Genomic DNA, 72,089 nt, shown 5'->3' with positions numbered 1-72,089 from the left:
TGACGGCTTGCCTCTAAGTCTAGCACGTCTGGACTGCCTCTTGAGGTTGAGAGAAGTATTCCGGAAAGCGTAGTCACCCTGTGAGGATTCTGGGTGGGCAGTAGTCTCATTGGGCTGGAGGACTATTGCGCTACCCACACACATTACCCGTCGGGGCTGCTCCGGGATATTGGGAAGTGAAGCTTCAGCAGGGGCTTCAGAGTTAGGGTCCTCGAAGACCATACGAAAGGCCACCAGGAAGGCCTGCAGGTCAAGGATGACAGGATCCCATGCTTCCCATAGGGGGGTGACCCATTTCAAGGCATCACCCGCTAGGTAGTGTAACATACCTGGCGGCGTCCTTGCATGGTGGTCCATCTCCCACTGTGCAAGAGGGCGCACTTGATCTCCTGTCCAGAATGTCTCTCTGGCTTCCCTCCATGCTGTCTGTTTGTGTCTGTCTCTGCTGCTTAAGGGCGGCGCCCGATCACTTCCTGTCTTTTGTACCTGCTGTGGGTCACACCCCTTGTGCGTCCTCAGCCTATTGCTGTCTGACACTTGGTATATAGCTCAGCAGCTCCCTTCTATCCCTGCCTGAGCATATGTGTTTCTTTCAGTGTGTGCTTGCACTCTGAAGTTGCCAGGTCCCGTTCCTGTTTCCCTGTCCGCCTTTCCTGGAGGCTGTATTTCCAGGCCTGTCTGAACTGTGTCCTGTATTTCTCCTTCCTTGCGGTGTCAGCTCCCGTATCTGAACTGTGTCCTGTTTGTCTCCTGCTTTACGGTATTAGTTCCCGTGTCTGAACTAAGTCCTGTATTTCTCCTGCCTTGCGGTGTCAGCTCCCGTGTCTGAACTGTGTCCTGTTTGTCTCCTGCTTTACGGTATTAGTTCCCGTGTCTGAACTGTGTCCTGTATTTCTCCTGCCTTGCGGTGTCAGCTCCCGTGTCTGAACTGTGTCCTGTATGTCTCCTGCTTTGCGGTATTAGTTCCCGAGTCTGAACTGAGTCTTTTCTGTGTTCTCTTGTCTGTCCTGTCTGAACACGCTCCTAGCCTGTTCCTCCCGCCTTCTAGGGGCCGATTACCTAGACCCGCTCCTGTATCTTGTCTGTCCTGTCTGAACACGCTCCTTGCCTGTTCGTTCCGCCTCTCTGGGGGCAGTATTCCCAGACCCGCTCCTGTATCCCGCTGCAGTGTCGGTCTCCTCCGTACACTCAGTTCCAGTCTGAACTCTCTCCTATCCTTTACCTGTTTTGTCTATGTCCATTCCCTTCCTTTTCCTGCAGAGTCTGAACTCGTACCTAACTCCTGCCAGTTGTCTCTGTACTTCCGTTTGTGAGTTTGTGGTCCACTCGCTACTTCACTGCAAGTACCCTGTGGGTGTCTGGCTCTGTCTTTCCCTTCCTGTCTGTTCCGTGTGAACAGAGTCCTGTCCTGCCCTGCTTCTGCCCGCTGCTCCGGCAGTCCTGTCCTGCCCTGCCTGTACCCCTCTGCCTGTAATGTTCCTGAGTCCCAGTGTGTACTGGGCCCTATCCTGCCTGTATTGTTCCTGAGTCCCGGTGTGTACTGGGTTCTTTCCCGCCTGTGTTCCTACCTGCTAGTGCCTCCTGTCTGCACTCTAGCTGTGCTTGCCTTTACCCCCCTGCCTGCATACCCACCTGCCTGCATACCAGTCTGTGTGCCAGCCTACCAGCCTGTTCCTGTATTCCCCTGTGTGGGTCAACAGCCGTGTCCGGGGTCTGTCCTGGAGTAGCACCTGGTCCCTCTGCTCGGTTCCTCCTTGGTGCACTGGCGTCGTATGCCGTCGTGCGACCCTGGTCGGATCGGGTGAATACTTAGTCACGCCCCTCCAGGCATACACTCTCCGGCACGGTCCAGTGGAATCACTACCAATCACCCGCACACGCCGCTTAGCCCGGGCGTGTGCATAACAGCATGCTCAGGCCATGGTTCCCGTTGAGCCCCACGGCCTTCGCTCTTTGAGAAGTTTTTCCAGCGAATATATGCATTAAAATAAATAAATAATTTTTTTTTCCCTTAGCTGAGTTCCAGGCGAATTACGCACCGTCCAGATGGATCTATCAGCTCTCGTTCCTGCGGATCCGCCACGTTACTATGGGGATCCAAGACAGTGTCGTGCATTTGTGGAGCAATGCATGCTACACTTTAAGGCCTACCCTCTTTATTTTCCTTCCGATTGGGCTAAAGTGGCCTTTATGATGTCTTACCTGGCGGGGGATGCCTTGGAATGGATCAACCCCCTATATGAGACACAGGATCCGATCCTCCGGGACCTAATGGCCTTCCTGGTGGCCTTTCTAATGGTCTTCGATGATCCTAACCCGGAGGCTCCTGCTGAAGCTTCACTTCCCAATATCCCGGAGCAGCCCCAATGGGTAATGTGTGTGGGTAGCGTAATAGTTCTCCAGCCCAATGAGACTACTGCCCACCCAGAATCCTCACAGGGTGACTACGCTTTCCGGAATACTTCTCCCAACCTCAAGAGGCAGTCCAGACGTGCTAGACTTAGAGGCAAGCAGTCACGCCTGGGTCTGTCCTCCCTGAGACCTCCTGAACCCTTCGGGGTGCTACCTGGTAACGAAAGGACAGAGACTCTCCTATACTCTGTACCTGATACCTCGCTCGCTTCGTCCAGTGAGTCCAACCTAGTGTACTCCGAAGCAGAGGTTACTCCCGAGTCTCTACACCCCTCCGACCAGGCGGAGGACCTCCAGTTGTGTTCAGAACCCTTCGGGGTGCCACCTGGTGGTGAATGGACAGAGACTTTCCTATACTCGGTACCCGATACCTCGCCTGCTTCCTCCAGTGAGTCCGACCTAGTGTTCTCCGAAGCAGAAGTTACTCCCGAGTCTCTACACCCCTCCGACCAGGCGGAGGACCTCCAGTTGTGTTTAGAACCCTTCGGGGTGCCACCTGGTGGTGAATGGACAGAGACTTTCCTATTTCCTGTACCTGATACCTCGCCTGCTTCCTCCAGTGAGTCCGACCTAGTGTTCTCCGAAGCAGAAGTTACTCCCGAGTCTCTACTCCCCTCCGACCAGGCGGAGGACCTCCAGTTGTGTTTAGAACCCTTCGGGGTGCCACCTGGTGGTGAATGGACAGAGACTTTCCTATTTCCTGTACCTGATACCTCGCCTGCTTCCTCCAGTGAGTCCGACCTAGTGTTCTCCGAAGCAGAAGTTACTCCCGAGTCTCTACACCCCTCCGACCAGGCGGAGGACCTCCAGTTGTGTTTAGAACCCTTCGGGGTGCCACCTGGTGGTGAATGGACAGAGACTTTCCTATTTCCTGTACCTGATACCTCGCCGGCTTCCTCCAGTGAGTCCGACCTAGTGTACTCTGAAGCAGATGTTTTCTCTGAGCCTCTGTACTCTTCTGACCCGGCGGAGGACCTCCAGTTGTTTCCTGAATCCTCCGGGGTACCACCAGATAACAAAGAGACAGTGACTTTTCCTCATTATGTACCTGATAACCCGTCTATTTCTTCCTGTGAGCCTGACAAGATGTACCTCGAAGCAGAGATTACCCTCAAGTCTCTGTTCCCCTCCAACCCAGTGAACGACTGGTCCTCGAATTCCCTGCGGAAGATTCTGGCAGGCCTGAAGAAGAGGGGGCGTAAGGGGGGAGGTACTGTAACATACCTGGCGGCGTCCTTGCATGGTGGTCCATCTCCCACTGTGCAAGAGGGCGCACTTGATCTCCTGTCCAGAATGTCTCTCTGGCTTCCCTCCATGCTGTCTGTTTGTGTCTGTCTCTGCTGCTTAAGGGCGGCGCCCGATCACTTCCTGTCTTTTGTACCTGCTGTGGGTCACACCCCTTGTGCGTCCTCAGCCTATTGCTGTCTGACACTTGGTATATAGCTCAGCAGCTCCCTTCTATCCCTGCCTGAGCATATGTGTTTCTTTCAGTGTGTGCTTGCACTCTGAAGTTGCCAGGTCCCGTTCCTGTTTCCCTGTCCGCCTTTCCTGGAGGCTGTATTTCCAGGCCTGTCTGAACTGTGTCCTGTATTTCTCCTTCCTTGCGGTGTCAGCTCCCGTGTCTGAACTGTGTCCTGTTTGTCTCCTGCTTTACGGTATTAGTTCCCGTGTCTGAACTAAGTCCTGTATTTCTCCTGCCTTGCGGTGTCAGCTCCCGTGTCTGAACTGTGTCCTGTTTGTCTCCTGCTTTACGGTATTAGTTCCCGTGTCTGAACTGTGTCCTGTATTTCTCCTGCCTTGCGGTGTCAGCTCCCGTGTCTGAACTGTGTCCTGTATGTCTCCTGCTTTGCGGTATTAGTTCCCGAGTCTGAACTGAGTCTTTTCTGTGTTCTCTTGTCTGTCCTGTCTGAACACGCTCCTAGCCTGTTCCTCCCGCCTTCTAGGGGCCGATTACCTAGACCCGCTCCTGTATCTTGTCTGTCCTGTCTGAACACGCTCCTTGCCTGTTCGTTCCGCCTCTCTGGGGGCAGTATTCCCAGACCCGCTCCTGTATCCCGCTGCAGTGTCGGTCTCCTCCGTACACTCAGTTCCAGTCTGAACTCTCTCCTATCCTTTACCTGTTTTGTCTATGTCCATTCCCTTCCTTTTCCTGCAGAGTCTGAACTCGTACCTAACTCCTGCCAGTTGTCTCTGTACTTCCGTTTGTGAGTTTGTGGTCCACTCGCTACTTCACTGCAAGTACCCTGTGGGTGTCTGGCTCTGTCTTTCCCTTCCTGTCTGTTCCGTGTGAACAGAGTCCTGTCCTGCCCTGCTTCTGCCCGCTGCTCCGGCAGTCCTGTCCTGCCCTGCCTGTACCCCTCTGCCTGTAATGTTCCTGAGTCCCAGTGTGTACTGGGCCCTATCCTGCCTGTATTGTTCCTGAGTCCCGGTGTGTACTGGGTTCTTTCCCGCCTGTGTTCCTACCTGCTAGTGCCTCCTGTCTGCACTCTAGCTGTGCTTGCCTTTACCCCCCTGCCTGCATACCCACCTGCCTGCATACCAGTCTGTGTGCCAGCCTACCAGCCTGTTCCTGTATTCCCCTGTGTGGGTCAACAGCCGTGTCCGGGGTCTGTCCTGGAGTAGCACCTGGTCCCTCTGCTCGGTTCCTCCTTGGTGCACTGGCGTCGTATGCCGTCGTGCGACCCTGGTCGGATCGGGTGAATACTTAGTCACGCCCCTCCAGGCATACACTCTCCGGCACGGTCCAGTGGAATCACTACCAATCACCCGCACACGCCGCTTAGCCCGGGCGTGTGCATAACAGGTAGTCAATCATAAAGGCCACTTTAGCCCAATCGGAAGGAAAATAGAGAGGGTAGGCCTTAAAGTGTAGCATGCATTGCTCCACAAATGCACGACACTGTCTTGGATCCCCATAGTAACGTGGCGGATCTGCAGGAACGAGAGCTGATAGATCCATCTGGACGGGTGCGTAATTCGCCTGGAACTCAGCTAAAGGGGGAAAAAAATTTATTTATTTATTTTAATGCATGTATTCGCTGGAAAAACTTCTCAAAGAGCGAAGGCCGTGGGGCTCAACGGGAACCATGGCCTGAGCATGCTGTTATGCACACGCCCGGGCTAAGCGGCGTGTGCGTGTGATTGGTAGTGATTCCACTGGACCGTGCCGGAGAGTGAATGCCTGGAGGGGCGTGACTAAGTATTCACCCGATCCGACCAGGGTCGCACGACGGCATACGACGCCAGTGCACCAAGGAGGAACCGAGCAGAGGGACCAGGTGCTACTCCAGGACAGACCCCGGACACGGCTGTTGACCCACACAGGGAAATACAGGAACAGGCTGGTAGGCTGGCACACAGACTGGTGGGTATAGGCAGGCATGACTGGTATGCAGGCAGGCGGGTATGCAGGCAGGGGGGTAAAGGCAAGCACAGCTAGAGTGCAGACAGGGAGGCACTAGCAGGTAGGAACACAGGCGGGATAGGACCCAGTACACACCGGGACTCAGGAACAATACAGGCAGAGGGTTACAGGCAAGCACAGCTAGAGTGCAGACAAGGCTGAGCAGGGAGGACAGGGCTCTGTTCACACGGAACAGACAGGAAGGGAAAGACAGAGCCAGATACTCACACAGTACTTGCAGAGACAACAAGCAGGAGTTAGGTACGAGTTCAGACTCTGCAGAAAAAGGAAGGGAACGGACATAGAGGCAAAACAGGTAAAGGACAGGAGAGAGTTCAGACTGGAACTGAGTGTACGGAGGAGACCGACACTGCAGAGGGATACAGGAGCGGGTCTGGGAATACGGCCCCCAGAGAGGCGGAACGAACAGGCAAGGAGCGTGTTCAGACAGGACAGACCAGACGCAGGAGCGGGTCTAGGAAATCGGCCACTAGAAGGCGGAACGAACAGGCAAGGAGCGTGTTCAGACAGGACAGACCAGAGAACACAAAAAGGACACAGTTCAGACACGGGAGCTGATACCGCAAAGCAGGAGACATACAGGACTCAGTTCAGACACGGGAGCTGAAACCGCAAAGCAGGAGACATACAGGACACAGTTCAGACACGGGAGCTGATACCGCAAAGCAGGAGACATACAGGACTCAGTTCAGACACGGGAACTGATACAAAAAGCAGGAGACAAGAGACGGGACCTGGCACCTTCAGAGTGCAAGCACACACTGAAGGAAACACTATGCTCAGGCAGGGATAGAAGGGAGCTGCTGAGCTATATACCAAGTGACAGACAGCAATAGGCTGAGGACGCACAAGGGGTGTGACCCACAGCAGGTACAAAAGGCAGGAAGTGATCGGGCGCCGCCCTTAAGCAGCAGAAACAGACACAAACAGACAGCATGGAGGGAAGCCAGAGAGACATTCTGGACAGGAGATCAAGTGCGCCCTCTTGCACAGTGGGAGATGGACCACCATGCAAGGACGCCACCAGGTATGTTACACTTGCTATGAGCGCCGATGCTCATAGCATCCCGGCAATGACAACCGCAGGGGTCTCCTGCAGCTGCAGACCCCGGGTTGTCATGCCAACCCATCGGCGACCCGCTGTCATGTGACACGGGCGGGATTTGTGACACGCTTCCGGCACGGCCATGTTAAATGCCGCTGTCGAAGATTGACAGTGGCATCTAGCTGTCACGGAATGACAAGGAGATGTCCAGCGGACGGCACAAACCATGGATGCAAAGGGATGATATAGGGGGAAGGAAGGCCCTAGCGGTAGGGAACGAGGGAAGGGACACCTCCTGACACCAACCTGTGTCTGTCCCTAAGCTCCCCTAACGTCCCTAGACAGGTCCCCCCCCCCCCCTCCCCCCGTGCGCAATCACATGCCTAAACCCTCGCTGGCCCTGGACTTAACCTGACTAGTGCACAGGCCAGAGAGACACTAGTCTCACCACTACAATAGGACAACGCAAGGAAGGTAAGACAAACAAGGGGAAGATAACAACATAAAATACACTTATCTCTTCAACAGAAAACTTCACCTCTGCAACTGCAAAGAACACCACAGCTTTTCCAGAGACTGGCTCCTTCAAAGAGGTCAGCATAGAATGAACTATAACCGGCGTTCAGCTGATGGATCATGTGGCTATTTAAAGAGAGGTAGTGGCACCAACCAACATCAGCTGACTGTCCTCAAAAGGCTGCCAGCAAGAGACTAACATTAACCCTTGCTGGATCAAAAGGAAAAAAACTACATTTAAATTACAGCATAACCAGAGCTGCCACGAATGCCCAAATTATTCGTAACACTAACATTTTAACAGCCGCGGGTGGATCGTGATTCCGCCTGTGGCTGTTAGGGGTACATGACAGTTGATCAGATCAGCTGTCATGTCCCCGGAAAGGTGCGGGCTCATTGCTGGCGCCTGCATCAAAGGGAGAGACACGCCATGCGCCGCACATGTACGGCACATGTCGTGAAAGGAAAACTTCCAATGTAACACCTATGCCTGCGCCCCTGCATGGTTTCCCTTCCCTCTGCATGCAGGGACGCCAGTATACTCACCGCCCCGACGTGCTTCCTGTGTCTGTGTACTGGAGGCACGCTAAGTGTGCACGCTCCCCTGTTCTTAAAGGGGCAGCTGCTAAGATGCCCCCAGCCAATATCTTGGAAGCATCTTGTATAAAAAGCACCCTCCCCAATAAGGAGGCGCCTAAGCAACATTGAGTCATTAGTGAGTGAACTGTGCTACTAGTGAGTTATTAGGTCCCCTGGTCCTTGTGTGGCTAGGTCCTGAACCAGAACCCCTGGTCCATGTGTGGCCATTGTCTGATCTTTGTCCCCTGGTCAGTGTGGCCAGTGTCTAAACTTTGTTCCCTGGTCCATCTGTGGCCAGTGACTGAACCTCATACCCGGGATTGTGTATGGCCAGTTCCTGAACCTCATCCCCTGGTCCGTGTGTGGACAGTGACTGAACCTCATGCCCCGGTCCTTGTGTGGCCAGTGCCTCAACCTTGTTCCATGATCGATGTGTGGCTAGTGCCTGAAACTGCTCCCCTGGTTCTTGTGCTGCCAGTGTCTGAACGTATACTCCATATATCTGGACTGCTAAAACTAGTCACCGAATCCAGTACTGTCTGTAACAGTATCCATACTGCCCAAGGAGTAGTCTGAGCTGAGCCTGAGTCCAGTCCGTGTCTGTGTACCTGACCCATGGGGTCAGGAGCTTCAGTACCAGGGACTGCCTGGGAGTGGTACCTGGCGGCTACCTGCAGCTCAAGCCTGACTCCACCATCAGGAGCTCCAGTGAACACCAGGTAGCCGCTTAGCTACGCCCATGTTAGTTGAGCCCAGCCCCGTGGCACAGTGGGTGCACGAACCACATGCGCCACCAGCATGGGTGACATCCAGATATCATTGTCTATGAACACAGGTCACTGTGCAATCCATAAATGCAAGTTGCAGCTTCATCATACAATGAAGAAGCCGTATATCAACACAATCTAGAATCGCTGCTGTTTTCTCTGGGCCAAAATTCATTTATGATGTACGGAGGCAAAATGGAAAACTGTTCTGTGGTCGGATGAATGGAAATGTAAAATTCTTTATAGAAACCAAAAACGCTATGTCCTGAGGACTCAGGAAGAGAAGGACGATCCATTTTGTTATCGCGGAGAGGGACAATCCATCTTGTTATCGAGGACAGGGACCATCCAGCTTGTTATCGAGGAGAGGGAGCATCCATCTTGTTATCGAGGACAGGGACCATCCAGCTTGTTATCGAGGACAGGAAGCATCCAGCTTGTTATCGAGGAGAGGGAGCATCCAGCTTGTTATTGAGGAGAGGGAGCATCCAGCTTGTTATCAAGGAGAGGGACAATCCAGCTTGTTATTGAGGACATGAAGCATCCAGTTTGTTATCGAGGAGAGGGAGCATCCAGCTTGTTATCGAGGAGAGGGAGCATCCATCTTGTTATCGAGGACAGGGACCATCCAGCTTGTTATCGAGGAGAGGGAGCATCCAGCTTGTTATCGAGGAGAGGGAGCATTGAGCTTGTTATCAAGGAGAGACTGACAATCCATCTTGTTATCGAGGACAGGGACCATCCAGCTTGATATCGAGGACAGGAAGCATCCAGCTTGTTATCGAGGACAGGAAGCATCCAGCTTGTTATCGAGGAGAGGGAGCATCCTGCTTGTTATCGAGGAGATGGAGCATCCACCTTATCGAAGGGAGGGACTATCCAGCTTGATATCGAAGAGAGGGACCATCCAGCTTGTTATCAAGGAGAGGGACCATGCAGCTTGTTATCGAGGAGAGGGACCATCCAGCTTGTTATCGAGAAGTACCATCCAGCTTATTATCGAGGAGAGGGACCATCCAGCTTATTATCGAGGAGAGGGACCATCCAGCTTGTTATCGAGGAGAAGGACTATCCAGCTTGTTATCAAGGAGAGGGACCATTCAGCTTGTTATCGAGGAGGGCCATTCAGCTTGTTATCGATGAAAGGGACTATCCAGCTTGTTATCGAGGAGAGGGAGCATCCAGCTTGTTATCGAGTAAAGGGACCCTACAGCCTGTTATCGAGGAGAGGGAGCATCCAGCTTGTTATCGAGGAGAGGGAGAATCCAGCTTGTTATCGAGAGGGACCATGCAACTTGTTATCGAGAAGAGGTTCCATGCAGCTTGTTATTGAGGAGAGTGACTATGCAGCTTGTTATTTAGATCGAGGAAGGGGACCATCCAGCTTGTTATCGAGGAGGGGCCAACCAGCTTGTTATCAAGGAAATGGACCATGCAGCTTGTTATCGAGGACAGGGAACATGCAGCTTGTTATCGAGGAGAGGGACCATCCAGCTTGTTATCAAGGAGAAGGACCATCCAGCTTGTTATTAGCGCAGTTCACATCTCTGATGGTTGGGGCTACATTAGTGCCTATGGCACAGGCAGTGCACACATGAAAGGCGCTATGAATACTGAGGATTATATAGAGGTGCTAGAATGATATCTGCTCTATCCAGACAACGTTTATTTCAGGGAAGGCCTTGCACATTTCAGGAAGACAATAGTAAACCCCATCCTGCATCCATCGCACAAGCCCGTCTCCACAGAAGAAGAGTTTGAGTGATGAACCGGCCTCCTGCAGTCCAACTTTTCACCAATAGAAAACATTTGGCTCTTTATGAATCTAAAAATCCAGCAAAGACCCCGAACTGTGGAGCAACAAGAACCCAACAGACAAGAAAGGAACAACGATCCAGATTGTTGTAAAAAAAATAGAGGGGCTGCTCCACAATAGTGGACACGGCCTGGGCACAACTTTTTTGAGATGTGTTGCTGCCATAATTTCTAAATGAGTTAATTATTTTTTCAAATGAATTGGGAAAACGTCCAACGTTCAACTTCTGATCTGTTCTGTGTGAAGTGCCCATACAAGTGTGCCAACTACACCCCAGGCTAGAGTGTTTATGCCATCATTATAGTCCTTATAGTCATAGCAATGCCAATGTCCTAATGTTGCCTGTGTAATGACACATCACTGCCCATAAAGTACTGCCAATCCTTTTGGTGCTCATACAAGTGAGCCCCCCACCTATCTGTGTTAGAATTAAAGATTACACATTTCCTTTGTATTTTTGGCAAAATATATATATATATATATATATTTTTTTTTTTTTTTTTTCATCTTTTACATTTTAAAAATTACAAAAAGGAAAATGGACCGATGCAAAATTTTGGGCACCCTTGGAGATTTGTGTGCTGAGATAACTTTGACCAAGGTTTCAGACCTTAATCAGCCTGTTAGGGTTATAGCTTGTTCACTATCATCGTTAGGAAAGGCCTGATGATGCAATTTCCCAGCTTTATAAAAACCTCCTCTAACCTTGTGCCAAAAAACAGCAGCCATGGGTTCTTGTAAGCAGTTGTCTAGCTCTCTGAAAATGAAAATGGTGGAGGCCCACAAAGCAGGAGAAGGCTATAAGAAGATAGCAAAGCATTTTCAAGTTGCCCTTTCCTCAGTTCGAAATGTAATTAAGAAATGGCAGTTACCAGGAACAGTGGAGGTCAAGATAAGTTCTGGAAGACCAAGCAAAATGTCAGTGAGAGCTGCTCGTAGGATTGCTAGAGAGGCAAATCAGAACCCCCGCTTGACTGCAAAAGACCTTCAGAAAGATTTAGCAAACTCCGGAGTTGTGGTACATTGTTCTACTGTTCACAGACACCTGCACAAATATGGCCTCCATGTCATCAGAAGAAAACATCTCCTGCATCCTCACCATAAACTTCAGCATCAGAACTATGCAAAATAACATCTAAACAAGCCTGATGCATTTGCTGTGGATGTTTTGTGGCTAACTGAAGAATCCAGAAAGCTGGATACTTTGGGGCAGCAAAACATTTTACTGTTGCACATAAGGGGGATTTATCACATTTTTCTTTTTTTGGCATAGAAAAGTTTAATCGTCCTATCCGTAGAGGCAATTGGCAAAAACAACTGGCCCTCAGAGAAGCTTTCAGGATTCTTCAATTAGGCACAAAACATCCTAAGCAGTGTATATAATGTGTAGTTAATTTGTGTAACTTTTTTTTGTTTTTTCGATTCTTACGGAATTGTTTTTAGTATTTGAATCAATTTGGAATCACACAGCTTTCGTCTATGCAATGTAATTACCCTTAGTTTGTCAATGATTGTCTCCTGCCATGCATATAATCATGTCTCTTCACTTCTGCAACTTATCCTATGACTAAGGGCGCTCTATGTGCCAGAAACGCGTCAGGTGTTGCTTTTAACTATTTTTAAGGGTTTACTAATAAAATAAGATTTTTTATTACTTGGATGATTGTGCTGGATTGGAATCCCCCCCTTCCTACTGCTTACCAATATCCACAATAGACGACCCCAAAAGGCGCAAGCTAAAGGTTTTACAATGGCCCTCACAGTCCCTTGATCTGAACATCATTGAATATCTGTGGCTAGACCTCAAAATAGCAGCGCATGCAAGACGAGCCTTGAATCTCACAGAACTGGAAGAATTTTCCAAGGAAGAGTGGATGAAAATCCCTCAAACAAGAATTGAAAAACTCTTGTCTGGCTACAAAAAGCGTTTACAAGCTATGATACTTTCAGAAGGGGGCGCTACTAGGTACTAACCACGCAGGGTGACCAAACTTTTGCCTTGGCCCATTTTCCTTTTTGGAATTTTAGAAGATTAAAATATATATATTTTTTTGCCTAAAATACAAAGGAAATGTGACATTTTTAACTTTAGCCCACACAGTCATTTAGATCAGGGGTGCCCAAACTTTTATATGCCACTGTACCAGTGTCTAAACAGTAACACCAGTCCCAATAGTGGCCATAATCAGCCATATATTAGTGTAAAAGTGCAGTACCTGTCCTAGTAGCAGCCATACAGTTACCACATCTCATGCACATATCACAATGAAATCCCTACAAGTTCCCATATAATTAATATCAAAACATCCGAAAAACAATAGTTCCATAAACCAAGTTAAAAGGGGCATTCCAAAATTAGAATGTTATCCCTTATCCATTGAATTGGGGATTTATTACTCATTTCTGGAGGTCCAAATTGTTGGCATGGAGATGCGCCTGCTCGATGTCCGCTCCAGTCATTGTCTATGGGTTTGCAGAAGAGAGGCGAGTACAGCGCTCCGCTATTTCATCAGCGCCATAGACAATGAATGATGCAGAACGTGCTCACCTTTGCTCCCTTCATGGTGGGGCACAGCATCACTGGGGACATGAATAATGGGTAACCTTTAATTTTTGGAATAACCCTGTAAATAAACACAGTCAAGTTCCACAAGGGGGCAGCATATTACTGATAGATAATTCTGTGCTGCGTATGTCCTGTGTTCATTTTCAAATGATAATTTGTATAGAAAACTATCTCCGTCCCCTTTTAGAGCCTTCTAGTCACCTGGCTGTGCAGCGCCGTACCATTCACTTGGGTTCCCAGAGATATGTCCTTTCTTTACAAGATACAAATACCTCTTTAATGTTTTATTCTCAGTATATGAAATGGTTAAAATTGCAAAATGCTGGCAAAAAAAGCAACTTTGCAATTTACCTCTTATTTAAAATCCGCTCCGGAGCGATTTTGCATTCTATAGTTTACAGCTCTTTGCTAAGGTTACCGGCTACCGCTGCAGTCTATTCCTAGACAATAGAGCTTGTAAGCGCTGCTCTGAAACTGAGTACATCGCTAGATCCGGCGAGCTCCTCCGATGCTGCAGAGGCAAAGCTTATAGCATGGGAGAGTGCACAGATGGGGCCGGCACCATGACAATGCTGCTGGTCCAAACTGTCAATCAATCAGGAGTACTTTTTCCCGTGGCAAACAGGAGGCTGAGAGACAGAGGAGAAGAGCGCTTTTGAGGATTGATGATGAGAACAGCCCTTTAAAGAGCAGGGGGCCCATATGCTGACCATGCACGGCGGACCTCTGCTGTCTCTGTCCGCCCCATAGCCCACATGGAAAGTTGGAAGAAGTGAATCCTTGAGGCATGATCCCGATTTCTATCCTCAATGTTTGCAGAATAGAGTTTTTGTCCTGATTCCTCCTTCCAGAGTGTCTGGACACAGTGAATGACTGTCCTGCCGTCCTATCTAGGACAGGGGTGTGCTGAGCTGTCAGTATGGTGATGGACGGCTCAGCCGTCCAATCGAATGCTGGGGCGTGCTGAGCTGTCAGTGTCTGGAATGATAGTTGAGCCATCCAATCAAGACCAGGATGTGCCAGGGCTTCATCCATGTGTCTCCTGTTCGGAGTATTTACCTGGCTATTTAGCCAGCTCTCTGCCTTAGATTGCTGCCAGTTGTAGAGGTGTGTGTGTGCTCTGTGCTCCTAGTCTGGTATTCTGATCTTTGTTGCTGGACCTTGGATTTGCCTTGACCATCCATTTGCCTAGCCCCTTTTGTCGTGATAGGCTACCTTCTTGGAATTTTGACCTCTGACTGTTTCCTGACTACACCTTTGTCTCACCCCCTCTATCTATGACGTACTCTCTTGGCTTTTGACCTCGGACCTCTTGACTACCCAGCCTCACGGCTTTTCTGTGATTAGTGACTAGCATCACAGTTTTAGCCATCTTTACGTCACCTAATCATGCAATTTGACTGGATGTTGAAACATTTTCGATAGTCAGGAAAATCTTCTAATCCGACCTGAGCCATTTATGCACCATGTTATTAGATGATCATCGTAGTAGCAGTGTGACATCCAGCTCTGGGAGAAGCCTCATCGCCTGATAAAAATCTTATAGTTTCTACAGAGAAACCACCTTCATTTTTTTTCCTCCCCGCGAGTCTGGTCACACGCAGCATTTCTGTGGTTTTGTCTCTAATTCCTGGGGAATTGTTCACGGCAGAAAAAAAACACAGAAATGTGAGTCACATGAGATCAAACAAACAGCGAACTATGTGCGCCGAAGAGCAGAGAATACGCAGCCGCGGAGGCAGTGAACAGTTACTTGTTTAAAGGGGTTTTCCAGGATTGGGTTATGTTAGATCTGTGGGGGTCTAACCTTCCATACCCCTCCTGATCAGCTGCTGAAAGCGCCAAAGTCTGCAGGCTGATTAATCACTGCTCGCACAGCTCCTCCAAATAGATGGTCAGCAGGCGTGCCAATCGATCCCATCCCATCGATCCCATCCCATCCGATCCCAACCCCCATCGATCTGATGATGTCAGACCCCCATCGATCTGATGATGTCGGACCCCCATCGATCTGATGGTGACTTATTCTAATGACGATGGGCCATCAATAGTCTGATCCAGGAGGATACAAATCCTTAGATAAATCCACATGTGGCAAAAATGTTCTGCAGCAGAGCTGCGCAGAAAATCTGCTATCCGAGTAAAGTGTCCACTGTGAGGATAAAGACGCCGAGGAACGGCATTTTGTGCTTTTTTTCTTTACAGGCTTTTATAAAGGAAACCTAAAAAAAAAATGTAAAAACGCATGCGTTAAACGCATTAAAAAAGTGTCATCAAATCTGCACCAAAATCGCAGTAATCAGAGCAGAGTATTTTTGTTGCAGACACCTGCAGAGAATACACAGCGTTTTCACACGAGGACCTGGCCTTAAGAGGAATCTGTCGCCAGGTTTTTGCTATGTAATCTAAGAGCAGCATAATATAGGGGCATAGACCCTGATTCCAGCGATGTATTACTTACTGGGCTGCTTGCTGCAGTTTTGATAAAATCCCTGTTTTATCTGTTGCAGATCTAGCAGAGCTCAGAATGCTGAGCCCTGTATAACCCTGCCCACACCACTGATTGATAGAAAGCTGCCAATCAGTGATGGAGAAGGGTTGGACTAGGAGGCAGGAGACAACTAGTCCTGCAGTGATAATCTCCTGCTGATAAAACACTGATTGTTTTAAAACTACAACAGTCAGCCTAATAAGTGATACATCGCTGGAATCTGTGTCTCTGCCCCTACATCATGCTGCTCTTAGATTACACTGCAAAAAGTGGTGAAATCCAATGTGAAAATCTGCACTACTTTCCCAACATGTTGCATGCTTTTTACAATGTATGAAAAAAATAAAATAAAATCTCATCCACTTGCCCTGTGCTGTGATCCGCTGTAAATTTTTCATGCACAGGCAAAATCTGCTGCAAATCCACCAAGTCCAAATTCGCCCTTTCAGTCCTAACACTAAAGGAGTCATCTGGTCCGAACTCCATCTTGGAAACCCATCGTATCCCTTTTAACCCACTCATGAACTATTGGGGCTCCTTCACCCATAGACTTACATTGCCGATTTTGATCCGACCCTTGAATGAAAATCTGATTTATCTACACGATTTTCCGCAGAATGCTGGGTCCATGAAAAATCAAGGACATGTGAATGGCCCCATAGACTATCACAGGTAGGAGTGCTATCCGTGAAAACCATAGATCGCACCCGTATGCGAAAATCTGACGTCTGAATGAGCCCTTTCTCGTATGCAAAAAGAGAAAAACTGCTGAGGGTTTCTCAAGCTTCTCCGATCAAAAACGGACAGTACGTGGATGCAACTGAGATGCCATCAGTGAGCTTTCCACAGATCCATAACATTGAATAGTTGAGCTTGATCAAAAACTAAATCTCTGGGTTTTTTTGGTCCGTAAAAAGACACTGACATGTGAACAGCCCCATATGGATACGTGTGCTAACCGAGAAATGCGCTGATAGGACTTCTCTTATAGATTTCTCAGAGGGTTAATACAGAGCGGAGACTCACGGTCCAGAGGCTGAGCTGTTATGTGAGTCACTGTGACAAGCTGTGAATCTTCTTGGCTTTAATACATTGGACTCAATAAATTCAATGATACAATATGATTTAAAGGCGCAGAACGTTCCGGCCAAATGTCTCTGGGATGTTACTCAGTGTTGCGTTTCAATTCCTTCCCATTTCGAAGATCTCTTGCTGTCAGTGAATGGAAATCTTGTTTACATCCAATGGCTTAAAATCTATATATGCAATAGCTGAGGGTTTGCTACAATTGTATCCAGTGTAGACAATGATTTGTGAGGATAAACAGCTTGGAATCCAAACTGATACATTGTAGCAAGTATTGGGGCAGGAATGGATTGATCCAGACTGAATACAATTGCAGCAAACTTTCAGCTGTAAAGAGAATTAAAGGGAACCGATCAATCTCCGCAGCTGCTTCCATGTCTGTTATTGTCTGCAGCGCCAAGGTCATGTTGACAGCGCTGCAGCCAATCACTGAGCTCAGTTGCTCTAAACAGCTTGAACTGTTGGGGCCCAGCTCCTTAGATCACTGATTGACTGCAGCGTTATTAATGTGTCGTTAGTGCTACAAAAAATAACAGACACCAAAAGCAGCGGAGGGGACTCAGCTCTGGACCTGGGGACGGTGAAAAAGGCCCATTCTTTAAAAAAATATATATTTTTTTTTTCAAAAAACTACAGGGGTTTTCCAAAACTTTTAAGCAGGGGTGGTTTTTAAGCCCCTGGATGTATAATATATAGAATGTTCTCAGTCACTGACAGCAGAGGTTTACACAACAGTGAGGAATTGACATCCAAGACCCGGATCTCATAGATGGTAGAATTAGAAGTGTCTGTTTTGGCTGGAGCCAGCTGAGCCAGACCCCTCTATATGTCTCAGAGCCCCCACAGCCTCAGCTCAAACATTTAGGAATAAGCTCAATAGCTCCAGCGCTGTCTGATCCCAGTCCCTGGTTTCACATTACACAGCTTGTGTCCTGGTGGGAAGAGATGGGGTTATGGTGAGGTTAGGCTGAGACCATGCTGTAATGTGTGCTCTTCGGCTACATTCCCTATTTATACAGTTTCAGGGGCCCAAAGAGGGGAACATCGAGGGTGGGGAAGTGGTCTCCTCTGTTGTTTACACAGACTATTGGGTTTTACACACCCTACAAATGTGTCTGTGTATCCAACCCAAGGAGAAGACAAACAACTCCAGTATGTCCTCCATAAAAATCTGTGTACATATATTACTGATCCTGAGTTACATCCTGTATTATACTCCAGAGCTGCACTCACTATTCTGCTGGTGCAGTCACTGTGTACATACATTACATTACTGATCCTGAGTTACATCCTGTATTATACTCCAGAGCTGCACTCACTATTCTGCTGGTGCAGTCACTGTGTACATACATTACATTACTGATCCTGAGTTACATCCTGTATTATACTCCAGAGCTGCACTCACTATTCTGCTGGTGCAGTCACTGTGTACATACATTACATTACTGATCCTGTACTGATCCTGAGTTACATCCTGTATTATACTCCAGAGCTGCACTCACTATTCTGCTGGTGCAGTCACTGTGTACATACATTACATAACTGATCCTGAGTTACATGCTGTATTATACTCCAGAGCTGCACTCACTATTCTGCTGGTACAGTCGCTGTGTACATACATTACATAACTGATCCTGAGTTACATCCTGTATTATACTCCAGAGCTGCACTCACTATTCTGCTGGTACAGTCGCTGTGTACATACATTACATAACTGATCCTGAGTTACATCCTGTATTATACTCGAGCTGCACTCACTATTCTGCTGGTGCAGTCACTGTGTAAATACATTACATTACTGATCCTGAGTTACATCCTGTATTATACTCCAGAGCTGCACTCACTATTCTGCTGATGAAGTCACTGTGTACATACATTACATTACTGATCCTGTACTGATCCTGAGTTACATCCTGTATTATACTCCAGAGCCGCACTCACTATTCTGCTGGTGCAGTCACTGTGTACATACATTACATTACTGATCCTGTACTGATCCTGAGTCACATCCTGTATTATACCCCAGAGCTGCGCTCACTATTCTGCTGGTGCAGTCACTGTGTACATACATTACATTACTGATCCTGTACTGATCCTGAGTCACATCCTGTATTATACTCCAGAGCTGCACTCACTATTCTGCTGGTGCAGTCACTGTGTACATACATTACATTACTGACCCTGTACTGATCCTGGGTTACATCCTGTATTATACTCCAGAGCTGCACTCACTATTCTGCTGGTGCAGTCACTGTGTACATACATTACATTACTGATCCTGAGTTACATCCTGTATTATACCCCAGAGCTGCACTCACTATTCTGCTGGTGTACTCACTGTGTACATACATTACATTACTGATCCTGAGTTACATCCTGTATTATACCCCAGAGCTGCACTCACTATTCTGCTGGTGCAGTCACTGTGTACATACATTACATACTGATCCTGAGTCACATCCTGTATTATATCCCAGAGCTGCACTCACTATTCTGCTGGTGCAGTCACTGTGTACATACATTACATTACTGATCCTGAGTTACATCCTGTATTATACTCCAGAGCTGCACTCACTATTCTGCTGGTGCAGTCACTGTGTACATACATTACATTACTGATCCTGAGTTACATCCTGTATTATACCCCAGAGCTGCACTCACTATTCTGCTGGTGCAGTCACTGTGTACATACATTACATTACTGATCCTGAGTTACATCCTGTATTATACTCCAGAGCTGCACTCACTATTCTGCTGGTGCCGTCACTGTGTACATACATTACATTACTGATCCTGAGTTACCTCCTGTATTATACTCCAGAGCTGCACTCTCTATTCTGCTGGTGCAGTCACTGTGTACATACATTACATTACTGATCCTGAGTTACATCCTGTATTATACCCCAGAGCTGCACTCACTATTCTGCTGGTGCAGTCACTGTGTACATACATTACATACTGATCCTGAGTCACATCCTGTATTATACCCCAGAGCTGCATTCACTATTCTGCTGGTGCAGTCACTGTGTACATACATTCCATTACTGATCCTGAGTTACATCCTGTATTATACTTCAGAGCTGCACTCACTATTCTGCTGGTGCAGTCACTGTGTACATACACTACATTACTGATCCTGAGTTAGATCCTGTATTATACTCCAGAGCTGCACTCTCTATTCTGCTGGTGCAGTCACTGTGTACATACATTACATTACTGATCCTGAGTTACATCCTGTATTATACTCCAGAGCTGCACTCTCTATTCTGCTGGTGCAGTCACTGTGTACATACATTACATGTCAATCCCTTCACTGGCTCCCTATTGCCCAGAGAATTCAGTTCAAAACTCTAACCATGGCATACAAAGCCATCCACAACCTGTCTCCCCCATACATCTGTGACCTAGTCTCCCGGTACTTACCTGCACGCAACCTCCGATCCTCACAAGATCTCCTGCTCTACTCCCCTCTTATCTCCTCCTCCCACACTCGTATACAAGATTTCTCCCGTGCTTCCCCCCTACTCTGGAACTCTCTACCCCAACATATCAGACTCTCGCCGACCGTGGAAACCTTCAAAAGGAACCTGAAGACCCACCTCTTCCGACAAGCCTACAACCTGCAGTAAACACCACTGCACGACCAGCTCTACCCTCACCTACTGTATCCTCACCCATCCCTCGTAGACTGTGAGCCCTCGCGGGCAGGGTCCTCGCTCCTCCTGTACCAGTCGCTGACTCGTTTTGTTAAGATTATGTAAATGCTTTTGTCATGTATATCCCTATCACATGTAAAGCGCCATGGAATAAATGGCGCTATAATAATAAATAATAATAATAATAATAATTACATTACTGATCCTGAGTTACATCCTGTGTTATACTCCAGAACTGCACTCACTATTCTGCTGGTGCAGTCACTGTGTACATACATTACATTGCTGATCCTGAGTTACATCCTGTATTACACTCCAGAGCTGCACTCACTATTCTGCTGGTGCAGTCACTGTGTACATACATTACATTACTGATCCTGAGTTACATCCTGTATTATACTCCAGAGCTGCACTCTCTATTCTGCTGGTGCCGTCACTGTGTACATACATTACATTACTGATCCTGAGTTACCTCCTGTATTATACTCCAGAGCTGCACTCTCTATTCTGCTGGTGCAGTCACTGTGTACATACATTACATTACTGATCCTGAGTTACCTCCTGTATTATACTCCAGAGCTGCACTCACTATTCTGCTGGTGCAGTCACTGTGTACATACATTACATTACTGATCCTGAGTTACCTCCTGTATTATACTCCAGAGCTGCACTCACTATTCTGCTGGTGCAGTCACTGTGTACATACATTACATTACTGATCCTGAGTTACATCCTGTATTATACTCCAGAGCTGCACTCACTATTCTGCTGGTGCAGTCACTGTGTACATACATTACATTACTGATCCTGAGTTACATCCTGTATTATACTCCAGAGCTGCACTCACTATTCTGCTGGTGTAGTCACTGTGTACATACATTACTTATTTACAAGGTTGCTATGGGCAACTCCATTTTGATAACGGAAGTAGTTGCTCATAGAAGCCAATCAGGTTGGGGCTTTCGTTTTCTTTAGACACCCTGCAAAATGAGAGCTCGACTCTGATTCGCTGCCATAGATATCCGCTTGTCCAGTAGCATTTAGCGCTGATTAGAAGGATGCGCATGCGCTGCACATATAGTTAATTGCGGTGGCGCGCACGTTTCTCTTTCTGGCGCTGTGGTCGCGCACGCCGAAGACGAGCTTCATGAAACACTGGGGCTGTCCCTGCGAATCAGGCTCCGGAGGAAACTATGAGATTTACCCCGCTCTGTGTAGCGAACGGAGGGGAACATTCCGTGAGGGGAGAAGAGCCGTGACGTCACTTCCGGCGGGCGGGGTGTCAGGGACTAGATGGTGAGAGCGGCCCCGGTGACTGAAGCACGGTGAGTTCGGGGCCGTGTCCCCCCCTCTCCTCCCTCCCTTATGAGCTGTCCGTGTTACACAGTGGGAGAGGCCCCGGCGGCTGCAGGGAAGCACGGGGGGAGAGGAAGATTTGTCCGTGCTGGGGGGCGCCGGAGACCGGGGGTGTCAGGATGACGGGGGGCTGTAGGATCGGGGGTGTCAGGATGACGGGGGGGCTGTAGGATCGGGGGTGTCAGGATGACGGGGGGGCTGTAGGATCGGGGGGTGTCAGGATGACGGGGGGGCTGTAGGATCGGGGGTGTCAGGATGACGGGGGGCTGTAGGATCGGGGGGTGTCAGGATGACGGGGGGCTGTAGGATCGGGGGTGTCAGGATGACGGGGGGCTGTAGGATCGGGGGTGTCAGGATGACGGGGGGCTGTAGGATCGGGGGTGTCAGGATGACGGGGGGGCTGTAGGATCGGGGGTGTCAGGATGACGGGGGGGCTGTAGGATCGGGGGTGTCAGGATGACGGGGGGGCTGTAGGATCGGGGGGTGTCAGGATGACGGGGGGCTGTAGGATCGGGGGTGTCAGGATGACGGGGGGCTGTAGGATCGGGGGTGTCAGGATGACGGGGGGCTGTAGGATCGGGGGTGTCAGGATGACGGGGGGCTGTAGGATCGGGGGTGTCAGGATGACGGGGGGCTGTAGGATCGGGGGTGTCAGGATGACGGGGGGGCTGTAGGATCGGGGGTGTCAGGATGACGGGGGGCTGTAGGATCGGGGGTGTCAGGATGACGGGGGGGCTGTAGGATCGGGGGTGTCAGGATGACGGGGGGGCTGTAGGATCGGGGGTGTCAGGATGATGGGGGGGCTGTAGGATCGGGGGTGTCAGAATGATGGGGGGGGCTGTAGGATCGGGGGTGTCAGAATGATGGGGGGGGCTGTAGGATCGGGGGTGTCAGGATGATGGGGGGGGCTGTAGGATCGGGGGTGTCAGGATGATGGGGGGGGCTGTAGGATCGGGGGTGTCAGGATGATGGGGGGGGCTGTAGGATCGGGGGTGTCAGGATGATGGGGGGGGCTGTAGGATCGGGGGTGTCAGGATGACGGGGGGCTGTAGGATTGGGGGTGTCAGGATGACGGGGGGCTGTAGGATCGGGGGTGTCAGGATGATGGTGGGGGTGTCAGGATGACGGGGGGCTGTAGGATCGGGGGTGTCAGGATGATGGTGGGGCTGTAGGACCGGGGGTGTCGGGATGATGGGGGGCTGTAGGACCGGGGGTGTCGGGATGACGGGGGGCTGTAGGACCGGGGGTGTCGGGATGACGGGGGGCTGTAGGACCGGGGGTGTCGGGATGACGGGGGGCTGTAGGACCGGGGGTGTCGGGATGACGGGGGGCTGTAGGACCGGGGGTGTCGGGATGACGGGGGGCTGTAGGATCGGGGGAGTCGGGATGATGGGGGGGGGGGGGGGGGCTGTAGGACCGGTGGTGTCGGGATGACGGGGGGGCGGGGCTGTAGGACCGGGGGTGTCGGGATGACGGGGGGCTGTAGGATCGGGGGAGTCGGGATGATGGGGGGGGGGGGGCTGTAGGACCGGTGGTGTCGGGATGACGGGGGGCGGGGCTGTAGGATCGGTGGTGTCGGGATGACGGGGGGGGGGGGGGCGGGGCTGTAGGATCGGTGGTGTCGGGATGACGGGGGGGGGGGGGGGGCTGTAGGACCGGGGGTGTCGGGATGACGGGGGGGGGGGTCAGGATGATGGGGGGGCTGTAGGGCCGAGGGTGTCGGGATGACGGGGGAGGGTGGTCTAGGACTGGTGATGTCAGGATGATGGGGGTGGGGGGCGCTAGGACTGGTGGTGTCAGGATGGTGAGGGGGCTCTAGGACTGTGGATGTCTGGGGGGCTGTAAGACTGGGTGTCGGGTTTACGGGCGACTAGGACTGTGGATGTCGGGGGGCTGTAAGACTGGGTGTCGGGTTGACGGGCGGCTATAGGACTGTGGGTGTCGGGGTGGGGGGTGCTCTGGGGGGCGGGGGGCTGTAGGACTGTGGGGGTGTAAACATTAGGATCGAGCTCTTCAGCCTCTACGTCCGTGTTTCCCAAACTCCAGTCCTCATGGCCCCCACAGGTCATGTTTTCAGGATTTCCTTAGTATTACACAGGTGATGTAAGTATCATCAAGGCATCAGGAATTCTCTCATCTGGGCAACATTATGGAGATCCTGAAAATGTGACCTGTGAGGACTGGAGTTTGGGAAACACTGCGCTATGTGGTGGAAATCTACTCCCAGCATTGAGGTGACTGCTAAAACAAATGCTGGGAGTTGTAGTGTTGAAGCGACTGGAGAGTGGGATATTAAAGGTCACTGGCTCAGACTTTTCGATGGTGATCTAAGCTCGGACCACCATAACTGTGAACGCCTAGAATAGCCCCGTACTGCGGTTGTGTAATAGTCTCCGCCCTGCGTTGTGTACTGGAGCCACGTACATATATCAGTAGGGTGTAATCCTGCCCGGGACATATAATGGGGTTTTCCAGAATGGGGCTCAAAATGCAGAACAATTTAATATAAAACTTCAGCATACTTCTCCTATTTTTTTTTTGCACCCTTTCCTCACTGCCGATTTCTGACCTAGCGATGGGGTCACGTCATGTATTGATTGTTAACCACGACCAAACTGGTGACAGACCACATAACCCACGATATTTGCAGAGTAATTTCGCTGGGGCTTTTCTGCTGTTGGAGGTTCACAGTTACACGTTACGTATTTGGTGCCATCTTTTTTTCTGCACCAAAATCTGCACTTGATCGGGCTTGTTCATACTTGGCGTCCTTTGACGCAGGTTTTTTTTTTCTTTACGTTCTCTTCTACACTTTTTACAGGAAAAGCAAAATGAATGAGTTTTCTGAAATCTGATGGTGCGTGCTTTCTTTTTTTTTATTTTATGTCAATTCTCTCAACGATTTTGCCCATTAAGATCGAATTAGTGCAGCAGATGCAGATTTTTCTTTGCTGAGTTTTCAGAGTGGAAACTTAAAATTTTTGAGGAGTTTTGAGATTTGGAGAATTTCCGCTCCAAAAACTCCTCGAAAAACCCTGTGCTTGTAGCTCTAGCTTTCATGCAGAAAGAAAGGTATTAAATGCAATTTTTTTTTTGTTTGCTGCAGATTTGTCCCTGATTTCACCCCTTTTCCGCTGTTTCATTGTAATCTAATTTAGCTGATTTTCTGCACTGAATATGCCAAGTGTAAACTGGCCCCTACAATCTGCACTGCAGGTCAATTTCTACTGTGCATTTTTTTTTGTGCTCTCTGGCGACTGTGCAGAGGTTTCCAGGAGGGGGCTGTAGTTATTTAGGTGGTCTGCTCGCTCGGTAGGAATATTTAGGAAGAGCAGGGTGGGGGCTCCTCTGCTTATGTAGGAAGTGGCAGGTTATTTAAGGAATGGGTGGCATTTAAGAATGACATCGCCTCTTGCATTTTTGAGGGGGAGGGGTAATTAAAGGGTCTTTGTTCACATTGTGAATGGAGCTGTTTTCAGTGATTTACTGGATGCCCTTAAACATGTTAGACCCTCATCTGTGGGACAGCATAGGTTGTCACACAGGCAATTACGTAGGTGACAGCATTCCCGTTCAGTCATATGCACTTAGGTGACCAGCATTGGCTCCTTCAGGACCTGGCACTGGGCTTTGTTGGTCAGACACTAGTCGGATAGGCTTGTGCCATCAGGACGGGGTAGAAGTCTCGTGAGCTCTAGAGAATTTTCCCAATGACTGATATTTCCGAGCGCTCAGACCTCTGCCCCTTCACCTTGCTATTGCGATCCCTGCAGTCAGATGATCTGTGCAATTACCGGGTCTGCAGTTTGCTGCGTTGTGTGACCGCCATTATACTGTAGACCAGGAGGGAAAGGCTTTTTACATCGGGAGATGAACTGCTCCGCCGCTTTTCTGCAACAGTTTGGCTCACGGCGATTTGTCCATCACATGCTCGGTGCTGCAGGGATTGCTGTACGGGCAGGATCCACATCTCCACTTCCTGTCTGCTGCTCCGTAGGGAGTACTGTAGTGATAATTGCAATATAATGTAGCGTGGCGGGTGACTGGGAGCCTTGCCATATAGCGTGGCGGGTGACTGGGAGCCTTGCCATATAGCGTGGCGGGTGACTGGGAGCCTTGCCATATAGCGTGGCGGGTGACGGGGAGCCTTGCCCTATAGCGTGGCGGGTGACGGGGAGCCTTGCCCTATAGCGTGGCGGGTGACGGGGAGCCTTGCCCTATAGCGTGGCGGGTGGCGGGGAGCCTTGCCCTATAGCGTGGCGGGGAGCCTTGCCCTATAGCGTGGCGGGTGACGGGGAGCCTTGCCATATAGCGGAGGTGGGCTCTATATACTGCTCCGTACAGGACTAGAGGATATACTGGAGGCTGATGACACATTGCAGCTCTGCCCGGCTGGATGCTTGTGGTCGGTCACATCTGTAAAGCACATGATATATTTACAGATCTGTCTTCTGTGGGACGGCCGGCGTGGGAACGTGCTGACAACATAGAACTATACTGCCATCTGGTTTTATTATATTAGTATTTTTTTTCTTGGCAGACAGGGCCTCGGTAACTCATCGGATCCCCTTTTCTCTGACCCCGTAGATGACACAATTTCCATTGACTCCATTCCTGGCCATTACATAGGAATCCGCTCTCTAAGGAGACTGGATGGGCAGCTATCTTTTTGACCCTGTGATTGGTCATAGTGGTAGTAAATACCAGTATGAGCCATCACCTTTCACCAGTACAGTGGGGGTCTGTACAGGAACGTGGTGTAAGGGGCTGCCTTCTGCATCTTCCTTTGCTGACCTGTAGCCGTAATCACTACAGATTAGTATTTTGTCACCCAGCAGTCGTCCCCACCTTTTAACCTTTTTCTTTTTTTTTTTTCCTATTAAATTTGGTTATCTAAAGTTTTAACATAAGTGGATGGACTTATAGGTGCAGCATGACGTAGAGGAAGAGACCCTGATTCCAGCCATGTATCACTTACTAGGCTGCTTGCTGTAGTTTTGATAAAATCCAAGTTTTATCTGCTGCAGTTCTCTGACTACTGAGCCCTGTATAACCCCGACCACATCACTGATTGGCAGCTTTCTATATACACTGTGCATAGGCAGAAAGTTGTCAGCCAATGGTGGGGGTGTGGTTGCACTACCTGGATGCAGGTTTATTAGTGAACTCCTGCTTATCAAAACTACAGCAAGCAGCCCAGTAAGTGATACATCACTGGAATCAGGGTTGTCTCTACATCACACTGGTGACAGGTAGAGATGGGCGAACTGGAGAGAGAGATTACTTATTTTCTTACCGAGTGGTTCGGGTTCTGGTAACCAAACTTTCTCAAAAGTTGGGCGTCAGGTACCAGAACCCGAACTTCAACCGGTGCGTCCATCCATAGTGACAGATTTAACAAGACTTGCAACAAGACCAGAGATCAAGTGCAAAGCCAGAAACTCCTCTACAGCAGTACTAGAAGAACGATAGACTAATTTGCATATTTTCTCCCATGGAGCATTGCCTGGAAGACTCATACTCGGATGGGCTTCTCCACATTAACAAGAAATAATGCATGTTAAGGAAAAAAAATGCCACTAAGCTAAGGGCAGGAGCCGGTCCATTACTATGCCTATAAGGGCTGTAGTCACAGACAACCCCCATACGGCCTGTACCAGCATAAAGCAACGTTTCCTCCTAGAGCAAGATAAACTACAAAGACCTATTGTGGGCTTTATTTATTCCTGTACACTTAGAAGAGAAGCCCCCATGTCCCTAGGAAGGAATGCAGACAAATACTACCATAAACGCCGAGACCAGCGCTTGGTCAAACCTGTTTGTTCCTTTACTATGACTTGTCAGGTGGTAGGTTTCACCCTGATCATAAGAAATGTGAATGGTATGTGATGACCTCACGATGGAGAATTTCCCATGGCAAAGAGCAGCAATGCTGCCTCCTTACTGTAGCCGTGAGCGGGCATCGCCATATGCCCTGGCGTCGAGTTCTGTCGCGGCGGCCCTGGCGTCGAGTTCTGTCGCGGCGGCCCTGGCGTCGAGTTCTGTCGCGGCGGCCCTGGCGTCGAGTTCTGTCGCGGCGGCCCTGGCGTCGAGTTCTGTCGCGGCGGCCCTGGCGTCGAGTTCTGTCGCGGCGGCCCTGGCGTCGAGTTCTGTCGCGGCGGCCCTGGCGTCTTTTTTTTTTTTTGTATGTGTACCCTTACAGCAAAGTCCCTCAAGCCTCCATCTATGAGAGCTGCAGATTTCACCCATTTATAAGCAAAAGACAACATTTGCAAGGAATGTAAAAAGTTTTTGAGTTTTTTTAATTAAGTCTCCAATCTCATCCGATATTACGACTTAACCCCACCGAACTAAAATTAGTAAATATGGTGGATTATCATTTTTCACACGTCCACAATGAAATGGAAGCGTTTGTTTTTATTATCGATTACGTTGGGATTTTTTTTTCTCCTATTTTATGGCGTTTCCATCCCCCCCGCGTATTCACTTGGTGTCAATGAGCGGTTCTGAATAGCTGCGGCGAATAATGGCCGTTTATCCCAGACTTGTGAATGAGAGACTGGCTGCCGGTTTCCGCCCTGCAGATCCGTACAAGCCACTAATGAGGACGCTGTTTTGTGTTTTCTTTCGGGTTATTGTACATTCTTGTGGGAACCAGTTTGGATGGAGGAATGGTAAACATCTGCGGAGGCTTTCGGGTAATCCTCTGACTGTTCGGAGGAAATATGCGGTAATTTCTTCATTCTGTGGTCGTCATCCATCAGCTTTACTGGTCTGACCCCCCCCCCCCCCCCAACCATCAGATGAGAGCGGGCCACGAGTGATAGGAAAGGGCCGCAATTTTAGGTAATTACTATGAAAATACGTGTACTTGCTACCATCAGGTTGTTTGCGAAGATGGTAGAAAGTGGGGTCTTCAAGTTATGACAGCTGAGAAAATTGCTTAGATGTATACAAGTCACAGTGAAATATCACTTCGATTACTTGATTTCATGGGGGAGGAGAAAAAAAAAATATATATTTGTATGTGTATATATATATTTGTTTTATATATAACAAATATAATAAAAATGTGAATATAATATATTAAAAATAAACTATAAATGAAAAAATATATACATATATTTTATATCTCATATATATATACACTGCTCAAAAAAATAAAGGGAACACTCAAATACCACATCCTAGATCTGAATGAATGAAATATTCTCATTGAATACTTTGTTCTGTACAAAGTTGAATGTGCTGACAACAAAATCACACAAAAATCATCAATGGAAATCACATTTATTAACCAATGGAGGCCTGGATTTGGAGTCACCCCCAAAATTAAAGTGGAAAAACACACTACAGGCTGATCCAACTTTGATGTAATGTCCTTAAAACAAGTCAAAATGAGGCTCAGTATTGTGTGTGGCCTCCACGTGCCTGTATGACCTCCCTACAACGCCTGGGCATGCTCCTGATGAGGCTGAGTATTGTGTGTGGCCTCCACGTGCCTGTATGACCTCCCTACAACGCCTGGGCATGCTCCTGATGAGGTTGCGGATGGTCTCCTGTGGGATCTCCTCCCAGACCTGGACTAAAGCATCCGCCAACTCCTGGACAGTCTGTGGTGGATGGAGCGAGACATGATGTCCCAGATGTGCTCAATCGGATTCAGGTCTGGGGAACGGGCGGGCCAGTCCATAGCTTCAATGCCTTCATCTTGCAGGAACTGCTGACACACTCCAGCCACATGAGGTCTGGCATTCTCCTGCATTAGGAGGAACCCAGGGCCAACCGCACCAGCATATGGTCTCACAAGGGGTCTGAGGGTCTCATCTCGGTACCTAATGGCAGTCAGGCTACCTCTGGCGAGCACATGGAGGGCTGTGCGGCCCTCCAAAGAAATGCCACCCCACACCATTACTGACCCACTGCCAAACCAGTCAAGCTGAAGGATGTTGCAGGCAGCAGATCGCTCTCCACGGCGTCTCCAGGCTCTGTCACGTCTGTCACATGTGCTCAGTGTGAACCTGCTTTCATCTGTGAAGAGCACAGGGCACCAGTGGCGACTTTGCCAATCCTGGTGTAATGTGGCAAATGCCAAGCATCCTGCACGGTGTTGGGCTGTGAGCACAACCCCCATCTGTGGACGTCGGGCCCTCATACCACCCTCATGGAGTCAGTTTCTAACCGTTTGTGCAGAGGTCATTTTGCAGGGCTCTGGCAGTGCTCCTCCTGTTTCTCCTTGCACAAAGGCGGAGGTAGCGGTCCTGCTGCTGGGTTGTTGTCCTCCTATGGCCCCCTCCATGTCTCCTGGTGTACTGGCCTGTCTCCTAGTAGCGCCTCCAGCCTCTGGACACTACGCTGACAGACACAGCAAACCTTCTTGCCACAGCTCGCATTAATGTGCCATCCTGGATGAGCTGCACTACCTGAGCAACTTCTGTGGGTTGTAGAGTCCGTCTCATGCTACCACGAGTATGAAAGCACAACCAACATTCAAAAGTGACCAAAACATCAGCCAGAAAGCATTGGTGCTGAGATGTGGTCTGTGGTCCCGACCTGCAGAACCACTCCTTTATTGAGGGTGTCTATTGTCCATTCCATTTGCACAGCAGCATGTGAACGTGATTGTCAATCAGTGTTGCTTCCTAGGTGGACAGTTTGATGAACTTTGAGTTATATTCTGTTGTTTAAGTGTTCCCTTTATTCTTCTTTTGAGGGGTGTATATATATATATATATATATATATATATATTTTAAATGATTTTTATCTTATTTTTTTTGTACACCTTTTCAGTTTGTATAACATTTTTAGTATTGTTATTTGTTATGCTTGTGTGAAACTTCTAATTTTATTTTTGCATTTAATTGACATTTCTACTTTTTATAAATTTTTTTTGTATGATTATGCTTTTAGATTGTTTTTTTTTTTTGTAGTATTTCTGTATGATATACATAATTTCACTTTTTCTTGATATACTTTTGTGCAGCAATGCTATTGGCTGAGCCAGTGACGTTACACGCTCAGAGGCGACTTTCTCTCGTGGCGGATACCTGCACGTTGTCCGTATTCTCAGCAGGTTACAATGGCTACAAAGTGCATCCTGAGATTTTAACAAATTGTAACCAGCGGAGTGAATTTTAAATCTACTTCCTATAAATTTACTCTGCAGGTTTTCATTGTGGATTTTACCCTTTTGCAATGGCACAAGTCTGCATTGAGCACATGGGACTCGGCAAAATCCACAAAGGGAAATTTTATGGATGATGAGAAGTCTCAACACTCATTTTTAGCCACTTGGATGAAATGTGGCCATTAACTGGAATTTTTTTCTTAAAGATGGGGATGAACATGGTGGTTATGCAATAATCCTGAAATGCTGATTATCATCTCCGAAGGATGACGTGGGTTTTTTTTGCAGGATTTCTTGGTATTGTAAAGCTTAGTCTAGTATAGTAGAGAGGTATACAAAGGCCACCTGGTTTCCTTCCAGATGCCAAAAGGACAAGTCCCATTTTCGGGATCAGCGGGAGTCTCCACGTGATTGATCTCTCGGACCCCAACGATCTAGCTGTGCAGGGAGCTGCAGTGCGGCCCCTCTGGAGTGAGCTAGTTTCCTATGTGACCAGAGATATCCCAGTAATTCACCAACTTTTTACCCGATTTGATTGACGTGAACCAGTTCCCATTTCGATGCTTAGAACAAAGGCCTCGTAACACGAACATTCCCAGAAAATATCTGTCCAAACTGCAACTTCTCCCTCCGTATCAGGATCAAAGCAGCGGCCCTGCCCAGTATACTCCATTGTGTACATTTCCCAGAGCTCTGTCCTTATCTATCGTAGATAACCCCCCCCCATCTCTGGACCGGCACCATGCCAGAAGCCACGGGCAGGTCTGGTGTGGATCCCACTTGTGGCTCCTGGAGGTGACGCCTGCTGCTTCATGTCACAAGCACCTAGGATGTTGGGAGCGCCGCTCCTCAGTGTCCTATATGATTTTTTTTGACTTGCTCTATTTTGTTTCATGGCTCTTCTGCCCTTTCATGTTCCTTACACTTTTGGAAAGGTCACGTAAGTGCTTTGACCTTCCTTCTTTCCACATGCTGCGATCTGAGACCCACAATTATGTCTCGTTAATACTCTGGAGCCCGCCGTCAGTAGCTACATTACACTTTCCTATGTCTGCCCCGGAGTAACTTTACTACAGGCTTGGAAAAATCTCACCCAGGACTAAAGTTTGGAATCGGCGACAACACATTGTGTCTACACTTTACCTTCCCGTACGGCACTTTTTGCTGCAAATGTAATGGTGCAACTGTCTGCTGCAGCACCGTTTCCTAAAAATATTCACCCCGTGTTAGAAAGCGATAGTATTACTTGCAGATTGAGGCTTGCACTTGGATCTGCATGAGGATTAGCACCATTTAATGGAACTAATCCGCCAACTTTTCCATGCTCCGATCCAAGCGGCACGCTACATATTGTGGCTGCGTTTCACAAAAACACCATTGATAGACGACGGGTCGTCTTAGATTTTGTTTTGAAATGCGGATCTGTTGGCTCAATGTGGAGGCGGACTATTACAGGGACCGGTCCCCGTACTTCTTTTTGGCCAAAACGACACAAAAATAGTGTCCCCTTAGGAAACGGCAGACTCAGTATGAACCGGGCGTGTACATGTTGGGAGACCCCCTCGCTCATGGCTGTAGGGGCAAAATTACTGCCCCCTCAAAAAGTTATACTTTGCTTCATATACCTCCTCCCCCCTAAGAAAAAAATGCCACTTCTCTTTTCCCTTGAGCCAGTTATGATTCCCCCCCCCCCCCCAGTGTGTCCTCGGCCTGCGATGATGGCGATCCGATGAATCCAGCGGTCTCTGCACCCTGGGGGAATCGGCTCCATGTTTTCTCATTGTTCCCGGGCCTGGCCGCGGCTCAGGTCTGTGAAGTATGCAGACATTTCCTGTTGGCTTTAATATGTCAGAAAGCGATGAAACTTATCTGACGGGCGCCAAACAAACCTCTTCCCAAATCTCTTCTCTTAACCTTCTGTTGCTAAATTCCAAGTGGTGGTGGGGGGGGGGATAAAAGCCCCTCTGTCCCGTCTCTTCTATAGTCTGAGCGCAGCTGCTTGTTCACAGATGTCACGTTATCTGACCAATGGCCGACTTCTAAAAATAATGATCCAAATATGTGACCCCCGACATACTACCTTCACCGGCCCCGGGACAGTTGTGAAATGTAGGCACAGGACGGCCCTTGTGTTTTCTTAGGAGGCTTTCCAAAAACTTTCAGCTTTGTTTTTTGCACATGTATGGAGTTGATCCCGGTATTGCTGGTGGGACTGCCTGTGATTAGCTTGATTAGTTGACAAATCTGCCTATAGCACCACCACAGGGGAGATGAAGCATTACACAGTTTTTATTGTAAAACGTCATACGAGTTCAGTCCCAAGAAAGAAACCCCCTTTATATAATCGTACTGCCCAAATCAAACACTTGATAACAGATTGGTCCTTCACGATCTAGGAGTCGTCGGCAGAATACCCCTTTAATGAAGCCTATTTAACCCAATGGTTGCCAGTGTCTTTCTCACCTTTCATCCACCATAAACTTATTTTGCATTGATTGTGGCCTGGTTTGGGTCAGATGTGTCATCGGGCCGGTTGTTGTAGTCTATGGCTTTAACAGATGGTGCACCGTCCGGGCCCAGTTGTCGCCGTGTCGTCACCTGTTCAGTACAGCTGAATTCTTCCTGTCTTGTTTCTTCAGTTGTCTCGATGTCACACTCGCTGACATGTTCGGTGCACTCACGTCTGCCGCTGCTTTAGCTGTGTATGGAGGATTCTTTGGATGCTTGTGCTCAGGAGGGTAATTTTAAGGGTTTTCCAGCCAGTTAAGACGTTGCATAACTTTGAGAGGTGAGAAATCAAAACTATTTTTATTATAAAGTGTCTGCTTGCTGCCGGTGAATACAAACCAAAGGATCTGACCCGGGATAGAAAGCCGAAACGGCACCGTCCATGGCTGGTACCTGGTATTGCATTTAAAGTAAACAGGCCTGAGCTACAATACCACACACAACCTGTAGGCAGAGGGGGCGCTGTTAAAGAAAGATTGTTCTAATCCTTCTGTGCAGCTTGAATTGTTTCCAAAAATCTATCTCCTAGGATTGTCATAGTCTGGATAAGCATCGTGCTGATACATTGTAGCGGAGTGACTTCACACCCCTGATCTCAAGAAGTCATAGGATTGCACTGGTTGCGTGCAGCCTGTTGAGTGTTGACCGTCAACCTACCGCCATCTGTCCGGACACTATATACGTACTCTGTCGACCATGGTGCATCTGATGTCAGTAAGGAAAGTGGAGTAAGCGGCTGCCACACATTTCTGCCAGTGGCCTATCTCCCCTAAAGAAAAACAGGTGCAGAGGTGGAAATTCAACATGTCTGATTCTTCTTTACTCCTACAATATGGATATGGGCATCCCTGCCCCGCTCACCTCTGGCGGTGCTGCCCACGGCACCCTGCTCCCCTCTGGCGCCGCCCTGCTCACCTATGGTGCCAACCCCTGCCCTGCTTCCCTCTGGCGCCACCCCCTGCCCATGCCCTGCTCACTTCTGGCGCTGCTCCACTCACCTCCTGGCGGCACCGCCCACGGCCCCCTGCCCACCACTGGCTCCGCCCCCTCCCCATCTGCCCCCGCTCACCTCTGGCGCCACGGCCCCCTGCCCCGCTCACCTCTGGCGCCGCCCCTCACCCTGCATTTCTTAGGTTTTTCTCATCTTACTGCTATGGAATATTCTCCCGTATAAAGGTTATTATAAGCAAAGACTTCAGGCAAGAAGGGATCTAATTTTAATTTTCAGGAGCTATATATAACTGAGCCGGCTGTAACAAAGGAAATGCCAGCGAGATTGTGCGACTGCTGTTTATTCTGCCGGTCATAAATCTGATCGGACTCTTACACAATGCCAAGTTTGCCTTCTGGTGTTTACAGAGAAACTAAACCGGACCTGTCCGAGAGGAGACGTCTGATCCCCCAGGAGTCCGGGCCGCCTGTCTTCTCTACATCAACTTGTATTTACTTATTGGTGTCCTGCAAAGACCCCAGAGTGACCACCAGCAGACCCTCCCCCATAGTAACTGTTAGAAGGTATTATTCCTCCTGGTGGTGATCCAGTGGGTGTAGGGAGTCATACATGCAGTGCACCCTGGGAAAAAAATAAGCAAATTAGCTCTCTAGCGCCACCTAAGGGTAGTTTGGCCTTTAACCCTCCGTCACATACAATATCGGTTCTAACGAGTTCACATACAATGTGACTGTCAGGCGCAGGCTAGAAAAATACCTATAATATCTAATGTTTGCAATTTCAGTGCTCTAAAAGTGATCAGTGACCTTCATAGGGATGTAATAAAAGAGACTACACATAATCAGGTGCAAAAAAAAAAACCATTTACTTAACATAAAACTAACTCTGAAATACAAACATTTCAAAACTAAATGAAAGTAAGAGAGATGTGCCTGTCAGGCCTATTGTATGTGACGGAGGGTTAAGTTATTATCCAGCCTGTTATAGAGCTCTTGGACTTTGCCTTACGGGGTATCTGCCCATAGAGAGACCACCAGGAGAGCTACCGGAGAAGTTGTTGGTGTTGCCCTACGCAGTAACCCAGGCACAGGGAGCTGCAGCACAGTCCCATTCACCAAAAATTGGGCTGTAATGCAAAAAGAAAAGTAAGCCCCTCCATTGAATAGATGGGGGTCCCGAGGCCTGACTCCATTTATTAGGATGTTGAGGCATAGTGAGTGAGACGTTGGTCTGGGCCGCAGTATAAATTGACCACCGATCTTCTCTTGTAACACGTTGCAGCAGAATATTTCGCTGCCTGTTTTCCAATAAATGACATCCATGTGGTGCACACGGCCATCTCCGGGGCTCAGTGCCGCTCGCTGTCTTATCACGTCTCCTTATATAACTCGTCTGGGTGTAATCCGCCAGTTGTACGAGTGAAGCTACTACTAATCCATCCGCATAAGCCGTAATCTTAATCCACTGACTAGCCTCATTTATCCGTCACGGTGTTAAAGGGACGTCCTGCCTATCTCAGAAACGCCACTTTTGCCACTTCTTCGAACAATGTAATATTATTACGAGCCGTGATGTAATTTTGGAGCCTCCACGATTCTACTTTGTGGGGTATGTTTTTTTTGTTTTGGAGTTAGTATATGTATTCAAAAGAAGGAAAAAATCCCTTCCTTTATGTCTCGTTGGTATAGTTTTGCTTTTTGGTCCAGATTTTTTTGGATGAATCCACTTTGCGCTTTAGGGTAATTGCCTTTTAAAGGCAATTGTGCAAGAAAATGTGCTGTGCGGCCTCGCTGATACTGTGACTACCTCGAATGTTTGTTCACGGTGTCATTCCCAAACTATGCGTGATCCGTGCCAGGAATGTCTTTTAATACGATTAGCCCTCAGTCCTTTTTTACATTGTTCCAGGCTTTAATGCGCTGCGGTAAGAGAAACCATCATCATAATGGCGCCAATTATATAACTCCATCTATCCGTGGAAACCATACTGTTCAGAGGCGCAAAAGTCCGCTTCCGTAAAGTGATGATCGTCTCTTTCCTGTGATGACTTCCTGCGCTGTGTAGTCATATAACTAAGTGACAAATAGGCGGTTGTGAATATGGCTTAATTGGTGTTTGGCTTAATTGGTGTTTTACCACCAGGAATGGCGCCCCACCAGTCTAGGACTTAAGGTCAGCTCCATAGAGGTGAATGGTTAAAACACACAACCAATGTTTTTTTTTTTATAACCTCATAGGGCTGAGACTTGCTGACCTTCCAGAAGTTTTATTAAACGTTGCCTGTCAGCACATTTTTACACTTGGCAGTAGTGGTTCAGCTGTGTAGGTGCTGTTGTCCCAATAAAAACGATACTTTTCTTGTAAAGATCCGATGTGCCAGTCATGAGATATCGAGTGTAGAAGAATCAGTCTGGAAGTGCACTGGGGGCGTGTCAGTGCACTAGGACTGCTTCTAGGACACACCCCCAGTGCACTTCCAGACTGATTCTTCTACACTCGATATCTCATGACTGGCACATTGGATCTGTACAAGAAAGGTATCATTTTTATTGGGGTCCAATCTCCTACACAGCTGTACCACTACTTAAATATATAACAATGTACTGATTTTTAAAGGACTATAGTTTGCATTTACTGGAGGCCTGGACCACATAGTAGAAATACAAAAACCTCTCCTAAACATTCAGCTGTAAACATTGCCAGTAACACCCCCTTATATTAAACCAGCATGCACCATGACATTGGCCAAGGGGAAACATGGTAACTTATTATTGCTACAAGGAATAATAGTCTGGATTCTTAAAGGGATGGTCAGAGGGAAACCTATCCCTTTAATAACGCTGTCCCCCAAAATTGGTAAAACTCTGCTGCTACACCTGTGCACGGAATAGGCCTCGGGGACTTGTTCCAGAAATGTAATGGTAGTGATACTTTTCTAGGGATTTTTATTTCACTTAGATTAAGTTGTAAATCAGGTGAGGCTTCAGGGTCCGACTGCTTTTTTAATAACCGGACCACCCCCTTATGAACGGGGTGATTAAATAGTGCATGTGGCCCCTCCATTCTCAGTGCAGCATCAACATAGGAATAATTCCCTAATCATTGCATGCCGAAAAAGTTTTGCATCTTCTTAAAACTTTGTTTTAAGTTGAGATTTTGTTAAATTGTATCACTTTTGGTTGCGATCATGGAAGTTTCTGATGAAAGTGAAAATGTTCCCGTTCCCCGGTAGACGGACGGGACAATGTCCACTTTCGCTTTGTTCTCCACCGCGCTCCTCCTAGCGAGGCTTCAAGGAATATTCTTGAAATAACAAAAAAATTTAAAACCCTCTTATTTTTGTTTTTTTTCCTCTCTTGCCAGGAAATGACCTAGAGGCCTTACAAATACATGGTGTGCATTCCTTCTCCAGAGCGAGCGGCAATCTGGGAGCTGCACTTGTTTCCTATGTAACTAAACTACCTCAACAAACCCAGAGAGGAAGACGAGGGGAGGAGGGGCGACGTCATCCAGCAGCAAATCCCGTCAAAGACTCCCACAGTATTCCAGGCGTTTCGGTGCAGACTGGATCTGCCGGACTGTAGCACCTACAACAAATCCTATATAACAAGACCCCTCCCCACCTACGGATTGCTTCATACCCACCAACTGTTGATCAGTGTGTTGGTTATTATTTATTTTTTTTTTTTTGCATTTTTTTTTTTTCCTGGTTTGGAATAAGCAAAAAATTATTATTTTTTTTTTGGCTGCAGTGGAAACTTTTGGGTTAACAGGAGCCGGGAGCACCTATATCAGCTTGCTTCCACAAGTTGTGAACTGCAGCTGGGCTGCACTGAATGCTAAAGAAAAACAAATCCCTAAGTCAGCGGATCTGCCGCCCGTACACATTAACACAGCCTGCCTTTTTGGAAATGCCTTGTACGAAACCTATGATTGCCACCCTGCTCTACTATCTGACATAGCCAAGCGTCCGGAGAGGTGGATTTTGTAGGCACGGCTCTTTTAGGTTAGTGGGGGGCTACCTGTTGCTAGTGGGTCACCTATGTATTGCTGCAGCGCACAGGAAAGTAAAATGGACTACAAGAGGCGGTTTTTGCTTGGCGGGTCCAAGCAGAAGGTGCAGCAACACCAGCAGTACCAGATGCCTGAGCTCAGCCGGACTCTGAGCGCACCTTTGGCCTCCACCACCCCCTTGGTATCTTCGGCTAACGCCGGCGGCAGCGGCGGCTGCCCTAACCCCACCGCTCTCACTACGCCCGTAGCGGATATCCAGCAGGGCATCTCCAAGTATTTAGATGCTCTGAACGTGTTCTGCCGCGCCAGCACTTTCCTCACCGACCTTTTCAGCAACGTTTTCCGTCACTCGCACTACTCGAAGGCAGCTATGCAACTCAAAGACGTGCAGGAACATGTCATGGAGGCTGCCAGTCGGCTCACCGCAGCAATAAAACCCGAGATAGCAAGAATGCTGATGGAGCTGAGCGCGGGGGCGGCCAACTTTAAAGACCAGAACGAGTTCGGCCTGCAGGATATAGAGGTGAGCGGCTTTTTATTATGGGAATTTGCATGTTTGTTTTTTTTTTTCTTCCCCTTTAAGGGAAACCTGTAAATGATCACTTAAGTTTTCAACCATTGATGCAGACTATGCGTCTCCACGGTAACAGACAACAAGCAGACTAGATGTAGTCTGATCTTGCAGTCACACACGTTTTTTTCTTTCTCCTTTCTGTTATGCTAATGTACATTTAGACAGTTAAGTAAATGTAGCAGAAAGTAATAAGGAAGTATGACTGCAGGATCCGACCACAGAGTTTGTTGTCTGTTACCATGGAGATGCATAGTCTGCAGAGGAGCTGTGGAAACCAAACTGTGGGACATTTTTAATGAAGTCTCCTACATTTTTAATGAAGTTGTTGTTTCTCCCGCCCCCCGCTATTTTGTATGCAGTGAGTGAATAAGTTGTAGGAGGTTATTAGTTATTCAGTTGAAATCAGGGCTGTTTACGTGGCACCTGCGATCTGTTATCCTGTGTTTTTTTTTTTTGTGTTTTTTTTTTTTTTTTTTATGTAGCTCCTGTCGTCTGTTATCCATTGTGGCTCTTGCAGTCTGTAATCTGGGGAGTCTCTTTATGTTGCTCCTGCCGTCTGTGATCCGGGTCATCTCCTTACGTGGCTTGTGCGGTCTGTCGTCCGGGGTGTCTCCTTACGTGGCTCTTGCGGTCTGTCGTCCGGGGTGGCTCTTGCGGTCTGTCGTCCGGGGTGGCTCTTGCGGTCTGTCGTCCGGGGTGGCTCTTGCGGTCTGTCGTCCGGGGTGGCTCTTGCGGCCTGTCGTCCGGGGTGGCTCTTGCGGCCTGTCGTCCGGGGTGGCTCTTGCGGCCTGTCGTCCGGGGTGGCTCTTGCGGCCTGTCGTCCGGGGTGGCTCTTGCGGCCTGTCGTCCGGGGTGGCTCTTGCGGCCTGTCGTCCGGGGTGGCTCTTGCGGCCTGTCGTCCGGGGTGGCTCTTGCGGCCTGTCGTCCGGGGTGGCTCTTGCGGCCTGTCGTCCGGGGTGGCTCTTGCGGCCTGTCGTCCGGGGTTATTTTTACTCGTGGCTATTGATGGCGCGTGAGAGTAATAATAAAGCCTCTTACTGGGGATTATTTCCGTTTTCGCCCGGTGATGGATGTAAGGTTAGAGGCGACTCGTGCGAGGATTTATTTTGGTTCCTGCAGGCGGCTCCATCGCTGAGGTCTGGACGCCTTGTGGTGTCGTTTTGCCCCTAAAGTTTTTATTTGAAGACCTGCCCGGTGCCCGGAGCTGCAGGAAACATCCCTTCCTGTCTCCATGGAAGATCGTGAATGCAAAATAATCCTGTCCTGCCAAGAAACCGAGTTTGGGAAAATTCTTACAGGCACCTCTGTCAGAAAAAGCAAAAAAACAAACAAAACACTGTGGCCTCGTTGCCCTTTTTTTGCACGTCAACGTCTCCCTTTTCCCGGTGCCGGACTGGCTGCTGTGTGGTCCAATCTCATCCACTTTTTCGTCACTTTAATACTCTTTGGGTTCTCTGCACGCAAGACTGCAGACCACAGCGTATAGTAGGAAAAGTGCCGGAAACCAACTATTTCCTTTCACAGACAGAAAGCAGAGATCTTGACAGTGTATGTTAGAATCTGCTCTGTCCCATGCAATTCAGTGGAGCTGAGGTGCAGTACCAGGCACGACCCACAAGGCAGCTGTGGCGCTGTTTTGGGATGGAAGTTGCTGTGTTTTCAAATCCTGTACAGTCTCTAATTACCTCCCCAACGCGTGACGTACAGGCATGGAGGGGGCAAGAGTATGGAGCGGGCGCAGAAGCCCACCGCTGCCGGTGATGCATTAGGCAGTGATAATGATAGGAGTATCTAGCAGTGATGTCTCTGTAGATGACGTGTGGATGATGGGAGTATCTAGCAGTGATGTCTCTGTAGATGACGTGTGGATGATGGGAGTATCTAGCAGTGATGTCTATAGATGACGTGTGGATGATGGGAGTATCTAGCAGTGATGTCTCTGTAGATGACGTGTGGATGATGGGAGTATCTAGCAGTGATGTCTATAGATGACGTGTGGATAATGGGAGTATGTAGTAGTGATGTCTCTGTATATGACATGTGGATGATGGGAGTATCTAGCAGTGATGTCTCTGTAGATGACGTGTGGATGATGGGAGTATCTAGCAGTGATGTCTATATATGACGTGTGGATGATGGGAGTATCTAGCAGTGATGTCTATATATGACGTGTGGATGATGGGAGTATCTAGCAGTGATGTCTATATATGACGTGTGGATGATGGGAGTATCTAGCAGTGATGTCTATATATGACGTGTGGATGATGGGAGTATCTAGCAGTGATGTCTATATATGACGTGTGGATGATGGGAGTATCTAGCAGTGATGTCTCTGTAGATGACGTGTGGATGATGGGAGTATCTAGCAGTGATGTCTCTGTGGATGATGGGAGTATCTAGCAGTGATGTCTCTGTAGATGACGTGTGGATGATGGGAGTATCTAGCAGTGATGTCTCTGTAGATGACGTGTGGATGATGGGAGTATCTAGCAGTGATGTCTCTGTAGATGACGTGTGGATGATGGGAGTATCTAGCAGTGATGTCTATAGATGACGTGTGGATAATGGGAGTATGTAGTAGTGATGTCTCTGTATATGACGTGTGGATGATGGGAGTATCTAGCAGTGATGTCTCTGTAGATGACGTGTGGATGATGGGAGTATGTAGCAGTGATGTCTCTGTAGATGACGTGTGGATGATGGGAGTATGTAGCAGTGATGTCTCTGTAGATGACGTGTGGATGATGGGAGTATGTAGCAGTGATGTCTCTGTAGATGACGTGTGGATGATGGGAGTATCTAGCAGTGATGTCTATAGATGACGTGTGGATAATGGGAGTATGTAGTAGTGATGTCTCTGTATATGACATGTGGATGATGGGAGTATCTAGCAGTGATGTCTCTGTAGATGACTTGTGGATGATGGGAGTATCTAGCAGTGATGTCTCTGTAGATGACGTGTGGATGATGGGAGTATCTAGCAGTGATGTCTCTGTAGATGATGTGTGGATGATGGGAGTATCTAGCAGTGATGTCTCTGTAGATGACGTGTGGATGATGGGAGTATCTAGCAGTGATGTCTCTGTAGATGACGTGTGGATGATGGGAGTATCTAGCAGTGATGTCTCTGTAGATGACGTGTGGATGATGGGAGTATCTAGCAGTGATGTCTCTGTAGATGACGTGTGGATGATGGGAGTATCTAGCAGTGATGTCTCTGTAGATGACGTGTGGATGATGGGAGTATCTAGCAGTGATGTCTCTGTAGATGATGTGTGGATGATGGGAGTATCTAGCAGTGATGTCTCTGTAGATGATGTGTGGATGATGGGAGTATCTAGCAGTGATGTCTCTGTAGATGACGTGTGGATGATGGGAGTATCTAGCAGTGATGTCTGTAGATGACGTGTGGATGATGGGAGTATCTAGCAGTGATGTCTCTGTAGATGACGTGTGGATGATGGGAGTATCTAGCAGTGATGTCTATATGACGTGTAGATAATGGGAGTATGTAGCAGTGATGTCTCTGTAGATGACGTGTGGATAATGGGAGTATGTAGTAGTGATGTCTCTGTATATGACGTGTGGATGATGGGAGTATCTAGCAGTGATGTCTGTAGATGACGTGTGGATGATGGGAGTATCTAGCAGTGATGTCTATATATGACGTGTGGATAATGGGAGTATGTAGCAGTGATGTCTCTTTATATGACGTGTGGATGATGGGAGTATCTAGCAGTGATGTCTCTGTAGATGACGTGTGGATGATGGGAGTATCTAGCAGTGATGTCTCTGTAGATGACGTGTGGATGATGGGAGTATGTAGCAGTGATTTCTCTGTAGATGACGTGTGGATGATGGGAGTATGTAGCAGTGATGTCTCTGTAGATGACGTGTGGATGATGGGAGTATCTAGCAGTGATGTCTCTGTAGATGACGTGTGGATGATGGGAGTATCTAGCAGTGATGTCTCTGTAGATGACGTGTGGATGATGGGAGTATGTAGCAGTGATGTCTCCGTAGATGACGTGTGGATGATGGGAGTATGTAGCAGTGATGTCTCTGTAGATGACGTGTGGATGATGGGAGTATGTAGCAGTGATGTCTCTGTAGATGACGTGTGGATGATGGGAGTATCTAGCAGTGATGTCTCTGTAGATGACGTGTGGATGATGGGAGTATCTAGCAGTGATGTCTCTGTAGATGACGTGTGGATGATGGGAGTATCTAGCAGTGATGTCTCTGTAGATGACGTGTGGATGATGGGAGTATGTAGCAGTGATGTCTCTGTAGATGACGTGTGGATGATGGGAGTATCTAGCAGTGATGTCTCTGTAGATGACGTGTGGATGATGGGAGTATGTAGCAGTGATGTCTCTGTAGATGACGTGTGGATGATGGGAGTATGTAGCAGTGATGTCTCTGTAGATGACGTGTGGATAATGGGAGTATGTAGTAGTGATGCCTGTGTAGCGCTGTGGAACAAGTCGCAGGATTTCCTTGTGCCGCCCTTTCTGTCCCAGCACCACTCACGCTTCCATACTCTTCTCCGTCAGCACCATTTCCTCTTGGCTTTATCTCGACTGATCCAGGCTTGCATTGTTCCTTCCCTACGGACAGAGGCAACGACCCAAAGCTTCCAAAAAAAAATAATGCATCCTCTGCTCCGCTGACATTACGGTGACACTTGCCTGAATGTGTCTCCATGGAGTGTGCAGACAGGGGGCAGAGCTGCTTTATGGCCATTTTTGCCTGCGGACTGCTGTGGCTCTGCCCATCCTGACCTTCCTGGTTCTGGAATATAATACTGGCACTACAGTAAAGACTGACACTTAAACCTTACTGTAGGAGAGGTGAAGGGTGGGCTGTCCATATTTAACCAAATTTGCAGAAATGTTCATCGGCGCACCAGAGTTTTTAAAAAAACAAAAATGGTCCGGCATTGATTTTTCAGAATGATACAAGGCTTTACTAATCCATAGACTCCCATTCACCCCGACAGAGGCCAAAAAGCATTGAGAACAAATGCACGCTCGGCCGAACTGAGCGTACGTGTGCAGAGTGTCGTCAGAACTAAACAATCGTTATCAGAGGAGTTGAGCAGCCGTAGTGCATAGTCCTATACGAGGACTGTGTACGGGGTGGAAAACTACTTATTACTGTGGTCACACACATCAGGGGTCACCACTCGTATGTTTCCCCTTTTGATCACTTCAGCTCCGACATGATCACAGGGAAAACACAAGCGAGCGTCCGCCTCTGATTCACTCGTGTGATTCCCCTGTGATCATGTTGGAGGTAGTCACTCGCTGATATCTTCGCCCTATGATTACATCTGAGGCGGTCGCTCGCTCATACAGTACAGACCAAAAGTTTGGACACACCTTCTCATTTAAAGATTTTTCTGTATTTTCATGACTATGAAAATTGTACATTCACACTGAAGGCATCAAAACTATGAATTACCACATGTGGAATTATATACTTAACAAAAAAGTGTGAAACAACTGAAAATATGTCTTATATTCTAGGTTCTTCAAAGTAGCCACCTTTTGCTTTGATGACTGCTTTGCACACTCTTGGCATTCTCTTGATGAGCTTCAAGAGGTAGTCTGTACTGTATTTCCCCAGTGATCACGTCTGAGGTGGCCGCTCGCTCATGCATTTCCCCTGTGATCAGGTTGGAGGCGGGCGCTCGCTCATGTGTTTCCCCTGCGATCACGTCTGAGGCGGTCGCTCGCTCATGTATTTCCCCAGTGATCAGGTCGGAGGCGGTCGCTCGCTCATGTACTTCCCCAGTGATCAGGTCGGAGGCGGCCGCTCGCTCATGTACTTCCCCAGTGATCAGGTCGGAGACGGCCGCTCGCTCATGTACTTCCCCAGTGATCAGGTCGGAGACGGCCGCTCGCTCATGTATTTCCCCAGTGATCAGGTTGGAGGCGGCCGCTCGCTCATGTACTTCCCCTGTGATCAGGTTGGAGGCGGCCGCTCACTCGTGTGTTTCCCCAGTGATCAGGTCGGAGGCGGTCGCTCGCTCATGTACTTCCCCAGTGATCAGGTCGGAGACGGCCGCTCGCTCATGTACTTCCCCAGTGATCAAGTCGGAGACGGCCGCTCGCTCATGTATTTCCCCAGTGATCAGGTCGGAGGCGGCCGCTCGCTCATGTATTTCCCCAGTGATCAGGTCGGAGGCGGTCCCTCGCTGGTGTGTTTCCCCAGTGATCAGGACGGAGGCGGTCGCTCGCTGGTGTGTTTCCCCTGTGATCAGGTCGGAGGCGGTCCCTCGCTGGTGTGTTTACCCTGTGATCAGGTCGGAGGCGGCTGCTCGCTCATGTGTTTCCCCAGTGATGTGGTCGGAGGCGGTCACTCGCTGGTGTTTCCCCTGTGATCAGGTCGGAGGCGGCTGCTCGCTCATGTGTTTCCCCAGTGATGTGGTCGGAGGCGGCTGCACGCTCATGTGTTTCCCCAGTGATGTGGTCGGAGGCGGTCGCTCGCTGGTGTGTTTCCCCTGTGATCAGGTCAGAGGCGGTCGCTCGCTGGTGTTTCCCCTGTGATCAGGTGGGAGGCGGTCGCTCGCTGGTGTGTTTCCCCTGTGATCAGGTGGGAGGCGGTCGCTCGCTCGCTGGTGTGTTTCCCCTGTGATCAGGTCGGAGGCGGTCGCTCGCTCGCTGGTGTGTTTCTCCTGTGATCAGGTCGGAGGCGGTCGCTCGCTCGCTGGTGTGTTTCTCCTGTGATCAGGTCGGAGGCGGTCGCTCGCTGGTGTTTCCCCTGTGATCAGGTCGGAGGCGGTCGCTCGCTGGTGTTTCCCCTGTGATCAGGTTGGAGGCGGTCGCTCGCTGGTGTGTTTCCCCTGTGATCAGGTTGGAGGCGGTCGCTCGCTGGTGTGTTTCCCCTGTGATCAGGTGGGAGGCGGTCGCTCGCTCGCTGGTGTGTTTCCCCTGTGATCAGGTCGGAGGCGGTCGCTCGCTGGTGTGTTTCCCCTGTGATCAGGTCGGAGGCGGTCGCTCGCTCGCTGGTGTGTTTCTCCTGTGATCAGGTCGGAGGCGGTCGCTCGCTGGTGTTTCCCCTGTGATCAGGTCGGAGGCGGTCGCTCGCTGGTGTTTCCCCTGTGATCAGGTTGGAGGCGGTCGCTCGCTGGTGTGTTTCCCCTGTGATCAGGTTGGAGGCGGTCGCTCGCTGGTGTGTTTCCCCTGTGATCAGGTGGGAGGCGGTCGCTCGCTCGCTGGTGTGTTTCCCCTGTGATCAGGTGGGAGGCGGTCGCTCGCTCGCTCGCTGGTGTGTTTCCCCTGTGATCAGGTCGGAGGCGGTCGCTCGCTGGTGTGTTTCCCCTGTGATCAGGTCGGAGGCGGTCGCTCGCTCGCTGGTGTGTTTCTCCTGTGATCAGGTCGGAGGCGGTCGCTCGCTGGTGTTTCCCCTGTGATCAGGTCGGAGGCGCTCGCTCTCTGGTGTGTTTCCCTTGTGATCAGGTGGGAGGCGGTCGCTCGCTGGTGTGTTTCCCCTGTGATCACGCGGATCCTTCATTCATGTGTTTTTCTTGCTTGCACAAGACGTGACGTCTGCTTGTTTGACAAGCCGTGCGCTGCCAGACGTCAGGGGACCAAAATAGACATTTTATTTCCTCCCCATGTGAAGCAGCTGTGGACGGGACGCCGGCGCTCTGATCGCTCCTTGTCTGCACATGTCAGGAGGAAAACAGTCAGAACTTTCCTGATTAAATACTTCGGTCTTCCTTTCTTGTTTTCTTCTTTCTGGATGTGCAGATACTTGTTACTGCGGCGTCTTTCTGCATTTCTTAAGTGATTTTCCACTGAAAGAAGAACTAACTTTAGATTTCTTAGAATTAGAAATGAATAATTTTGTCTTTACAAAGACGGCAGCGCTGTGTATGTGAAGGGGCTGACTGTCTCATTTTAATTGCTAAGCCAGCCCCCTTGCCTGTCATGATTGATGCATAGACGTAACAGGGGCTGTCTTGGCTATTGTGTAATGATTTTAATTGTTAAGCCAACCCCCTTATCTGTCATGGCGGAAAGGGGGCTGTCTTGGCTATTTTGCGATGAGTTGTGGATAATTCATTTTAGTTGCTAAGCCAGCCCCCTTGTCTGTCATGGCTGATGTATAGACGGAAAGGGGGCTGTCTTGGCTATTGTGGGATGGGGGCTTTTCCGTAGCTAAGCCAGCTGCCATCATAGACGGAAAAAGAGACTGGCTTAGCTGCTGTGTGAGAAGGGGGCTGGCCGACGGCTCATTATAATAGCTTAGCCAGCTCCCTTTCTCTACCTATGGCAGTGATCGGTTTAGTTTAATTAGTAGACCCTTTTCTTGTCAGCCTGCCCCCTTCGCATCAGCACCGATCATGTGCCCAATTATGAAGTGATCTCTCCACAAATCTGGTAGTTGTCATGGGAAAGAAGGATTGGGCATGCTGAATCCTAGCATGCCCGATCCATTGTCTTTCTCACGATACTGATTCTGGGAAAGCTGGGTGCCTACCAGTCACTTGCCTGCAGGACTAGTTGCTGTGCCGTTCAGGCCCCTAGGAAAGCCGGTGACAATCCCATCGTGGTGATGCCACCATTGATCGATGATGAGAGGACAAAGTGAAGTTATGTCTTGGACAATGTGAGCAGGATCCTTGCGGGGTCACGCTTATACTTCCCTCTGTCTTCCGTCAGGTCGCAGATTACAGATCAGTCAGGAATTCTGCCACCGGCGTGAAAGCTTCATTGTTTTATCTAGAAGTGATCTCATGTTCTGCCGAGTCTAGATCTGGCTTCACATGGAAGATGGAGGCGTTCTGCTTTTCCTTGTTTGTTGCGCTGCTCTTGCTGGCCCTGCAGTGATGCTGTCCCGTCCATCAGTCACCTAACCGCTGCAACCAATCACAGGACTCGGCAGTCACCTGCCGTACACTCATACATGATCACTGAGATTGATAACCAGCCTAAGGACGGCACATCGTAGCTGCTGGAACTACTGGGGTTATCAGCATTGGGGTATTTAAAGGGTATTACTTTATTCCATAACATTCCCTACTGCAGGGCTGAAATTTTGTAAAATTCCTGATGACCCCTTTAAATACATCCTTTTTAAAGAGCTTGTCCAGACGTTTAGGAACTAAATGTAGCGTGCAGAAAATGCAATAAAATGGCAAAAACAAATATTACTAATCTGCTATATCACTCATAAGTCTTTCCATCTATGATTTTTTGGGGGCTGAAAACTCCCTTTTTAAATGATTACTTAAATGTAGTAGTAACGCACGCTTTCCTCCTCTCCACAGGTGCTCGGTCGCTGTTTCTTGACTGTGATGCAGGTTCATTTTCAGTTCTTGTCTCAGGCGTTGCAGAAAGTGCAGCCCTTCGCTGAAGCGATAGCACAAGAGCGCAAGAACGCTCCCGGACCCGGCGAGCTAAGCCCCACAAGAGAGCTGGACGACGCTGTGCGGACCTGGCGAGGAGCTACCGAGGTGAGGAGCCACTCAGCTGTTGTCTCCTAGCCGCATGTGTCTCAATAGTCTTCTGACCTGTGAGGATGGAGGCCGTCGTCCTGCCGCACAGTCATACGGGACTCATGATGTCTGAAGATGTACGGTGCAGAAATCCTTTCATCAGCCACATGGCCTGGACCGTCACCAAATGATTCAAAGGGCAGGAGCTGCGTATGAGGGAGCGTAGGAGATATGGCGCAACGATGAGGCAGCTGAAAGTGTGACGGGCAGGGGCAGGCCGACATAAAGCCAAGTGGATGCTTCCGCCTCCTGCATTATCTCAGGACCTTTTGTAATTTGTCTACAGTCCTTTAAAGATAAATGGGACAGATGCAGCAGAAGGCCCCTCTCACAACCCCCACCCTGGGCCTGTCTTCTCCCCCTCACTGCGCCCCGGGCTCGTGGTCCCCTCCCCCCCCCCCCCCCCCCCTCCCTCACTGCGCCCCGGGCTCTTGACCCCCCACCCTCACTGCGCCCCGGGCTCTTGACCCCCCACCCTCACTGCGCCCTGGGCTCTTGACCCCCCACGCTCACTGCTCCCCGGGCTCTTGACCCCACACCCCTCCTACCACCTCACTGTGCCCCGGGCCGGGCCCGTCTTCTTCCCCTCACTGCTCCCCGGGCTTATGTGCTCCCCGGGCCCGTCTCACCATCTCCCTCCTGCGCCCCGGGCCTGTCTCTGAGCACTGATGTCTCTCTCCACCCAATGTCACATCAGGGGGCAGTCTCTGCCCGGACAACTTTTTTTTTTATATATTTTAAATTAAGTGTTGGTCTATGAACCATCACTGCTACCAAAAACTTAATGTCGGACTCCTTGCCATGGAGAACTTATTTAAAACTGTTATCAGACAACCTGTTTAATCCTGCTCTGCCCATACTGACTGCTCTGCCTGAATAATCAGTGAACGGCGCTGTTAGTGGTGCATGGCGGCCCGGTGACCCCTGCCGGCGGCGCTGTTAGTGGTGCACGGCGGCCCGGTGACCCCTGCCGGCGGCGCTGTTAGTGGTGCACGGCAGCCCAGTGACCCCTGCCGGCGGCGCTGTTAGTGGTGCACGGCAGCCCGGTGACCCCTGCCGGCGGCGCTGTTAGTGGTGCACGGCAGCCCGGTGACCCCTGCCGGCGGCGCTGTTAGTGGTGCACGGCAGCCCGGTGACCCCTGCCGGCGGCGCTGTTAGTGGTGCACGGCAGCCCGGTGACCCCTGCCGGCGGTGCTGTTAGTGGTGCACGGCAGCCCGGTGACCCCTGCCGGCGGTGCTGTTAGTGGTGCACGGCAGCCCGGTGACCCCTGCCGGCGGTGCTGTTAGTGGTGCACGGCAGCCCGGTGACCCCTGCCGGCGGCGCTGTTAGTGGTGCACGGCAGCCCGGTGACCCCTGCCGGCGGCGCTGTTAGTGGTGCACGGCAGCCCGGTGACCCCTGCCGGCGGCGCTGTTAGTGGTGCACGGCAGCCCGGTGACCCCTGCCGGCGGCGCTGTTAGTGGTGCACGGCAGCCCGGTGACCCCTGCCGGCGGCGCTGTTAGTGGTGCACGGCAGCCCGGTGACCCCTGCCGGCGGCGCTGTTAGTGGTGCACGGCAGCCCGGTGACCCCTGCCGGCGGCGCTGTTAGTGGTGCACGGCAGCCCGGTGACCCCTGCCGGCGGCGCTGTTAGTGGTGCACGGCAGCCCGGTGACCCCTGCCGGCGGCGCTGTTAGTGGTGCACGGCGGCCCGGTGACCCCTGCCGGCGGCGCTGTTAGTGGTGCACGGCGGCCCGGTGACCCCTGCCGGCGGCGCTGTTAGTGGTGCACGGCGGCCCGGTGACCCCTGCCGGCGGCGCTGTTAGTGGTGCACGGCGGCCCGGTGACCCCTGCCGGCGGCGCTGTTAGTGGTGCACGGCGGCCCGGTGACCCCTGCCGGCGGCGCTGTTAGTGGTGCACGGCGGCCCGGTGACCCCTGCCGGCGGCGCTGTTAGTGGTGCACGGCGGCCCGGTGACCCCTGCCGGCGACGCTGTTAGTGGTGCACGGCGGCCCGGTGACCCCTGCCGGGAATACTTTGGTAGTGGTGCAGCACGTTCCCAGGCTGCCATACTGTCTGGCAAATACACCAGTACGGAGCGTCAGTCCAAGGCACTGATCGCGCTCTGCTGTACGTCCAGTACCGGGCAGAAGCCATCAGTGTCCGGGGCGGCCGCTCCACGTCTCGGCTCTGTGGGGGCCTTTGTGCATTGTCTGCAGGGAGGACGTCTCCGTCCGCACACTGACCTTTTCTCTAATTGGAGGGCTCGCGCTGTGTGGGAGAGCGCGGCGGTGCCAGCGCGGGTGACGGCGGCCGCCTGTATAATACGGCTCTTGTCTCCTCACACCGGGTTATTTATAGACAACGTATGGACAGGGAACTCCGAGCGAGGAATGTGCGGATGGAAACTCTGCAAATGGGGATTTTTTTATTTTTTTTTTTAACTGAAAGTCGCCATTTAATCCCCAGTTCCCGTAATGTAAACAGTTGCCAAGTCCGCTAAATATCGCCTGCAGGAACGTGGCGGGCTCATCTGCCCCGGCTACAACTGTGCTTTAGTTAAGGTCTCCTCTGTCCAGGATTTTCCCTAGTTCTAGCATTAGCCTTTTCTCTTGCTGTTGTGGGACTATAACTCCCAGCATGCCCTGGAGAGTCTCAAGTTGCAGCTCATTACACTTGCCTGTATATAGAGGTGTTATCAGTCATTGTACAGGAGGAGGAGGAGGTGAGCTGTGACATCACCTATTGTGAATGGTGGATCCTGTGTTATCTACTGTATATAGAGGTATTATCAGTCATTGTACAGGAGGAGGAGGTGGTGAGCTGTGACATCACCTATTGTGAATGGTGGATCCTGTGTTATCTACTGTATATAGAGGTGTTATCAGTCATTGTACAGGAGGAGGAGGTGGTGAGCTGTGACATCACCTATTGTGAATGGTGGATCCTGTGTTATCTACTGTATATAGAGGTGTTATCAGTCATTGTACAGGAGGAGGAGGAGGTGAGCTGTGACATCACCTATTGTGAATGGTGGATCCTGTGTTATCTACTGTATATGGAGGTATTATCAGTCATTGTACAGGAGGAGGAGGAGGTGAGCTGTGACATCCTATATTGTCAGGTGTTGAGGCTGTTGAATGTGTTGGACATTGACTCTGTACCGTCCGCTGCGTTCCTCCCCAAGCCGTGGGATAATGTGTACATGCCCTTTTAGTATGGGGGGGGGGGATGGGACATACAGGAATGTAGTTGAGTCTGTGGTTTGGATAAGTGATTCCATATGAGCCTGAAGTCGGCTGAATTTCTCCTCCGATGTCCGGCTATGTGACTGGATTCGCTCCTATTTGCAGAAGGCGTGAGTGTGTCCTCGCTGGAGTGCAGCTTATTGCTTATACCTTGCGTGTTCAGATCATTACAATCGCAGTTTTGTTTTTTTTTCTTTTCCTACCAAATATTTTAGCTTTTGGGTTTCATTAAAAATTTGCTTTGTTTTTGCTCCTTGTTTCCCCGGCACGTTCAACTTTGATGTGGTCATAAATCAGCGGAGAGGAGCTCAGAAAAAGGCAGAAACTCTCCCAGTAGATTTGTCTTTTAATGAGCTCACTGATGGTTTTTCAGTTAACTCATTCAATAAGCCAGTGCAACACTGAGACTATAGAAGGCAAACGGTGCAAAATTTTTATTAAATTAATTTTAGCCCCAAATAAATGCATTTAAGAAAAAAAAAATGTCCACATCCTTTTACCTATCCTTCCACACGTGAGCCGCACGTTGCGCTTGCTGCCAGTGACACCGGAGAGGAGCCGCTGCGCTGTCCCGGGGAGGGTCCGCAGTCGCTCGTTGCCCTCGTCCTCCTTCAGCGACGTCCTCTGTTTACTCCTTGGTGATGTGAATGGGCCGCAGGTTTCAGGGTTGTGTTGCCAGAGCCATTTCTCATGCCCAGGGCTGCCGTCCTCCTCCTCCTCCAGCTATTAACCTGCAGTAACACTTGTCAGCACAAGGACTCTGGACCCGGAGACCGGTAATCTGCAAAACTAGGTCAGATCAAGGCGAGGTAGAGCGGCCGTCTACTACAAGTCCCAGCATGCTGCAGGTTGCAGACATCTGTGCTTGGAAATGGCCTGACGTGGAGCAATTCCTTCGTCCATGTCCCTTTAAATATTTACTGCAGCGCCAAATAAACATTGAAAATGCAAATCGCAATCCCACAGGAGACTTTCCACCCCCAGCGATCATCTGTGATCTGTCCCTGCAGCGCCACCACAGGACAAATTAAGCATTGCACTAGGATGAGAGGTGCCCACGTCCTGCACTTTTTACAGGGTCTCACGTGTTGGTTCTGCACTTGAGGAATGGCCGAGCACCAGCGCCAATTCTCCCCGCGGCACAGAACGGGCTCCTGCCGGGACGCTCAGCGAGATCCATCGTGTTTTCTGAGTTCAGAATTTGCTGATCGAGCGCCGCTGCATTATTCTAACATGTCGTTTCTGCTGACAGGCCACAAGCCGCCTGCGAGAGAGAGGATGCGACGGCTCCCTGGCCGGGTTAGAAGTCCAGCAGCTTTTCTGCTCGCAGAGCTTGGCCATCCCGGAGCATCACCTGAAGGAGCTGAACCTGAAGATCGACAGCACCTTACAGGTGAGACCTTGCACCGCTGCCGCGTCTTTGTGGTCACTTCCAGATCTCCGTTAAATGTTTCATGTTAAATGTGTCCGCCGCTGGTGTTGTTGCAGGCATATCGGATGGCGCTGGAAAGTTTAGGTCACTGTGAATATGCCATGAAGGCCGGCTTCCACCTCAATCCCAAGGCTATCGAAGAATGTCTGAAGGTAACGGAAAAGGGACGGGAAAGCAAGTGTTGGATCGGTGGGCTGTCCCCCGGCTGCAAGACAATGGGCGATATGCAGACCCGTTCTAAGGCTATGTTTACACGTTGAATTTTTGCTTCTTTTTTTTTTTTTTTTTTTAATCTCCAGGCAAAACCTGCTCTCTTGGCAGTAAAGAAGCTGCTTACAAAAAGCAGGTTTTGCTGCGTCTTTCAGGATCCCAAAGTTTTTAGCTTTGCTTCCAGTACAGAAGCATGAACAATGCAAGGTGTTAGGTCACCAATGTAAGACATATGTGAAACCATAAAACCATTTTGGGAAAAAGGGGCAATTTGATGAAATTATTTAGTGGAAAAAGATTTTTATGTCTGCAAAAAAAGTTATTATTCTGCACAAAAAATAATATATACAATTACAAATGTAACTGCGGGGGAGGTGAATTGGTCAGGAATAGTTTACCTAAGCTTGTAGGACACCGTTTACTCTCACACTTTGAATTGATCAGGTATTGTTCAATTTCGCACCTTAGTTGGCCAATGTTTAATCCTGGCTGCCATTCTCAGGTGAGGAGACCAAGACCTTAAGGCTTAAACTTGGGAAAATCACAAAAACAAATGGGTTTCACATCCTGTTGCACCTGCTTTTTTCCCTAAAAACGCAGCAAAACCTGATACCTGAGTTTTTTATTTTTTTTTTTCTGCTGCGTTTTTGCATTTACTCATTGCTTTCTATGGGTGAAAAACACTGAAAGAAGTGACATGCTGCAGTTTTCCAATTCAGTCAGGAAAATAAAACCAATGTGTGTGCATGAGATTTGTGAAATCTCATAGGTTTTGCTGGTGCTGCTTAAAATTTGCATAACAAAACGCAACGTGTGAACATAGCCTTAGTCTGCTGCACCGAAGATGTGAGTTTGGGTTTTTATTCATGAGAAAGTGACTTTTCCGTCCCCACAGGGCTGCTGCAGCGACGCAGAGGCACAACAGGCGGGAAGGAGGCAGACGCCACCGCAGCCGATCCAGTGCGAGCTGCCGACCATACCGGTGCAGATCGGCTCCCACTTCCTGAAAGGGACGTCCTTCAACGAGTCCTCAACCGATAACCTGAAGCTAAAAACTGTAAGCTTTGTGCCTGCAATTAAACGTTTCATTCTGCCGAGTTCTCGGTTAATGCCCAATCTCCGCTGTGTCCTTCCAGCACGCCATGCTGCAGCTGATCAGAGAGGCCGACGCTCACAACGGCATGACCGACCGGGACGAAACCGCCGTGACGGAAATTCTCAATCAAGTGTGTCCTTCCACTTGGCGGGGGGCATGTAAAACTGCAGTGCAGTTGCTTTTTGGCCAGGCTGGTCTGGTAAGTGTAATCTGTGGTGGGCTTTAGCTATCTAATGTTAATGGGGGGCTTCTGCAAGGAGGGATGAGTTCACTTGCACATGCAGAAGGCCCTGGGATCACTTGCATGCTCCGCGAGTCTCCGGATGGGCCTGTGTCACTCCCGGCACACCCTGCACGACAAGTTGTCACTTGCAGGCTTGATAATAGGAGACTCGTCTGCAGCCCACACATCTAGTCCCATCTGGACCTTCTTTACCCCTGAAGTAGGGGATGATCCGGTAGTGTTATTTTCTCCAGGTATAGAGCGACAGGCGGCAGCAGGGGGGTTTTTAGCAGTGCTGGGGTTATGATCTCATAGGAAGGGAGGAAGCACCTGTCGGGCAGGAAGCCTCCTGCGTCCTCCACCAGGCTGGGTGTGAGAAACCAGCTTTTGGCTGCGATCGTGCAATCGTCACCGAGAGTCTCGGAGCTTAGAGCAACTTTTAACCCTCCAGCCCAGATTCCCAGCGAGCCGTCCACCCCCGCCTGATTCATGGCCGGTGTCCAGCATTTCCCGTAATTAATGGGAAAAGTGCAAAACTCCCTGTTTACAGACGAGCCGGGAGGTCCAAAGATCGGATATTCAGGAAACGGAACGTTTCGCACAGCTGAAGTTTTGCTACAGTTGTATTTACTCTAGGAAATCCTCTGTGAGCTAAATAGGCCGGACTCCACATTATCTGCCCTGACACATTGTAACAAATGGAGATTTATGCTGCTGATGGGTTTTTAAAGGGACCAGGGGTCTGACCAATCCCGAGACCAGGGGTCTCCATGGAACGGGGGTGGTCGAGCATCTCCACTCAATTCATTGTCTAGGGGACTGTCCGATGTGGCAGACAAAGTTACAGAAATGCGGATTATACAATGGTCAGGGCTTTGCATGGTGCATGGGATTGCAGGAGAGGTGTGTACATAAACCTACATTGTCCATTATAGTAGAGCTGAGGGTGATCGGTGATCACTTCCGTCTGTGATGATTTGCCCGACCTGTCTAAGCTCTTTCTGATCTATGCTATTAATGTGGTTTTTTTTTTTTTTTTTTTTTTTTTTTTTTTGATTGTTTTTTGTTCCCCTCCCCAAAAACTAGGTGGTCGTTGATACAGCACAGATAGAGAATAAGGAAGCGTATGCTCCGCAGATCAGTCTGGAGGGCTCCCGGCTCATCGTGCAAGTTCCATCCACTTGGTAATTTGTGTTTTTTCTTTTTTTGCTGAGACTGGGGGGACTAGAGAGGCATTGACTACATACACGTTGATCGCACTGATGCAAACTGCAGGTGACAGAACAGCCATAACTGCGGCGATAGATCTGCCCCCGTACAGAATGCATAATGTCGGCAGCACTTCCACTATATACACAGGAGTATATATACAGTAAGTCGTAGCTTTGGGGAAGATCAGAAATGCAAAGGGTTCGATCCCTGCATCTCCTCCAAAACGGAGTGCGCTCTGACGACCTCCCGACGTATATGGCTGCAGATTGAAGGTGTGGGGTCCACAGGTCTGACACCTCCAATCCATTCTTTGCCACTTCTATAGATTGGTAGTAGTCTTTCCAGCTGTCATATATTCCTTCCTTGTGTGATCCTCAGGTGTTTAAAGGAAGACCCGGCGACGATGTCTCTGCTGCAGAGGAGCCTGGACCCGGAGAAGACCCTGGGGCTGGTGGATGTCCTGTACACAGCCGTGTTTGATGTCGCCCGCTGGAAGGAGGGCCGGTACGTGTCCCAATATATTGGCGAAACCCGCAAATACCATTGCCATGTGTTGGACCTCCCCCCAATCTGATATGTATCGCACACCTTTAAGGTTTTCTGACCTTTTCCTTTGCTTGCAGGGAACAAGTATTGCCAATCATCCAGATTCAGCTGCAGAGAGAAACCTCCGAGTTCGGGAACCAGATCGATCTTCCGCACGGGAACGGCAGCAAGTCGGCGGGTGGACTGCAAAAAACTTTCTCCAAACTGACATCGCGGTTCACCAAGAAAGTGTCTTGTAGCGTCTCGGGTCACAGCGGGAGTTACTCCGTCCCTCAGACCCCCTCCAAACATGTCTTAACCACTAACCACTCAGATGAAAAGGGGAAACACCCCAACCACACGGACTCCAAGCTGCAGAGCATGCTGACCCTGGGGAGCTTCTCCAGGTCCATGGACGGCTCCGGCCACAGCACCAACAGCCACATAGTCAATGGCTTTCTGGTCGACCGCAGAGAGGACTTGTTTAAAGGAGACGATTTAAAGGACGAGAAGGGGATGAACCTGCCGTCTGACCAGGAAATGCAGGATGTCATCGATTTCCTATCCGGCTTTAACATGGGCAAATCTCAGCAGACCTCTCCTGTGGTCAAGAGGAGAAATTCTGCTACGTCCTCTGTAGCCCCGGAGCAGAAACAAGGGACTGTAAAGCAACCGTCGCAGCCAGTAATGCACCCCCCTCCGATGCATCCTCCAACGCAACCGCCGCAGCAACAACAGGGACTGTTACAGCAGCCGCCGCTGCCTATCTCCCAGAAGCCGCAGCTGCAGTATTATCAGCACTTGTTTCAGCCCATCGGCCCCCAGCAGCAGCAGCAGTCGCCGCACCCGTCTGGGAAATGGTTAAACAGCTCCTCCCAGCAGTCGTCACAAGCCGTCGGCAGCGGCCTGTCTCCCCTCGGTCAGCTTAGCCAGTGGAGCGGTCAGGGGGTCTCCGATCTCAGCTCCGACCTGTATAGCATGGGGCTGGTCAGCAGTTTTATGGATAACATGATGTCCGAGATGCTGGGGCAGAAATCTCAAGGTCCTCGAAATAACACTTGGCCAAACCGTGACCAAAGTGAAGGCGTGTTCGGGATGCTCGGAGACATTCTGCCTTTTGATCCTGCAGGTGACGACTCTGGTTTTTAGATACTTGTATACACAATACATTTCCTTTTATATATGATTCCACTAGTCGGGTGCCAGCTCCTCGGCAAAGCTCAGCTCTCTCCCTCTGTCGGCGGGGGCGCGCCGGGGCCCGGCTTGCTCTCTCCCTCTGTCGGCGGGGGCGCTTCGGGGCCCGGCTTGCGCTCCTGCGTGCGTGCTACATGACTATCAGCAGCAGGAGCTATCCTGATTCTTAGCAGAGAGTTACAAGGCCTGATACAGGGATGTAATGAACATGAGAGGATCTGTCCCACTCTTACCCCTCGGACTTCGCACTCGGCAGCAGAATTTCTATAAAGCGATATTGCACGAATGTCTAAATTGGAAATATCCATAGGATGCACCACGATCGGGGCCTAGAACAGTGGCCCCCTGATGCTAAGCTGCATCCAGACAGAGAATGAATGGAGACATGCTTTATTATTGCCGCTGCCACTTTAGCTTTTAATAATAGAAGATAACAGAGAGCACTAGCTTTGGTCTTATCACCCTATATTATGAAGTAACCCCGCCGTCAGTGCAGATCGCGGCCTCGTCTGCCAGCCTGCTATTATTTCTAACTAATGGGTGGGATTTTCTGCCTGTAAGCAGGAGCTTTAGCAGCTGCTGACTGGCATTGAGTCGCCCATTGTGCTGTATTCAGAGGTAGAAGACAGGGAGGCTTAAAGGCTTAGTCCTGGGGGATGACACAGAGCAAACAGCTGAGTCTGGCAACCACTGACTGTCGTGTGTGCTTTTTCCCATCTCTCCCCGCAGTTGGCTCGGACCCGGAGTTTGCCCGCTATGTGGCCGGGGTCAACCAAGCTATGCAACAAAAACGGCAAGCACAGCATGTCCGCCGGCCGAGCACCACACGGAGCAACTGGCCCCATCCTGACGAGTCGCACAGAACCTGGCCATTCCCAGAATATTTCTCAGAGGGGTAAGAACAAGGCAGCTTATGGCTCAGCTCCTGCACAACTGCCCGGTAGGGTGGTCCTGCACTGACCACCCCCCTTTTTTTTTTTTTAATGGATTCTCGGCTGATGGGAGGCAAAACCAAGCTCCGATCGCTGCTGTTTAACAGCATAAATGCCTCTGTTAAACTCTTAACATTACCTGTGGGGTGTCCGTTCCATCGCCCATTGCTCCCCTCCATGATCGTGGGAGGCTATGACTGCTGGGGATTTACTGAAGACCCCCCCTCCCCTTCCCCAGGGAAATCGCCGCGACCATGGTGCCCCTGTCACCGCACAGACTTGGGCGTCTGTATACTGCAATACATTATTATTGCACTATATAGAAAGAGCAATCAGACGATCACAGGTTCAACTCCCCCATGGGGACTAAAAAAGTTCAAAGCAAAAAAAAAGTTTTTAATATTTAAAAGCGAAAAAAATAAAATAAATTATATTGCACAGGTTTCCCCATCCGAAAATAAAAAAAAAAAAGCATATTGGTTATCGCTGCATCTGCAAATCCTTTATAACCCATACGTTAAACTGCGAAAAGGAATAAAAAAAAAGTTAAATTACTGTTTTCTGTCCTCACACCTTCCCCAATAAATGGCAATCAAAAAGTGACCCGTACGACCAAAATCATAGTAGTAAAAGCTACAGTTCAGCGCTCAACAAACGAGACCTCACTCGGCTCCTGCGGCAGAAAAATAAGTTACAGGTCTCGGATGAAACGACGACACAAAATAACTTCTTTTTTATTTTTTATTTTAACAAAGTTCATAATTTTTTTAAGCCTCTAAAAAAATAATGTAAGGTTTTTATAAGTTTGGTATCTCTATAATTGCACTCATTGTGCGCAGTCTGTTTCCGGGTCGCACGCGCAGTCTGTTTCCGGGTCGCGCGCGCAGTCTGTTTCCGGGTCGCGCGCGCAGTCTGTTTCCGGGGCCTCGGGCAGTGTGGACGTATTGCACAGTACCGTACCCTTGTCTTCCAGAGACGTGATGAACAGCAGCTGGACGGGCGCTCAGGGAGACTCCGCCAGCTCCAGCGACGAGACCTCATCTGCAAACGGAGACAGTCTATTCTCCATGTTCTCAGGGCCGGACCTTGTCGCTGCCGTCAAGCAGAGGAGGTAAGTGACATCCGAAAACCAGAAATGAGATGTTTGTACCCCACTGTCCTACATGAACACGGGACCTTGTACTATGCGGTGGGGGTGGGGGCAGGACTATTATTCCTAATTATTATTACTTGTTAACCCCTTCTGTTCTGCTTTCTTTAGGAAACACAGCAGTGGTGAGCAGGAGGCAAACACACTACCGTCACCACCTCTCCTCTCCACGGTGGATGACCTCAACCAGGTGAGATGCCGACCGGGAAATCGCCATTTATTGGGGTCGATTCGAGGCCGAGGGTCCGCGAAATACGCCAGTCTCAACCCTGCCTTGCAATGGGACCGAGCATCTGATTAAATGTTTTTTTTTTTTACCCCTCTATTTTTAGGAGAACAAAACCAAAACTTGGCCGCCCAAGGCCCCCTGGCAGCACTCCTCCCCCCTTACCAATACACTGCCCAATCAGAGTTCTTCTTTATACCACATGACGAATCCGGTGAGCCAATGGAACGACACAATGCAAATGCTGCAATCACCGGTCTGGTCCACGGCCAACGACTGTGCTCCACCGACCGGGATCTCCTCTACGTTCGCTTACGCGCAGCAGCCGCCGCCATCCCAGCAGGCAAACAAGGGCTTTAAATCTTTCCAGATGAAGCACGAGCGCCGGCCTTCCTACCTGCACCAGTTCTGAACAAGCTGCTTGGCGTCCGTGTCAGCTGCGTTCCTTTGTTTTTTTTTCGGGTGGGGGGTGTGTATCCAAGGGGGTGGGATGGGTTTTGCAGTCTCATAACTTGTCGTGGAAAGTTTGGGTTGTCTGGTTCTGATCCTGTGTTTTTGTGGTTTCCATCGAAATACGTGAGACGAGCAGTGTAGTTTTTTAGAAATTCAGAAGAGTTCCCCCTTTTTTATTTTTTTATGGGAAACATACTAACCCCCTACCCACCCTGTACCCCCATAAGAGAGAAAATCCATATTAGTAACACTGAGTGCAGATTGTATAGTGGCGAGCCGGGCCAAGCATGCCCAAGAGGGGACAGAAGTGCGGCCCCCCGACCCTGTACGACTCTAGGCCCTGGTGGGCTGGAGGTGTCCATTTCTCCTTAACAATTGCTGTATTTATATGGCGTCCCCATAGAATGGCATCAGATTTGGGGATGAGGGTCCGTTCAACTGATTACTGTCCTGGGTTGAGGGGCACCTTCCCTATACAACAAGGTTGCCATCCCCCACCCCGTGCCCCTATGAAAGCCCAAGGATCCTGGGAGGCCAAGGTTGGCGTATAACCCCCTCCATCTCATCCCAGAAAGAACCTGGTTGTGTCATAAAACAACCTCTCTTTCTGGCAATTTTTTATTTTTAATTATTTTTCTACTGTTTATTCGTCTTGGCCAAAGGCATTATGCACATAACACTCCTGCCGAGAGAGAAGGCGCTGATTCTGGGATAGTAAAAAAAAAAAAAAAAAAAAAAAAACACAAAAAACTTTCAATTATTCTTTAAAAGTAAAAAATAATAATATAGAAATGAAAAAATAATATCTATGTGAGCTGGCTCCGACAAATATCTAACGAAATAGCAGGTAGATGACGTCAAAGTCTATTTTTTACAAATGTCACTTCTCAGTGCCATGAAATCCCCCCTCCCTCATTTATTCCCCTCAAGACCCCCTCAACGGGTGCGGAGATTCTTCCAACCAAAGTGGCTGCAGAGATGCTTATATACATGGTGCTTACCACAGAATCCTGACCCCCCTTTTTCTTTACAGGTCCCCCCCCCCCCCCCCCCAAACCCTCCATCATCCCGATCAATGTTACAAGAAATATTCTTTATATATAAATATTATTATATATATAGTTTATATGTATTTAAATCGTCATTTCATTCTTTTTGCAGAAGCCCCTTATTGTTAAATTTACCCCCCCACCCCCTTGTATTTTCTAGAATGGAAAGATATATAGATAGAGATATATATATATATATATATATATATATATATATATATATATATATATATATATATATATATATATATATATATATATATATATATATATATATATATATATATATATATACCAAAAAAATTCCAAAACTTACTGACAGTATTAATCTTATTTTTGTATATATATATTTTTTTTATCACTAACTCGCGAGGGCGATAGAGAGCGACCACTATGGCGGCGCGTTCCTCGAAGCACATTCTGAGCGTTTTTTGTTTCTTTTTTTTTTCACTTTTACAAAGTTTATCAAAACTATACCAAAAATATGTATAAAACACTAAACTATATATACAAAAAAAAGAAAAAAAAACTGGGTGAAGAACGCTCCTCCACCCTACTCCTACCTTCCCTGTCATAGCGGACCCCTAATGTTTGTCGCCCGTATTTATATTTTTTTTGCTTTCTAATCCAAGTCTTCATCCTGTCTATGTTTACAGAGACTTGTGTGCTGTCTATAACCCCTTTCGACCCACGCGTTCGGTACCGTCCGTCAACGCGTTTCTTTTTTTTTTCTTTTTAATATTTTGTACCACTCGTTTGCAAGACTGGCTCTAAACATTCAGTTGTATGAGAGAATTCATTTTGGGTCCCCCCTCCCCATTCCTATGGCGAGCGTGCCCATCCCCCCCGAACCCTACACCCTTTTCGGTCCTTTGCACTCGACCCCTTCCCGTATTTTATCAGAATAATTATGGTCTTATTAACGGATAGTAGACGTATATATTTGTACTGAACAGACGTCTCAAAAAAACCAAAAAAAAAGTGCCAACAATTGTTCCACAGGCGACATAATAATAATAATAAATATATATATTTTTTACGTGTATTTTGAAGTCTTCTAAATTAAACGGGGAAAAAAAAAATAATAAAAAATAAATTATAAAAAATTCGAGACCATTTTTTCTTTTTCTATATGTTGAAGCTTTGACCATGTAGGTGCTATGTTTTTTGGCTTCCAATTATTTTATTTATTTTTTTTTTTTCTGGATATTGGTCACCTAGCCAAAAAAATAAATATATAGAAAATGGGGTGAAGCCACTCCCTTCTATGAGCATGTTCAGTCTCGGCCCAGAACGGGAGTGGGTTTGGCGCTGTGCGAGTGTGACCCCTTTTCCCTCTCCCGAACTATTGCTTTTTTTTTTCCTCCAGCAAACACTCCTAAACTGGAACTGTACAGTTTGTATTTTACTTCTGAAGCTTCTGTAAGTAAAATGACTATTTGCTTTATTAAAGATACATTTAATAGTGTGACTTTTACTTGTTGTTGGATGCGGCTTTGCTACTTTGACTCCGAAAAAATAAAAGAATAGGGGGAGCGGTCACCGATCAAAGTGAGACTGGGTCGGAGTCCCACTAGGGAAAGGTTAACCTTCATCTTGCGCCTTTTGAGGTCGTCTATTGTGGATTGTGACGTGTGTTTAGGATCATTATCCATTTGTAGAAGCCATCCTCTTTACAACTTCAGCTTTTATGTTTGCATCAAGAATTTGTTGAAATTTAATTGAATCCATTTTTCCCTCTACCCGTGAAATGTTCACCGTGCCATTGGCTGCAACACAACCCCAAAGCTTGATTGATCCTCCCCCATGCTTCATGGTGGGTGAGATGTTCTTTTCCTGAATTTCGGTGCCCTTTTTTCTTCACACATACCTTTTTGATCATATTTTAACCTTATCGGTCCACAGGATTTGTTTCCAAAATTGTAGAAAGGCAAATAGCTCACTCTCATAGCAAATCCGCGCTCTGAAGCAGCAGTGCAGCAGGAGTCCATCGTAGGAAAGAAGTATGTTCCGGTGTCAGGATAGGGTTAAAACAGAAAATGTATTGTGGACAAATAGATAAATACATCACAGCCAGCCAAAATGTTATTAGCAAATTGGATGTGACCTAGGGTGATGTATTTATCTATTTGTCTACAATAAATATTTCAAGTTTTAACCCTATCCTGACGCTGGAACATACTACTTTAATACATTGTTTCCAAAATGCATCAGGCTTGTTTAGATGTTCTTTTGCATACTAATGATGCTGAATTTTATGGCGAGGACGCAGGACAGTTTTTCTTCTGATGACTCTTCCATGAAGGTCATATTTGTCTCTGAACAGTAGAACAATGTACCACAACTCCGGAGTCTGCTAAATCTTCCTGAAGGTCTTTTGTAATAAAGCGTGGGTTCTGATTTGCCTCTCTAGCAATCCTACGAGCCGCCCTCACAGAAATTTTGCTTGGTCTTCCAGACCTTATCTTGACCTCCACTGTTTCTGGTAACTGCCATTTCTTAATTTAAATTTTGAACTGAGGAAAGGGCAACTTGAAAACGCTTTGCTATCTTCTTATAGCCTTCTCCTGCTTTGTGGCCTCCGCCATTTTCAGAGTGCTCGGCAGCTGCTTAGAAGAACCCATGGCTGCTGTTTTTTGGCACAAGGTTAGAGGAGGTTTTTATAAAGCTGGGAAATTGGCATCACCGGCCTTTCATAAGGATGATGGTGAACAAGCCATAACCCTATCAGGCTGATTAAGGTCTGAAACCTTGGTCAAAGCGATCTGAGCAGACAAATCTCCAAGGGTGCCCAAACTTTTGCATCGGCACATTATCTTTTATGTATTTAAAAAAAAAAAAAAAAAAAGACTATATATTATAATTTTATTTTTTTGCTTAAAACACAAAGGAAATGTGTCCTCTTTATCTTTAGGCCTTTTAGAGATCATTTCATCTTCAGCTTGCTTAACTGTTCATAATAACAGTACTTTTGACCAGGGGTGCCCAAACTTTAACATGCTACTGTAGGTGGTAAAGGGGATGAATTTTTTTTAACCCTTTTCTGACATTGTGTGTAATAATACGTCTCTGTGCCCTGGGCCTTATGGACCAGATACGTATTATTACGTCTCGGCAATCGCACCCGCACACAGGCTGTGCTGGCACTATTGCTGCCGGGTGTCAGCTGCCGGGTACCTAAACAGTGGTTTTCCCCCACATATGGGGTATCGGCTTACTCAGGAGACATTGCACAACAAATGGTATGGTGCAATTTCTCCTGTTACTGTTAGGAAAACACTAGTGTTGAGCGAGCATGCTCGACACTGCTCGGTACTCGCCAGAGCATCACGCTACTCGGGATGTTCGGCGAGCACCGAGCATTTCCGGGTTACTCGGGCGGGAGCTCGGGTCTCCGCCCTGCACGTTTGGCGCTCTTTACAGAGCCAATGAACATGCAGGGATTGCCAGCCAGTCACTGTAATGCCGCAGCCATGTTGTTTGTGTGCATTACAGTGATTGGCTGGCCGCACAGCGTCACCTCGAGTATTTAAAACCGGGCGCCGCCATCTTGGACACAGTCGCTCCGGATTAGACAGTGTAGGGTCAGTGCTGCAGAGCTAGGGAGAGATTTATACTGCGAAATAGTTAGTGTAGGGTCTGTAAAGGCTGCCAGATCAAACAAACAGTCCTTCTCAGGACTAATATCCATCCCAGATATCAGGCAGGCAGGCAGGCAGGCTGTATAGGAGACGCAGTGGTTATACCAGCAAACGCTGCATTACACTCCTGTGTGCTCCTGTTGCTGAAATTGCTGGACTTAGCTCCAGGTCTCGGGGGCCAGGAAAAATCCTTTTTTTTTTCAACTAAATCCTCTTTCTTTTCCCCTCCTTCACACTGTACAAATACCCGTCTTATTAACCTTTTGGTGTCGTCGCCCCCCCCCCCCCTCCCAAAAAAAACAAAAAAAAACAAAGTGTGTCTGTTCAGACACAAATATATCTGTTTAAAGTAGTCTGGTGTAGACCAGAGAAACAGAAGTGTGGTTTTACAGTTCCACGGTTCAAACCTCTGTATTATCCACTTTTGGGCCATTTGTATCTAAAAAAAAAACAGTTTGAGTGTGTCGCTCACTGTTCAGCCGCAAATATATATATTTAAAGTCTGGTCTACACCAGTAAATTATAACTGTGGTTTTGCTGTTCCACGGTAAAAAATCTCTATTATCCTGCTTTTGGCATTTTTTGCCGTAAAAAAAAACCTGTAATAGTGTCTCCCTGATTGTTCAGACACAAATATATCTGTTGAAAATAGTCTGGTGTAGGCACGAGAAATAGAAGTGTGGTTTTGCAGTTCCGCGGGTCAAATCTCTGTATTATCCTGCTTTTGGCATTTTTTGCTGTAAAGAAAAACAGTAATAGTGTCTCCTGATTGTTCAGACACCAATATATCTGTTTAAAAAAGTCTGGTATACACCAGTAAATTATAACTGTGGTTTTGCCGTCCCACAGTAAAACATCTCTATTATCCACTTATTATTCAGCTTTTGGTATTTTTTTCCGTAAAGAAAAACAGTAATAGTTTCTCCCTGATTGTTTAAAAGAGTCTGGTGTAGGCCAGAGAACTAGAACTGTGGTTTTCCTCTTCCACGGTTCTAATCTACTCTTTATTACCCTTTTTCCATTGATAGTGTGAGTGTAAGCTATTTTACTTCATTTACAATGGGCAAGGCGTGTGGCAAGGGACGTGGAAGTGGACGTTCTGGTGATGGTGCGTGCAGAGGATGGGGCCGTGGCCAAGGTGAAAATGTGCCACAACCAACAGCCACATCTTCTCGCTCCCACTTCTTGACCGAATTACTAGGGAAGCACACTACAACACCAGTATTGCGAACTGATCAGTGTGAACAGGTTATTAATTGGATAGCAGATAATACTTCCAGTCACCTGGGCACCACCACCTCCGGTCTGTCTTCCACACGGTCAAGTGTTAGTAGCCGTGAGTCTCGACTGCATACTCCTCCTCACCCTGATGGTCCTTCCTCCCACCATGCCGAGTGTCGTCAGACAGCAACTGATCCCACATTTGGACACTCGGACCAGTGAACAGCTCTTCACTTTCCAGATTTGTGCTCCTCGCCTGCTCCGCTTGAAGTGGTGGAAGAGGAGATCCCATGCAGCGATGCCCAAATATTTGAACAGCCACGGCCACAGGAAGTCGACGCTGGCAATTTGTCACGAGGTGGACGATGACGAGACACAATTGCCAGGAAGTGAGGAGGATCGCGGTGCGCAAGTGGAGGAGGAAGAGGTGGTGGATGATCTAATAACTGACCCAACGTGGCAGGAGGATATGCAGAGTGAGGCCAGCAGCACACGGGGAGGGAGGCAGAGTACCCCAACAGGCAGGAAGAAGCAGTGTGGTGGCCGCAGACAGAAGGCAGGCAACCGTTCCCCGTAACACCAACACGAGGGACGTTGCCAGTACAACCGGTAGGTCTTCCAGAGTCTGGAATTTTTGATTGATAACCCCAAAAAGGCCATTTGTACCACCTGTCATGCCAGCATCAGCAGGGGTGACAAAACTACCAGCCTGACCACCACCAGCATGATCAGGCACATGTCAGCAAAGCACCTGATTTTGTGGGGCGAACCCCAGGGTCCACGACCAGTGTCAGCGGATGTCACCACTGCTTCTTCCACTGTTGTGCATGTAAGAGAACCCCCTGTCCATACTGCATGCAAAGATGCCCCCTCCTCTCAGTCTTCACTTGTTATGGCAGTTTCTCAAGAAACAGCATCAACGTCCACGTCCAGGTCCCACCGCAGAGTTCAATTGTCCATATCCCAGACCTTTGAACGAAAGCGCAAATTCGCACATTTCACGACTGCTTGCGTTGGAAATGCTGCCTTTTAGGCTGGTGGAGACGGAATCCTTCCACAACCTTATGGCGGTGGCCGTCCCTCGGTACTCGGTCCCCAGCCGACACTATTTTGCCCGGTGTGCCATCCCCGCACTACACAAGCACGTGTCCCAAAACATCGGCTGTGCCCTCAACAACGCAGTTACTGGGAGAGTCCACCTGACAACAGACACGTAGACAAGTGCTTGTGGCCAGGGACGGTACATCTCCCTGACTGCACACTGGGTAAACATATATGCTGTACTGTATGACTCTTGTAAGGGGCATTAAAACCGTCTTGCTAAGCTACTGGGACCTCCACGTCTCTTCCGAGGGGCATTAAAACCGTCTTGTTAAGCTACTGTGACCTCCACCACTTTTCCAAGGGCCATTAAAACCATCTTGTTAAGCTACTGTGACCTCCACGTCTCTTCCGAGGGGCATTAAAACCGTCTTGTTAAACCACTCTGAACTCCACAGCTCTTCTAAGGGGCATTGAAATGTTGTTTTTAATTAACTCGAACCTCCACGACTCTTCCAACGGGCATTGCATTTCTTCCTAATTTTTGTCAGCTTTTGCTTTTCAATGCCTAGGCGAACACTAAGGGAGACCCACTCCCCAATAATGGGTAGACGGTTTTTAATACGCTGTAATCCACGTCTGTTTCAAGGGGCATTGCAGATCCTCATAATTTTTGGAAAGCCTTCCATTCACTGCTTAGGCCAACAGTGTACAGGAAACCCAGTTGCTATAAATGGAAAAAACAGTTTAGTTAAGGCCCTCTGACCTCCATGTCATTTCCAAGGGGCATTGGAGTGCCTCAAAATTTTTGGTAGGCATTGCACTCACTGTATGCCCTATAACTGTGTAGCCAAACTGCTCCTTTTGGTACAGAAACATATCCTACAAGACATGTGTGGTTGACTGGCCTGATATTGATGTGAATGGTCCCTGTTCCTCCTGCTCTTTCTCCTTTGCCACTACCTCATCCATCATTCATCACCTGAAGATTTGTTTTAATGGGAGTCATAGAACTGGGATAGTAGCAGGAAAACATCCAGCAATCCTCGAAGGAGGTAGGATATGCGCCAAAACGCTGACCACCTCAGGCCTAGCCGCTACTACATACATGCGCTTGCATTCCAAGGAACAGAAATCTAAGGAGATGTATGGCCTCATGATCATGAATAATTTACTCGTTGTGTAGGAGGCCGACCACTGCTGCTGTCTACCTTCTGAACTTTGTGTTGAAGCCTGATTGACCCAGGACCCGCAATCCTCTATGTCTGGAGGACGTGTTGCATCCCAGTGTCCAACTGTGTCCCGGCTTCCACAATATTAACCCAGTGTGAAGGCATCAGTCAGATGGACCATCCCTGGCCACATTCACTTGTCCACGTGTTTGTGGTTAGGCTGTCCTTCAAATAGGGGCGGCTGGGGACCGTTTATGGATACCCAGCCGCCCCCAGGCAGCTGGGGACAGTGTGTGGACACCCGGCTGTGGGGCAGCTGGGGACCGAGTATGGACACCCGGCCGCCCCCTGGCGGCTGGGGACTGAGTATGGATACCAGGCCGCCGACGCAGCCATGACGTGGTGGCCAGATTCCGCCTCCACATGCCTAAAAGGCCCAATTTGAAGTGCAAGCAAGCAAAGCAGTATGGTATGGCAGCCTGGCCCTAAAGCAGGCCAGGCTAAGAAAAGTGTGGGGGAAGTTCAGCGGAGAAATAGGGGCGGCTGGGGACCGTTTATGGACACCCGGCTGCCCCCAGGCGGCTTGGGACCGTGTGTGGACACCCGGCCGACGGGCGGCTGGGGACTGAGTATGGATACCAGGCCGCCGACGCAGCCATGACATGGTGGCCGGCGTCTGCCTCCACATGCCTAAGCAAGCTATCAGTATGGTATTGCAGCCTGGGGGTGGGTGGGTGGCAGGCTGCATACTTGCGCTTGTATTTCAAGGAATGGGAGAGATACAATTGAACTCTGCCCTGGGACAAGGACTTGCACGGGGATAGTTGCAAGTCTGCATCTTCTGATGCGGCAAGGATGACTTCTGATGGGCACACTTTTAGGCACTGACCTGGGGGGCAGAGATGCTTCCAGGGGTCTTCCCCATGCTGGTCCCATGTCTTTTTAGCACTGTATGCATGTGTCACACAGCACATGGCCAGATAAGGTTGTAAAATGTTAAAATGACATTTCCCGGTGAATGCATTTGTCACGGTTTAAAGCAATACAGAAGTGCAAAAACGCATAAAAAATTCTACTTGTGAACATAGCCCAAGGTGTGGAGGAGTATTTTTGTTTTTGGTTATTTATTTTACCTTATACACAAGTCTTTACCCTGGAAAGGAAGTTCCTTAACATATTTCACAGGAAAACCGTTTCAGTTTCGTTTTTGAACGTTTTATTGTGAGCCTGTAAAAGTGGCTTAATACCTCTGACCACGTTGTTGACAGCTGTGACCTGGTGGTCAGAAATGCTTCCTGGGGTGATCCCCATGCTGTCCCCATGTCATTTGAGCACTGTCACTATCGTTTTGGGCACTTTTTAGGCTTTCTACAGACTCCTGGGGGTGCCGCCGAAAAATGCTCGGGTCTCCCATAGACTAACATTGGGCTCGTTGCTCGGGTCGAGCACCCGAGTATCACGGTGTGAGCTCGGCCCGAGCTTCGAGCACCCGAGCATTTTAGTGCTCGCTCAACACTAGAAAACACAAAATTGGGGGATGAAAAACATTTTTGTGGGAAAAATGTGAAAATGTTATTTTCACGGCTCCATGTTATAAACTTCTGTAAAGCTCTTGGGGGTTCAGGGTGCTGACCACACATTTAGATAAGTTCCCTGAGGGGTGTAGTTTCCAAAATGGTGTCACTTGTGGGGGGTTTCCACTGTTTAGGCACATCAGGAGCTCTCCAAACGCAACATGGTCTCCGCTAATTATTCAAGCAAATTTTACAATCAAAAAGTCAAATGGCGCTCCTTCTCTTCCGAGCCCTGCCGTGCGCCCAAACAGTGGTTTTCCCCCACATATGGGGTATCTGCGTGCCCAGGGGAAATTGCATAACAAATGTTGGGGTCCATTTTTTCCTGTTACCCCTGCGAAAATAAAAATATTTGAGTCTAAACGAACATTTTTGTGAAAAAAAAGTTAAATGTTAATTTTTTCCTTCCACGTTGCTTCAGTTCCTGTGAAGCACCTGAAGGGTTAATAAAGTTCTTGAATGTGGTTTTGAGCACCTTGAGGGGTGCAGTTTTTAGAATGGTGTCACTTTTGGGTATTTTCTGTCATAAAGACCCCTCAAAGTGACTTCAAATGTGATGTGGTCCCTAAAAAAATGGTTTTGTAAATTTTGTTGGAAAAATGAGAAATCGCTTGTCAACTTTTAACCCTTATAGCTCCCTAACAAAAAAAAATTTGGGTTCCAAAATTGTGCTGATGTAAAGTAGACATGTGGGAAATGTTATTTATTAACTATTTTGTGTGACATATCTCTCTGATTTAAGGCATGGAAATTCAAAGTTTAACATTTTCAAAATTAGATTTTTTTCACAAATACCGTATTTTTCGGACTATAAGACGGCGGTGGGGCGGCTTTGGGTGGGGGGGGGGGGCATGGCACAGGAGGCAGCAGCCGCCTACACTGTGCCTGCTGCTAAAGAAAATGAATATTCACTGCTCCCCACACCCATGGGTGTGGAGAGCAGTGAACATTCATTTTCTTCAATAGCGCACACACTGTAGGGGCAGCGCGGCTCCTGCTGCGGCCGGCGGTCTGTGTGCCCGCTATTAAAGCTCATGAATATTCGCTACAAGCCACTCCCATGGGTTTTAGTGAATATTCATGGATTTTTAGTAGCGGGCACACTGACGACAGCAGGAGCCACGCTGCGGCTACAGTGTGCGCGCTATTGAAGAGAATGAATGGTCCCTGCTCCCCATGCACAGAGTCCCGGTGTGGGGAGCAGTGACTATTCCGGTACAGCACTTCACTGTGTGAGGACGCATGACAGGGACGCCATGCGCGCACTGGTATGCGTGGCTCACACAGTGAGAGTGTCGGCAGCAGAACGGGACAGCGCTGGAGGGGCGTATGATTGTTTATTTTTTTTGTGTGCAGCGTGACAGGGATCAGGGGGTGCCAAGCATACCAGGATGTGGGAATCAAGGGGTGCCATACATACCAAGATCAAAGGCTGCCATATATACCAAGATCAAGGGGTGCCATGCATACCAAGATCAAAGGGTGCCATATATACCAGGATGGAGGAATCAAGGGGTGCCATATATACCAGGATGGAGGAATCAAGGGGTGCCATATATACCAGGATGGAGGAATCAAGGGGTGCCATACATACCAAGATCAAAGGGTGCCATATATACCAGGATGGAGGAATCAAGGGGTGCCATATATACCAGGATGGAGGACTCAAGGGGTGCCATACATACCAAGATCAAGGGGTGCCATGCATAACAGGATGTGGGAATCAAGGGCTGCCATATATACCAAGATCAAAGGGTGCCATATATATCAGGATGGAGGAATCAAGGGCTGCCATATATATCAGGATGGAGGAATCCAGGGGTGCCATATTTACCAGGATGGAGGAATCAAGGGGTGCCATACATACCAAGATCAAGGGGTGCCATGCATAACAGGATGGGGGAATCAAGGGGTGCCATACATAGCAGGATGAAGGGGTGCCATGCATACCAGGATGAGAAGGGACATACATACCAGCATGGGGGGGATAAAGGGGTGCCATGCATTACCAGGATGAAGGATATTAACAGAATTGGAGGACATTACCCCAATACCAGTGTCAGCAGCAGACCCCCTCCCCCTTAACAGGGCATAATGACCACATTTTTTGCTT

General features: G+C 48.9%; 1 protein-coding gene across 1 annotated transcript; it reads left to right on the top strand.

Annotated features, from left to right (window-relative positions):
* Window positions 1-21,423: 21,423 nt before the first annotated feature.
* Window positions 21,424-61,321, top strand: GARRE1 (granule associated Rac and RHOG effector 1). The gene is made up of 14 exons (XM_073659778.1): window positions 21,424-21,683; window positions 37,666-38,839; window positions 48,174-48,359; window positions 52,878-53,018; window positions 53,114-53,209; window positions 54,163-54,324; window positions 54,404-54,562; window positions 55,673-55,770; window positions 56,177-56,302; window positions 56,422-57,452; window positions 58,247-58,412; window positions 59,423-59,560; window positions 59,711-59,789; window positions 59,932-61,321. Exons 2-14 carry the CDS (start codon window positions 38,345-38,347, stop codon window positions 60,235-60,237), a joined length of 3,183 nt encoding a protein of 1,060 aa, XP_073515879.1. The 5' UTR covers window positions 21,424-21,683; window positions 37,666-38,344; the 3' UTR covers window positions 60,238-61,321.
* The last annotated feature ends 10,768 nt before the right edge of the window (window positions 61,322-72,089 follow it).

The sequence above is a fragment of the Phyllobates terribilis genome, unplaced genomic scaffold, assembly GCF_046119375.1.
Source record: "Phyllobates terribilis strain yellow unplaced genomic scaffold, ASM4611937v1 Scaffold_14__1_contigs__length_39327217, whole genome shotgun sequence".
Classification (NCBI taxonomy): domain Eukaryota; kingdom Metazoa; phylum Chordata; class Amphibia; order Anura; family Dendrobatidae; genus Phyllobates; species Phyllobates terribilis.
Note: the sequence above shows the minus strand (reverse complement) of the source record. Positions and strands in the feature narration are given on the sequence as shown.

Coding starts and splice junctions, on each gene's coding strand:
- GARRE1 (XM_073659778.1), top strand. CDS start 38,345: ATGTATTGCTGCAGCGCACAGGAAAGTAAAATGGACTACAAGAGGCGG. Junction 55,771..56,176: donor GTGCAAGTTCCATCCACTTG/GTAATTTGTGTT, acceptor TGTGATCCTCAG/GTGTTTAAAGGAAGACCCGG. Junction 59,561..59,710: donor GCTGCCGTCAAGCAGAGGAG/GTAAGTGACATC, acceptor TGCTTTCTTTAG/GAAACACAGCAGTGGTGAGC.